Raw genomic sequence first — 71,666 nt, 5'->3', positions numbered from 1 at the left:
TTCCTCTAAACACGGGAAGCATTTGTATTGTGCTCGATTTTAGCTCATAATGACCAGTGGCTTCTGGTAAAACAATGCACGAGGGTTGGCTTGTCCTTGTGGGGTACATGTAATCCTTGAGGCTACGGGGTTCTTCCATTATCTCAGGTTGGTCTGGTGTGTTTTCCTCAGAGGATGTGGGTATGTCAATTGGGTCTATTGGATTGACTCTAATTAGTCGGTTTGATTGGTCTCTAAAGGTCACAACCATATCCTAACAAGATCATTGATCGACGAACTAACATCTAACAAGCCCACAGTCAAAAAACACGACCTAAAATTTGGTTTTGGTTGGGTTTTGGTTTCACAATGGGTTTAGAGAAATTTTGGATTAATTGGGACAAAAAGCCCAAACAACTAAAAAAAAGGCTTTTGGTTCTTGGTTTTTTTTTTTTTTGTAAGGTTAGGAGCCCAATGATTGGGGTATAAACCTATAGTCCAAAATAAAATGCAAGCCCACAAAAGAAAAGAAAAATAACAACAAATAATTACAAGCATATAAAAGAAAAAGAAAAAGAAAAAGAAAAAGAAAAAATTATTACAAGCCCAAATAGAAAATAAAGAAAAAGAAAAATAAAATTATTACAGGCCCAAATATAAACACTTAAATACAAGCCCAGATAAATTTAATGAGGCCCAGTTGGGTTAGCTCATGGGTTAGGCTTACTTGATTTTTGGAGGGAGCCCAAATTTGGGCTTTTTATCCCTTTTTAGTTGCACAGGCCCAGTTGGGCTTTAGGATCGTCCTAAGCAGCTCACGTCCAAGCCCAGCAGCAGAAGGTGGAGCAGAGCCCAGCAGCAGAGAGTTGGCACAAGCCCAGCAGCAGAGAAAGCAGGCTTTGGCTTTGGCTTTGGCAGCAGCAGCAACAGCAGCGGCTGCACAGCAACAGCACCAGTAGCAGCACTTGCAGCAGCAGAGCAGCAGCACTTGCAGCAGCACCACAGCAACAGCAGCAACACTTGCACACCAACAGCAGCAGCACTTGCACTTGCAGCAGCACTTGCAGCAGCAGAGCAGCAGCACTTGCAGCAGCAGAGCAGAATCTGCAGCTTCACAGCAGCAGCTTCACATCAGCTTCAGCAACACTTGGAGTTGCAGCAGCACAGCAGCAGAACTTGCAGCAGTGCAAGGTAATGCAAGGCAATGCACTTAGTGAAGCAAAAATAAGACAGAAAACAGGAAACAAACAGAAAACAAGCAAACCGCTACCGAGTCCCCGGCAGCGGCGCCAAAAACTTGGTGTGAAGGGAAAAGTAACCTACAAACTAGCCTGCAAGTATACAGGGAAGTTGAAGCAAGAAATAGTAAATAGGGGTTTGTCCACAGGGACTTGGAGGATTTGCTAAAGTTCTCTTTGGGGAGTTTCTAAGGTTTTCTGAGTTCAAGGGAGGGTATTAAGGCTTTTGATTCCACTACCTGACCCTAGGCTAAGGAAATTGTGATGCAATGTATGTCTTGTTTTTTTCATGAAAGATTACAAAGAAGGATAGAGTAACTAACCTAGCTAAATGACCCCTAGCATCAGCTGTCTTTCAACAGTACAACTGATCACAAGTATTTAGCTCAACTAGCTAACTAAGCTTGATGCAGTCTCTCTAATGGATTAAATTCTCACACACTGACCTAGCTGCACTCCTAGCATCAGCTGTCTTCTAACAGCACAGCTGATCACAAGTGAAGTAACTCAAATGGCATTTCATTAATCCTAAGGCAGTTAAAGCATTTCAAGACAATACATATACATTTACTATCCTAGCATATGATCAAGAGCTTCCTCTAAGCCCTAGCAAAAGAATTAGAACATGAACATGCTTATAATCATGATATTAACACATACACACATGCTCCACATGATAACAACACACTTCACAGTCAATTTTTGTGCATAACCAACATTCCACATGAACTAAAAAATGTTACTGATATATGAGGTAAAATGAAAACTAAAACATGTGTTCACTGGCTAGCCCAGAGATGTCCACAGTTACAACCCAACAATACATATTTATACCCAAATCCCTAAATTATACAATTAGGGTTTATAGAAAAATCCCCAAATTCCAACAGTGAAATTAACTCACCTAATCTTCAAATTGACGTCGACCCATCCTTCCTCTGACTCTCCTGCTCCATTCCCACGCGCCAATTGATACTCTAGACTCGCCTAATCGATTGATTTTTATTCTAGGGTTTCAGAGAAAGGGTGAGAAGAAAAATCAATCAAATAGGGGGCTAGAAAGAGGGGGATGATGATAGTAGTGATGGGTTTAGGTTTAGGGTTGGTTTGGTGGTGTTTGGTGGCGTCAGGGAGATGACAGGGGAGAAGGTGGTGGTGATGGTGGTGCGGCAGGGTAAGGTGGTTGCAGAGGGGGGGGGGGGGGGGGGGGGGGGGGGGGGGGGGGGGGGGGGGGGGGGGGGGGGGGGGGGGGGGGGGGGGGGGGGTGATGGAGGAGATGGTTCGATAGAATGGGAGAAGGGTCTGTTTGGTTGGGGTGTAAGTGCTCGGTCGCTAGGGTGTGAGGCGGGTCCATCAAGAGGTGATGTTTCGTGAGATGGGCCGTGGGATGTGAAGATGGTAGGTAGATCGGATGGTGATGCGGAGGCAAGCGAGGAGCGACCGTCAGATTTTTTGATACAACGAAGTTAACGGCTCTAGATGGGGTTAGGTGTTGTAGTGTAAGGCGGAGATATCAAACGTTGATGAACAACAAGGGAGCGACCGTTGGATTCAACTACCATCTAATCTGAAGGCTTGGAATTTCAGCGCTGTGGTGCTTGGCAGAGACTTCAGATTTTGATGCTCTATGAAGGAGCGACCGTCGGATGCTTCTGAGAACTGATCTGATGGCTGAGAACGGAGGCGCTTTTGTGTGTAGAAAATGAGGTTGTGCGCACCATTCTTCGCGGCTTCCTTGCGTAATTTCTCCCGGCTTTTCACTACTTTTCTGCTCTTTTCGCTCCGCGACTCATCCGAACTTTATTTATTACCAAAAAATGCAAAATTAATTAATAAAAATATTTATTCTTGAAAAACAATGAAAATACAGAATATGGGATAAAATGTAGAATTAATGCACAAAAGATGAGTTAAAATGCCAACAAAAAGGGATAAATATATACAATATTTGGCACTCATCAAGATGTCTGATAAGCAGTGGAACAAGATGAATAAATTATGTCTTGCTTCGATACGAGGGTGTTTAGAAACTGCAGTAAGAGTTAATTATCAGCACGAGACTTAAGCTAAGGATCTCTGGGAAAATCTAGAGAAGGAATACCTTTTGAAAAACGTGGCCAATAGGATACATCTTAAAAGAAATTTGTATCGCTATAACATGAAGAGAGGTGCAACCCTAACCGATCACCTAGATTCATATAATAAACTTCTTGCTGAGTTGGTTAAATACGATGAGAAGATCAACGACGAGGATCAAGCTTTGTCTTTGATAAGCTCACTTCCTAAAAAGTATGAACCCGTAATTAAAGCTTTAATGCACGACAAGTATAAGATGACATACGCTGAGGTCACTACAGCATTGCGTAGTGAGGAGTTCAGGAAGATGGATCTTGAATACCTTGCAAGTGAAGCTAATAATGATTTGCTTGTTGCAAGAGGTCGTTCATCAGACATGAGAAAGAAGAATGGTGGTTATGGTAAAGGTAGAGGACGTTCTAAGAGTAGAACGCGACTGCAGAAAGATGAGTGTGCTTGGTGCCACGACTTTGGTCATTAGGCTAAGGATTGTACCAAGCGTAAGGAAAGATAAGGAGATAATAGTAATACCGAGGTGAACATTGCTAAAGGTAATGAAGAATCAGATGATGCTTCTGATTTCTCACTAACTGTGACACCATCAGCTTGTACTATTACAAATGGTATATGGGTATTAGATACTAGAGCAACGTATCATATATGTCCATATCGGGACTGGTTCTCAAGTTTTGAAGAGCTTGATAGAGAAGTAAGTATGGGAAACAATCATACCTGCAGGGTGATTGGGATTGGTAGTGTTCGTATCAAGATGGATGATGGTATGGTTAGAGAACTGAAGGAGGTAAGATTTGTACCTGCCATAAAGAAGAATCTGATTTCACTCGGAACTTTAGAAGCTAAGGGCTATAAGATAGTCGCTGAAAATGGTGCTCTAAAGGTAATCTCTGGATCTATGGTAATCATGAAGGGCACACGTCATCATAACTTGTACTACTTGATTGGGAGTACAACAACAGGGGATGTGTCTATTTCTGAACACATCAAGAGTGCAGCTACCGAGAAGAAAAAGCTATAGCACATGAGACTTGCACATCCAGGTGAGAATTCGTTGCATAGGTTGATTCAACAAGACTTTTTAAAAGGTGTTATTGCCTGCAAGTTAGCATTTTGTGAACATTATGTTAAGGGAAAGAAAACAAGAACAAGCTTTGGCACAACTATCCACAATACTAGTGGAGTTCTTGACTATGTTCACTCAGATGTTTGGGGTCCTTCCAAGAATGCATCATTGGGAAGGAAACATTGGTTTCTGTCGTTCATTAATGATTATTCTAGGCGCGTACGGGTGTACACCATGAGGCATAAGGATGATGTCCTAAAAATCTTTGTGAGGTGGAAAAAGGAAACTGAGACTCAAACTGGCATAAAAATCAAAGTACTACGTTCGGACAATGGTGGAGAGTACAAGAGTGATCCATTCTTGCAAGTATGTCAAGATGAGAGGATAAAGAGGCACTTCACAGTTAAGAAGACACCACAACAGAATGTGGTAGCTGAATGCATGAATTGTACTTTGCTGGAGAAGGTACGATGTATGTTATCTAATGCTAGATTAGGTAAGGCGTTTTGGGCTGAGGCAGTTACGTATGCGTGCTTCCTCATTAATAGGTTGCCATCAGCTGCATTAGAAGGTAAAACTCCTATGGAGAAATGGTTTGGTAAACCAACTTATGATTATGACTCACTTCATATCTTTGGTTGTCCTGCTTGGTATCATGTTAGTGAAAACAAGCTTGATAGCCGTGCCGTGAAATGAAACTTTGTGGGTATGAAGAATGGAGTAAAAGGGTTCAAGATTTGGAATCCAGTTGAGAAGAAGATAGTCATGAGTAGAGATGTCACATTTGATGAGATGTCTATGGTAAAGTCTTGGGGTTCTCGGCAGGTGGAGAACAGAAGCACCAGTACTAGTGAGCCTTTGCAGCAGGTGGAGATTGATGCAACTCCACCAATTCCAGTTAAGTCTGTATTTATCGAGAATACTTCTGAAGACATTGGGTCCGCAAGAGAAATATCTACTGAAGTTCCAAATGATAGTGACGTTGTTGAGGAAGAGGAACAAGAGTCAGTAGAAGATACAGAAGCTACGGTCACGGAAACCATAGCAACCAGCAAACCAAGAAGATCAACCAGAAAGCCTGGTTGGATGAATGATTACATTACTTATGCATTACCAGTTGTTGAAGATAGTACTCCTACTTCCTATTTAGAAGCTGTACGTAGTGCAGAGTGTAAAGAATGGGAAGGTGCAATGCAGGATGACATGGAGTCTCTTTACAAGAATGGCACATTGATTCTTATGAAGCTTCCGAACGGTAAGAAGGCCATAGGGTGCAAGTGGGTATATGTTAATAAAGAAGGATCTTCGGTGAATCAAGTTCGCTACAAGGAAAGGTTAGTTGCAAAAGGTTATGCCAAAAGAGAAGGGATTGACTACAATGAGGTGTTCTCTCCGGTGGTAAAACACTCATCAATCCGTATTTTGTCGGCCTTGGTAGCACAATATGATTTAGACCTAGTTTAGCTAGATGTTAAGACGACGTTCTTACATGGGGATCTAGAAGAGGAGATTTATATGACTCAGCCGAGTGGGTTCAAGGTTGATGGAAAAGAAGATTGTGTATGTAAATTGAATAGATCGTTGTACGGGAAAAAACAGTCTCCAAGAGAATGGTACAAGCGATTTGATCAGTTTATGATAGGCCAAACATACACAAGAAGTCACTATGACCATTGTATATACTTTAAGAAGATATGTGATGGGTCTTTCTTATATTTGCTCTTGTATGTCGATGATATGCTGATTGCATTGAAAAACAAGAAATACATTGATAATTTGAAGAACAAGTTATCATATGAGTTTGAGATGAAAGATCTGGCACAAGCTAAGAAGATTCTTGGCATGGAGATTCAACGTGACAAAGAGAAGGGTAAAGTTTGTTTGTCTCAAAAGGAATATTTGAATAAAGTGTTACAGAAGTTTGGTGTCTACGAAGGAACTAAATCTGTCAGTACTCCCTTTGCTCCTCATTTTAAGTTGAATGCTCGTATGTCTCCCACTACTGAACAAGAGAAAAAGTATATGGCCCAAGTCCCATATGCTGAAGTTGTTGGTAGCTTGATGTATACGATGGTATGTACAAGGCCGGACATTTCACATGCAGTTAATATGGTCAGCCGTTATATGCAGTGTCCTGGTAAGGGACATTGGCATGCTGTGAAATGGATTTTGAGGTATCTTTATGGTACGGTTAATGTTGGCTTGGAGTTTGTGAAGGATAGAAGTAACTATCAGTTGTGTGTTGGGTATGTGGATTCTGTCTATGTTGGTGATTTGGACAAAAGACGTTCAACTACAGAGTATGTATTTACCGTAGCAGAGGCACCAGTAAGTTGGAGATCAATCTTGCAGTCTACTATGGCGCTTTGAACTACAGAGGCAGAGTATGTGGCAGTGACTGAGGCATTTAAGGAGGTTATATAGTTACAAGGTTTGCTAGATGACTTAATAGTTGTGCAAGACCAACTGCCTGTGCATTGTGATAGTCTAAGTGCAATTTATTTGGCTAGGAATCAAGTGTATCATGCTAGAACCAAACATATGGACGTACGATTTCACTTTGTGAGAGAAATTCTTGAAGAAGATGACATTCTACTTGTGAAGATCAATACCAAAGACAATCCATCTGATATGTTGACTAAAGTAGTATCTGGGATCAAGTTTCGACATTGTTTGAAATTGATCCACATCCTTCCAGTTTGGTGAAAGGCCTTTTTTGGGGTAAATGTTCTTATGAACCTGGTGGAGGTCTTCTAGCAAGGCCATTTAAGAGAACTATGGTTGGGTTTGATTCCTATTGAGGATACGTAGGCAGCCAATGATGGTTCAATCAACGTTGGAAGATGGAGGTAATTTTGTCTATTGATCGTCTCATGCATGAATGCATGATCCGAGGTGGAGAATTGTTGGCAGGATGGTCAAGGACTAGATTAGGAAATCTAGTTGGTTAAGGAAACCAAGTACTTGTGTCCTAAGTATAGAAGCTTAAGAGGTTTGTTCTTAGAGCTAAGTTAGGAAACCCTATACTTGTAGGAAAGTTTTCCTTGTTAAGGAATGTGTCCACTCCTATTGATGTGTATAAATAGCCATAGAGAGAACTAGAGAATACACACCAGAACTAAGTAAGAGTTCTCTTCTTCTCGTCTAAAGGCTTTGTATATTCCAACCTATACGGTGATATATAAAATTGCTTATTTCTTCCCGAGGATTAAACCTCGTTAAATACTTGTTCTTCTTGTGTATGTGATTGTGCTCTTGGCGATATTGAGATACCTCGCAGTAGTGCAAACCTAACGCTTCAACGGACTTTGGCGCAACAACTGGAAAAGCAGACCGACTTTACTTTTACGGATGACTGTTTCCCAAGTTTTGCATACCCTCGTCTGCATTGTACAGTGGATAGAGAAGGCAACCGAGAGAATATGATTTCTAAGATTTCTATAGGAACACTTTCCATTAAGATGATCTCTTCTTCTCTACATAAATTTTAGGGTTAAGAAGAAAATCATCTATTACGGAAATCCAGATTTAATAGACACTTTTAAGCGGACGAGTGCTGCTATCGTGTACTCAAGTGCAAAATATCATAATGAGTAGACACTTTTAAGCCATCAACTTTTTAATCTATTTATATTCCTTTTACACCCTCCATTTTCACCGACCTTACGCGAATACCCGGGGATCATTCTTGACTCACTGGTTGGAAATTCTCGACAGACTTCCAGTGTTACTTATGGGTTATGTCGAAAGACCCGGAAAGGTGAAGTGTTGTGTGAAGATCGAGGTACAAGATAGAAGGGAAACAGATTTTCCTCAGTTCTTAAGACTTTGGCCCCAACTCATTTACTAGGCGCCAATTTTCCAATCCGCAACTAAGTATAGCTTACAGATTAATCTAACAAAAGTCTAATTCTCTGAAAATTGCATATCATTTAATTATAAGCAGTATTGTGAGAATTGCATTTCCAATTCTTGAATCAATGATGAAAAAATATTTAGGTAATGCCAAAAAAAGAAAAGAAAGAACCAATAGACTATGCATTCTGAAAATGTAGTGGTATATAATTATCGAGGGTCTAGTTCACTGGTCACTGACTCGTTCTTCCAGCTTCCTTGTTCTTCGATGTAGTGTAAGTTCGACAAGGGTTCCATATTTCCGGTAGTCTCACCAAAAAATGCAGGTGCTAAAGGTAAACCGGGATCGGTCGCAGAGTAGCTGTTGAGCATTTGGACAACTGTGGGCATTGTTGGTCTATCTAAGACACCTTCTTGAACACATAATAAAGCAACATGGACGCATCTCATTGCTACGTTTCTCGAACATGTGTCTTTGAATGTTGGATCTAATATTTCTATAGCAGACCCGTTATTCCAATGTCTCCATACCTGCATTAGTTTATCCTGCGTTTTTATTATCCATCGCCTAAACAAAGTAGATTCCAAAGAAGATATTATTAATATTACTCACATAGCTTAGAAGGTCTTGAGCATTATCTGATCTGTTGTTCTTTTGTCCAGAGAGTATCTCTAATAATAGGACACCAAAACTAAAAACGTCTGATTTCACTGAGAAATGACCATGCCTCATGTACTCTGGAGCCATGTAACCACTGCAAATTAAAACACCCAAACAAAATGGAAATATCAGCATTTTTTTATACGGTTATGAACAATTAGGCGTTCAACATTTCGAAGTTAATACTTACTACGTTCCAACAATTTTGCTTGTAAGCTCTTGAGTTTGGTCATGAACAAAAAGCCTAGCCATGCCGAAATCTGAGATTTTAGGATTCGTGTCCATGTCTAATAATATATTGCTAGCTTTGAGATCCCGATGGATGATTTTAAGTTGAGACTCCTCATGGAGATAGACAAGTCCTCTTGCTATCCCTGCTATTATCTTGTATCGGCTTTCCCAATCCAGTTGTGTGCATTTAATCGGATCTGCACATTTATCCGACCCAAAACCAAAAACTTTTAGACCACCATTTAAATCTAAAATAAGTATCGACACATCCAACTATGCTAGCTAATAAAATAAGAATAAACAGAGACAGAACAAGATGCAAACCGAATAAGAACTGGTCAAGGCTTCGATTTGGCATGAATTCATAAATCAGTAGTTTTTCTTCACCAGCTAGACTAAAACCAACAAGCTTCACAAGATTTCTGTGTTGAAGTTTACCTACTAATGTAACTTCATTCTTGAACTCTTGATCACCTTGACCAGAATATTTCGATAGCCTCTTCACCGCTATTTCTCGCCCATCTGGAAGTGTCCCCTGAGGACATCAAATAACACAAAATGCAAAAAAGGTTCAAAAACAGTCACCTTCTCAGAGTTTAATTCTATGTTCCAATGTGCATGCGTTTTGTAAGTTCTAGTACCTTATAAACAGAGCCAAATCCGCCTTCTCCGAGTTTATTAGTTTCAGAGAAATTGTCTGTTGCAGCACTTATCGTACTGAAGTTGAACTGTAAAGATTCTGGTGTTGTAACTTGAGTCTCATCATCCACATCTTCAAGACCAAAACAACAAAATGTGGGAACCCATTAAGCAAGCTTAGAGAGACATATGCCTGGATGACATGTTTGAGGGATGGGTACTTACAGACATACTTCATTATCTGTGTTCTCTTTCTCCAGAAACAGAAGAACCCCAAGGCAATGGCAAAAAGTACTGCGACAACCCAAGGAACCACTATACTGATAGTAAGTTTCGATGAGTGATTCTTATTTGCTGCAACAACATTTCCCAATTAGGAATTATGAGTAATTTGAATATATGTATGAGAAACACCAATCATCCTGACATGAATTTTGAATTTGTTATTCACAGAACAAAAGAGTACAATACTACTTACCATTTGGTACAGGTGCATTCGTTGACGGTGGCGGTGTAGGAGAAGATAAAGGAGGTGGTGGTGAAGGAGTAACCGTAGACTCAAAGAAAGGATATACTTGATATCTAATACTACAACTAGGTCTCATAACCTTTGCACCTCGCTTCCCATCACAACAAATTGGTATGTGAGATATAGCTCCGGCAAGACATGCATTACAACTTTCTGAAGGTATATCAGGAGTACACTCTACTAATCCATATACTTTTGTAAAATTAGCAACAGGTCTACTTCCAGCAGCAAAATAAGTAGAAAAACTAGTCACAGCTTGTTTTGCTAAATCATCCATTAAATCATTTAAAACTGGGTTAAATTGATCTGGATTTGAAACATTATTACGATTCCACATAAAAACTGCTGGAGTTTTTTGCATAGAATTGAAGTAATATTCATTAGAATACCTTAGCATACATTTCTCATACCAAATAATCGCCTGTTTAGAGTTTGGACATCTACCCGTTTTGTTGAAATCTTGAATAGCAAAATCAACACAACTTTGACACTCATCTTGTGGGATATCACCTCTACACTGTAAAGACCCGTAAACAGTATCTGGGGTTTGGCCATTGGTGGCGTTATAGTATTTATTTTGGATGCTTGAAGGAAAAAGAAGGTTGAGATTAGTCTGAAATGTACTGCCTCTAGTGTAATTATCACCGTAACAAATTTGATAAAAAAAATTAGCCTGTGGCTGTGCAGTTGTGTATTGTATGGTGATCAATAAGTTGGAAAGAATAAACAAGTAGATGAAGAAGGTCGAGCCATTTTCGATCTTTCTGTTTCCAATGAACATTTTTCTATTTTTCTTTTTTTTTTTAATGTTACACCAACCACAATATTTATGGGTACATATACATGGGATATTGGTTTGACTCTGAAGTCTATGTTAAGTTCAAGGGTACATGTACATATGAGTGCAGCAGACGTCAATTATGAAGATTGAAGACTGGAGACATGTACACATGGCTGTAAAGTAAAGTCAATTATGTGTGGATGCGACTGACTATGTCACGGTAGACTAGTCATATGAGTTCAGCAGACGTCACGAATAGAAAGAGGACATCAAAAACGCGTATAATTCAGAAAAAAAGATAAATGACCGAATCAAGGCGGCCCAAAATGAAGAAAAAACTGTCGCAGCTGAAGATGGGTAGGTCTTGAAATCATTGACTGGTTTAGCTCTGAAGTCTATGAAGAACCCACAAGTCTGAATAATGTGGATGTGTATGAATCACTCTCAATCTCAGTGGAATAGTCATGGTTCCAAAGACTCATGAGTCAACAGTCAAGTTCTCAGTACCTTCAGAAGGGTGGTGAATATAACAATCTCATTCTACTGTTACCACCAGTAATAAAAAAAGGGTAGGTCAACTACTAGATATTACGATAGAACAGAATTGTATTATTGAATGAGACGATTTACATTGAGAACCCATAAGGTATATATAGCGACACCATAACTTGGTATGCAGGACTAATACTTGTAAATCAATTCATACTAAATATATCAAACTCTAAATACTAAAACTTTCCATATAATATTTGTATACTCTAACACCCTCCCTCAATTTCATGGGGATTGGAAAAACCGCATGAGATTGGCCATGAAAGTTGTTGATAAACTGCGGTCCAATAAATGCCCGAGAAGTATAAGAAGAAGCGCGTCACCATTAAAAAGAATACCGATTCGGAGAACCGCCAAGCGAAAATAACATAACCGTTGATGGATCATATAAGAACCACCAATAAGAGAAAAGAGAAGAAAAGTTGACAAAGAATGGATATGATGGGTGTTGGTTAGGCCTAAGTGGCTGTCGGGCTCGGGGTCTTGGAAAATGGGGTTTTGACGTTTAAGACGGAGTGGACGGTATAATGTGGTGGTCGGAAAGATTAGAGTAAGACAGAAAAGATGTGCTTTGTTTGGTGGGAGCGGCTGATAGTGCAAAGAAAATTAAGGAAGAAAAGGTAGTGAACGGGATAGTAGTAAGATGGGAAATTAAGGGTTTGTTAGAAAACTCACAGATGTATATGCTAGGCTTGGACTAATGGCTATAGGAATGACTTACGTTTCGGGAACTGGTGGGCTTTGTTTAATGGATGGGCTTAGAGGATTTGGTGGGCTTGGTTCGGTAGTTGGGAACAAAGAACAGTAAGACGTTTATGGTGGTGGAAGAGAGAACAGATGAGATTAATTAAAGAAGTTGGGTACTGTAGAGGAAACAGAAGACGTGATAGGAGTGGAGGACGACGAGATGTGTTGGAAACAGAAGATTAGAAATAACAGCAGAAGATGTGTTGCTCGTATCGGTGATGGCAACTGATGCAGAGGACCATAATGCAGAGAAGGGTATTGGATTGATGAGTTGATAACAGCAGAAAGAGATGGAGTACGAGCAGAGTTGGTGGTGGTTATTTCCGGTGAGATAGTTTGCTGGGATGATAGCTCCAGAAGATGAGACAATCTTTGTTCTACGATGGTTAAGAAGGTACTCGAGCCGGGAACTGAGGTGATAAGGGAATGAAGGAGGTTGAATGATGGATGGGGTTCGGCAGTGTAATGAAAGATGGAGATGTTGTTATTGATCGACTTTGGCAGTGACTGGTGGATGGACGGAGGGTTACGGAGTTGATCAGTGTCCCGAGAATATGAAGACAGTGAGATGATGCTGTTGAGGTCAGCGGTGATGAAGTCCGAGGGAATGAGATTAGTGCTGGGCAGAGAAAGAAGAGGGTCCGGAGCTGAGATACTGCAGATGATGGATAGCTCCAGCCAATGGAGATGTAGTTCAGTTCTGGCAGCGAGAGTTTGAAGACAAAACAAGGATTGAAGAGAGGAAGTAATGTTGCTGCTTCCATCGCAGCGTATGATGATTGAGAAGAGCTCTAAATGAGCCAAGACAGGGAAGTTATGACGATAATGGCTTGCTGACGTTGATGAAGATAGTGAAGATAAGATGGACTCGACTGTGGTTGCGGTCATTGTTGATCGCAGCTCAAGCTAGTGATGGGTCTGTGTTCGGAAGAGAAGATGAAGGTGGCAGTAATGATGTAAACGAGCATGGAAGAACAGGAAGATGATGCGAGTGACTAGTAATGATACCGTGACGCTGTTGCTAGCAGTAATAGAGTTTGGATGGATATGCTACTGATCCATGGAAGATTGAACGAGATAAGAGTATGTGCGGATGCTGCCATTGACGATGAAGTTAGGTGTTGCTAAGAATTAGGGGGAAGAAGTCGAAGTTAAGAAGGTCACGGAGCTTGAGATAGAGTACTTTGGCATGTAAAAGGACTCGAAAACTTCAACGAGAAGAACAGGGAAGGCAAGGTTTTGTAGATGATGAACCTAAAAAATAAAAAACCTAATAAGAAAAAACTAATCATATTGCAGCGGAGGAAAGATCTAGCGGACGGTAGCATTGAAGGCTATCGCCGCCGGTTAGAAAAGAAAACGAGGTGGGCAACAGGTCCGGATCGAACGCTTTGATACCAAGATAGAACTACTAGATATTACGATAGAAGAGAATTGTATTATTGAATGAGATGATTTACATTGAGAACCCATAAAATATATATAGCGACACCATAATTTGGTATGCAAGACTAATACTTGTAAATCAATTCATACTAAATATATCAAACGTTAAATATAACTCTAAATACTAAAACTTTCCATATAATATTTGTATATTGTATATTGTAAATCATTCACCTTCAGTGAGACATACTCACAGTCACTTTACAAACATAAAATCAAGGACTAACTCAAAGTTTTAACGATAAAGAAATGTCAATCAACAAATTCCTGAGAGAGACAGAAATTAAACAAACTCCGTGATTATCCATCCACATTAAAACAGAAATAAGAACAGAAACCAGTACTGACTTTCTGTTACTTAACTCATTTCAAAGCTCATATTCGTGTTCCTGGAGGGTTGATTGAATCAATTATCAATGAATTACTTAATGGAATTAGTACCCTTTCGTTCTATCCCTCTTATGTATCTTCCCCAACTTTTCATGGATAAGCAATACTGAAGCGATTCTAATTCTAAGGACGTTTATGAGTTCCTGTACAATTTCAAATCGCACATTTTATCAGTGGCCCATAGTCTTAAGCGGCGTCAATCACACTGTTAGTAGGGGTGAGCATAAAAACCGGAACCGCGGATTTGACCCGTATCCGTCCGCAAAATTGCGGATTTCACCCAAACCGCAAGACGTATGGGCCGGACACGGATGGGATTCTCAAATCCGCACGTTTTAGCGGTTTGGCTGCGGTTGAATATTGAAAACCGCGGATTCAACCGCACCGCATTTGGGTCACTAAGACCAGCATTGTTTGAGTGTAGCTATTTGGACTTTGGAGGGCTCAAATAGTCACAGTGGACCTATAACGTGTATAGCCTTAACATGGGCTATTCCTTCTGGACCTCGAATAGATCTGTAGACCAAAAAGCTGTTGTTGCATCGGTGATAGCCATGATTATTGATTAGTGACTCAAGCAGTGGACAGTGAGGTGTTGGCACTTGGCATTTTGGCAGTGGTTTTTTTTTACCCATAATCCGTGGTTAATCCGCAACCGGTCCGTACAATCCGCTGATCCGCAAAGGTCAAATCCGCGGATAATTGGGCCGATCACGGTTCAATTTTCCAAATCCGCAACTTTGACGGTTTGGTTGCGGGTGACCCCTAATCCGCAACCGTCCGTCCGTTGCACACCCCTAACTGTTAGACATATGATAAGTTGCCCTCCTACGTTGGGCCCGAATATTGGGCCCGAATATTGCCTAAGCCACCACACAGCTATCATCCAAGCTTGTCATCCAGCTGACTGATGCATCCCACCGGCCTGCTAGCAGGGAATAATACGTTCTAGTCCAAAATCCCATTCAAATATACTATTTAGTCCTAATGCCTTCAACTAGGTACAAGTTAGTCCTTTTGTATGGAAAGTACACAAATAACCTTCCTGTTTACAATTTAGTCCAAATATTTGTAATTTATTCCAAACTGACTCATGATGATGTCAGCAATTTTAAATAATAAAAAAATAAAATAAAATCAATTTATCTTTTGAACCGTTTGCCCAAAAATCGCAAAATTTATATATTCGGAAAGCTCTTTCCGAGAGCTACAAAAAGAGTACCCATATGACTATATAGTTTTCATTTTTAAATTTTTTTAATTTACATTGATGTGTACAATTATGTACACCGCTGCAAAGATCCAGAAAATCCAGAATCTATGATAGCCAAACTTCCACCCTAATCTGCACAAACTGATAAAAATACCAACCACGCCAAGCTCCAGTTGGATAACATCCAGATTTGCAGAGGTAAGTTTAGCAGATAACCTGCATCGAGGACAAACCAATGAAAATAAGGAATCACAGCTTGAAAAGAAAGTGATTATCCTTTCACCAACATCCACATAAGAAAACAAACACAAGAAAACGATCAAAATAAAAATTTACTCAATTTATGGTCAGAGACACAATCCATGTGGGCATTACTACACAAACTTAATATGGCTTCGAAACATCCCAGTACAGTGATTCATTGCACTTTACCAAAAACGAGATTACTAACATGCACAACAGATCAATCAATCATGCTCACACCCAGGCCTACTTTTTCATGAAAAGTATATTGGTACATCAATATATTCATCTCAGTGAAACATTCCTAAAGCCGATCATTCATAGCCACAAACAAACCTACTTTTCATTGAAAATACACGGGGGCACCAATGTGTACACCCCTGTAAAACATGCATAAAATCGATCATTCATATTCACACTTTGGCACACTTTTTCATGGGAATTACACAGGTGTACCAATGTGTACACCCCTGCAAAACATGCAGAAAAACGATCATTCATAACCACACACGAACCTACTTTTACATGGGAATTATAGAGGTGCACCAATACGTACACCAATAAGATTAAGGAGTCATTATTTTCGCATGTTTACTAGTTTGTACACTTTAGTCTTGCATAGATAAGCTTATGGAGTCATAAATTTCACATGTGTACTAGTTTGTACACCCTAGTTATTTATTCAAGCATAAGCTTGTGGAGTCATTATTTTAACATGTGTACTAGTTTGTACACACCTATAAAACATGAATGAAATAAAGTATTCGTACACATAAACAGGCTATTTCTCATAGGAAATAGGCTGATGCACCAGTTTGTACACCAGGCTACTTCGTACCATGGATTCCACCTACAATATCATCACCATTTTAACTATGTACACATCACAAAAACCTAGAAAATACAATATCTTTGCCCATAAAACATGTCGTATGTTAATGAGACAAAACAATGTGCACAACTATGTACACATCACAAAAACCTAGAAAATACAATATCCATACCCATAAAACAGGTCGTATATCAATGAGACATGATAATGGTATACAACTATGTACACATCTACAAAATCCTAGAAAATTCCAAAAACATGCAAAATATCAAAGAAACATGACAATGGTGTACATCTGGTAATCAATAGGTGTACAACTATGTACACATTAAGAATCAATAAGTGTATGACTATATACACATTAATAATATGTGTACACATATGTGCACTTTAACGATTAACATGTGTACAGCTTTGTACACCCAATACATGTGTACAACTATGATCACGTTTGCAAGGTTGAACATGTGTACCATTATGTGCACATTACCAATCAATATATTTACAACTATGTGTACATTAAGTATCATGTGTATCACTATATCCGCGTTAACAATTCAAAATCAAAATCTGAACAAACGGGTGAGCCAAGTTTTTAGAGGAGTTTTCCAAGTTCATAACTTTTAAAAACAATTTTGAATATAAATTGGTTACCCAGGTCAAATTACTGTGGTAAAAACATTTAAAAGCCTCCAATAAAATTATGGACACTGTATAGGTGAATTATCAATGAATATTTAATATCGACAGTGCTATTCAACTCCCTATTTTCCACCTCTCTATTTTCCTCTCTATAATCTAAACCCCACATTAGGGAAATGGTGAACCCCACCTGAACTTGAATGCGAATCTCGATATAAATATGAGGCTTAGATTATAGGAGGTGAATAGGAAGGTGGAAAATAAGGAGCCACATAGCATTTACCGATTTAATATCAAACTTAAAAGCCGAAAGTTGATACTAAATTTTGAATTCCCGAAGCATTTCATTATAATTACAGATGCAAATATAGGAAATGACATACTTACCATGGGAGTCGTGGGCTTAACATGGGAAGAAAGTTCCTGCTTCACCGGCCTGCCAATGTGGAACTCATCACTTGGTGTGGCTTTCCAAAAGCCAACAGGTGGTTTATTGCATATCGAACCACGAACCTTATTATCTTTATTTTCAAGATGAGTACTGGTAGTACTTGTCGTCAACCTGCTCAATGTAAAATACTGCGATTAGTTAGTACTTAATAACACTTTTATTATCATTGTCAGGGAAATGAAGTACAGAAACGTGGACGTCCATAGTACAACTGTTCTGTTATCAATTGATTAGCGAGAACCATGTGAACTCTAAAAGTGTACAATTATGTGCACACTGAAAATCAACAAGTGTATAACTATGTACACCTAAATAATCAACATGTGTACAAACATGTACACATTAAAAATCAACATACTATACCAAAAAAAAAAGAAAATAATCAACATATGTATAACTATGTGTTTAGTATAATCTCATGTTTATAATTAACAATTCAGACGTAAGAAACAAATAAGTGAAGCTCATACGTACAAGAAACACTACACAAGTGGATCAACAATATGGTTGTTCATATATGATATTTAAGACAACAAAATGTCAAATTTTTCTAAGATCACTTTACTAAATATATTGTCTATTCTCATTCTTTGAGTTATTTTTTTGTACTATATTTGGTCATTAATGAAGTGCTTTAGTTAGTCAATCCGGAAAAAGGAAGAAGGTGAGTTCACACAAAATCTGTTTAATGCATCACCACCCCAATACCTCAATTATTAAAACATTTCCCCATGAGACAATGCAAACAACACTGTTAGATTGCAGAACTCAACTAAACACAGTGCAACAGTATCCGATTGATGTTATTCTTTTTTTAGCAAAGTCACAAGAATAATTACAAACTAGTAATAGTTTTGCACATTTTTGAGGCTTATCTACCTAACTGTCTCGCCTGCATAATTCTGAAAAATATTCAAGGGACAAATTCTGTATTGCTCAAATGAATTTAACCTACCCAGTAGCGTAATTCCAGTCACAACCTAAAACGCTCTAATCATGAGAGGTCATTGAAGCAGACATATGTTAATTGATTATCCACCAAACATTTCTATACTACTTGCAAACATTTCAAACAAAAAAATCAGTCGTTGTCTACCCGCAGACGGCGTCAGCAGGTTTTGTTTCAAATTTCGGTCGCCTCTTACAAGCCTTACTTATATTTAAGGAAAAAAAAAAATTATTGTGCCACTTCCACCTGTTTTAATGGTTTTTAGTAATGATTGATTTTCAAGAATATCCAACAATATGAACTCTATCGTGCCATTGTTAATTCACTTTATAATAATCGATCCAACAATAAATAATTTAAAGCATCAAAAAAGCTAAAAGCTTTACTGTCTGACCCACTCATAGGCAAACCAAAAACCATTCATTTGCTCAAAATATCAAATTAAAAGCTCAACTTATTTCCTTCATGCAACCGTTGGCATTTAACGTAAACAGGAAAACAACCAATCTCAGTTTCAGGCCCAAACATCATATTAGCATGATATGATCGACCAAAACAGACATCTGGAACTGATGTGCGCACATTTTCGCTTTCGACTTTCTTATCATGTTTGGAAACCTACATAGGGGTACATGAAACTCAGAGATTTACAGAGACAGGTTCTGGCAATGTTTCAAACAAGAAAATTAATCCACTAGTATGAGCATGATCCAGTTCAAAGCGGAAATGAATCTTAGTGTAATATTTATCTGCGATTATAGACCTGTAATGGTTTTTAGATAGTGGCTTACATCTTCTTGGGGCACATGCGAACCTAAAAAAGTAAACTATGAAATTAGAAATGACTTTCTTTTCTAGACCTAGGAAATGCAAACCTCAGGCATTTTCTTAGAAACTAGAACATACTAACTCACACCTTTATATAGAGCATAGGAAAAAATTGTACCAGTGCAGAATATTGTTTTCTCTAGTGACCATCTTAACTCCATCCATATGGGTTGATATTCACTTCCCAATTACTTGCCATCATAGACTCCAAGAAGTTTTCCGTCAGATTAGGAACCACAATAACATGCACCTACTTCTTCTTATCCTGTGTTGATGATTCAATATTACAATTTCAGTCTCCTACCAGATTCCACAATTTCAAAGTATAACATACTTAAAGTACTACTCAGAGAATGTCGATAACATAAAGTGATTAGTGAGTACAAGAAATGATTCAAGATGCCTGAATTAGTAAAAAGGCAGCAGCAGATACATGAACCTATATGTGAACAATACACAAGTAGAACCTAAATAAAACTACTGTTTCTAGACAATAATCACCAAGATGCAGAACAACAACATTTGATGATAAATGAATCTTGAAATGAATATACACCCAAAATCAGAAAAATCGGAAATTAAAATACAAGCAGTAAGAGATTTGGTATGATATGTGATTACTTGTGCAAATCCAAGACGAAAAACGCGTTTCAGAGATAAGTAGATCAAGATGAAATGACTATAGATCTAAACTTTAATCATTAATCGCATAAAAATTTCTGAAATCGATTTCAAAATCCATAAATTAACAGTGGCAATCAAATCTAATGATAAAAACATATTCAAGTTATCTTTCAAATCGCCTTCAGTTATGAAATTACCGAAACCAAATCTCATCAACTTATATTTCAAATCACCTTCGATGATGAAATCCCCTTAAACTAAATATCATCAATTATTCCTCTCAATTTCGTCTTAATCTTAAAGAAGATGAATTAATGATGATGATTTAGGTTTTTCAAGTTGCAGGACTTCCATTGGCGCGGTTAGAATATGTTTTGCGATTTTCTTCTTCACTGCTTCCATGAAATGAAAATGAAGAACGAAAATTGAATCACCGACAAGTAAAAATTTAGATGATGGGTATTTTGGTCATCAAGAAAATCAATTCTGGACTGAATCGTGCAAAAATGGACTGACTCGTCCAGGATTTGGTAAATTTGGACCTTCTGGTACTAGGCCTGAGAGGGTAGGACTAGAACGTCCAAAGCCCAACAGATTTGGGACTAAACGTTCATTTCTACCTGCGCTAGTATTACATAGGTTCAACGATCAATGGTCAAAGTCAACGACCGGAAAATGGGCAAAATCAACAGTCGGTCAACGGTGAAAGTCAACCGTCGGTCAACTATCAAAGCCAAGTTGCCAGTGGTCCTGCCAACCAGTTTCCAGTCATGTTGCCAGTAGTGTTGCCAGTTAGCATCCAACCAAGTTGTCAATCATACTGTCAACCAGTTTCCAGGATAGTATTCACCCGGCTGCCAGCCAGCCTTCATCCAGTCTCCAGCCATGTCTCCAGTCAAGGCAATCTGCCAATCCCAGATCGATAGTCGAAGTCAATAGCGAAAGTCAACCATGCAGTCAAAGTCAATGTCGTTGGTCAATGCCCGCAAGCCCATGACGATTTGATCCGTTTCGACCATTCCAGTGCAAAACCCTTCGGAGAAGATTCTGAAAGTTTCTGGATGACTTGCTGACCAAGCTGCAGAGAAAATTCTAGAATATTCTAGATGTCTTTCTAGCCAAGTTACTTGTAGAGGAAGTTTATCTAATTTTATATGCAATTGTATAAATAGAGGGAAATCTCAAACCTAAATGGAGGCCCTGAGAGAGAAATATACAAAACAAACTAACATCTATATGAAGATTCCTTGCAAGTTCATAGATCAAGAAAAAGTTGTGAAGATTCCTAGCAGCTAAAGATACTAAAGGTAGAGGCGGATCCGCACATTTGGTTTTGTTTACTTACTACTTTTTATTCTACTGTTAGTAAGTAAAAGAGATTTAAGAATGAAGGATGACCTGCTTCTGCTGGCACATACTATTTATAGGACATGTGAGAGCCATACATGAATATTATTAAACAATCGGGCATTTAAAACTGCAGAACATGAGTTAATGATGGTACCTGATCAAACCAGCACCAACAATAAGTGCTTTCAAGCATTTTTCTTCGAAAATGACTCCGTTGTTTAACAGTTTCAATGACCTCGGATATCTCGGTCTCCTCTGCTATCTGAGTTGTCAATGCAGCATCTCCTTCAGTTAAACATCAAACATCTTCTTCGCATTGTGGTCAACCAAATCTAACATCCCTTCCTTGCTGACAAACAAGCAACAATCACAAACACATATATGTCAACTTCAGATCCACTATAGTAGAGTAAACAAATAATGTTTCCAACATTAAAAATAGTAACTGCAAACAGGAACGGTTCTCCTTGTCATAAAATAATCCAGTAATCAAAAAATTTGAAGGAAAATGAAAACGTTAAATAAGACTAAATGGATGATTGAGGAGGTGATGAACATGCCCGTTTGCAGCTTATATTGTATTTCCCTTTTCTTATATGACGCGCAATAACGACCATCTTGGTGATCGGGGAAACCACCACATTCCGATTCCATTAGCCAAGTATAATACTCCTCAGGGATAATCACAAAAACTAATAAGTTGTAATCATCTCCTATTTTTGTGATAGCACCAAATACATACAGTAAAACATTTATAAAATAATAGGCTTAGCATCATCCAAATCCTATTATTTTAAAGAGATATTATTTAATCGAAAAGAAATTGGAGCCCAGCTTGTTGCTAGATTGGCAACCAAAAGTTTGTAATTCTTTTTTTAAGAAAGATATTACTTAATCGTTTAATTAATAAAATAATAATTTATTATTATATACATATAATAATAATATATTCATTTAAAGAATATATCGTAATTTAAAAAAAAAAAACTTTGGAAAAAAAGAGAATTTCCATATTAAAAAATAAAAATAAAGTATCTTATGATAAATAATGAAAATTGATTTTTAAAGGTGGAAAATATAGAAAAGGATAAAAAAACATTAACGGAAATAGTTTTAGAACATCATGCATTTGTTTTTAAAGTAACAAATCTTATTAATTTTCATAAAAAATGTTTTTTATAAATTTTTTTTTTGTATTTAACACACAATTTACAATTCGATTTAGTCACGAACAATACAAGCTTCAAAATCACTAGGATGTCTTATTGTTTCTTTGATTTGAGCTGCAGAGAAAAACAATACAAAATTGGTTAAAAAGACCAAAATCAACAATTCCTATGTGAAACGGACTTGTAAAAATATAATACCGTTTAAATGGACGAGAATGTAAAAATAGTCAGGATATAAACAGTTTCATCCTACCCGTTTTCAAATATTTTTTCTTATGTTTAATTTATATCAGGATGTATCCAGTTTCATCCTCACAATTTTTTAAGTTTAAGCCAGGATGAAACCAGATTCATACTTGATATTTTCTTTCGTCCATTTCATTCATACTAATTTTTACTCGTCCATTAGAACCATATTTTAAAACTATTTGGACAATTGACCCAACTTCCCGAAAAACAAACCAACAATGAATAATATTTTGAAAAACTTTAATGTGTATGAAAATTAATTTTTTTAATGGAATTATTATTATATATAATATTTGGGACTTATTAATGTTTAAGGAGAACTTTTGAAATGTATTATACTATAATTTTATTGAATTTATTATTTTAACACTAAGGACCCGAGTCGGAACTGGAAAATTTTGTTATTTTAGCGAAACAATTATATTATCGAGTATATTTTAAAAAAAAATTATTGTACGCGTACTAGGCTGAATACTAAATAGCTTCAAATAAATTAAGAAATGGCAAAAACAAAAACAAAAACAAAAACAAACTGAATTCATATTTTGAGCGTTGGGACTTTCAAACAAAACCCAAGAAGTTATTGTTGACAAGCATGATAGACTTTAGAAGTTCACCCTTGTCCAGTACTCTTCTTCCAAGTTTCCTTTTGTTCATTCTTGCTTATTTATTAGACCTTCCTGCTCTTCTCCTCATCCGCCTATAAATGAAATATGTGAAAAGGGTTCAGCTTAGGAGTATGCAAAAAAGAAAATATCATAAATGAAAAAAAACAGCAGAAAAAAATATTTCGTAACTGGACTGGAATGATCTACCTCATTGTGTTTATATCATAAAGGTTTCAGCCCTTAATTAGAAGAGGATTAAGTGGAGGAAGTGTTTCCTCTTCTTTGCTCCTTAATACTTCAATCTGATCAAACAGAGCAGCGTTAGAATTTAAATATGCACAGTGCCCAAATATTAGCCAGTAACATAATTTAGTTTCACCGAAATTTCAGGAAATCTGAAATTAAGGTTGCACATAGAACAATCAAGCTCACCGTAAATGTCTGATGCTGGTTAGCAGAACCATAACTTTCTTTTAATATACGACCTGGAACAGTTCTAGTTCCAAATGGTGGTGGGGGGAGTAGCACTCCTAGATGTTATAATAAAAGGCAGTGTAATCAAATTACAAAACAAGCAGGAAAATTAAACGCCTTTGGAATCCATTAAAAATCTAATTGAACCAAAAGATATATAGCTTTGACATTTTGTGTAGTTGCAGGTTTCCCTGCAACCACACCCTAGATATAATCAACATAATCAACAATCAACACTTAAAAGAACTCTCCAAATCTTTTATTAAATCTTTGAATGTTTTACAAGAATTAGATAAGAAAACCCTAACTCTAGGATTGAAGCCAGACTTTCTCTCTCCTATTTCTTTCTCAACACTCCAAAAAAGATCTCTCTCACACGAAGCTACTCGGTTCCTTATATAGGGATTTACATAGTGGATGACAGCTAAGAGAACCCCTATTTTCGGATATAATGTGTGCCGCTTTCACACACCTTCATTGACTCTTTTCGCACTTACTCTACAATTTCGCAGGATCTTTATACTTTCCTCGTGACCAAGATGATGTCATTCGATATGTCATTCTACTAGCCGTATGCAATGGTCTTCGCATATGTTTGATGATTAACACTTCGCACAATTAGTGATGTGTGACATTCTGTATCTACATTTTACCTCTTCTCATGTCGTTTCTGCGAAGAAGAGAACGACATAAGAATCTTCAACCTACAACTTCTCGCCCATTCATATTTTCGTATTCTTATCTTCCGACATTTTTCCGTAATTTAAGCATGACCGTTTACACGTATGTTTTTCATTCCCCTTTTACCGGCACGTTCAGATTTAACCGGTCATTTTTTTTTGTCTATTTAATGACAGGATTTGAGGAGAGATAGTTTTCTTTTATTTACTTCGTCTTCTCCATCTCCAAGCTCTCTGCAAATTTTCATCTCTTTCATATTTCTTCATCTTCATATCTTCATCTTTTAAGATCCCAGTTTTTGATCATGTTGCTGCTTCCATGGATTCCACCCAAAGGTTTGATTTTGGTTCCACTTTTCTTTATGATTTTGCTAAAACCGATCTCATTCTGCTAATTTACTGTTATATTAATTTCCATACTTGTTCTGTTTCAGAAAAAGCTCCCCCATTAGAAGCACCAAGTTTACAGTTCCGAACCCTAAGTAATCTTCAAACTCGCCAGCCAAAGAATCTCACAAGAGGAAGTCTTCGCATAACAAAGGAGTAAGAAACGCCTTTTCTCTTTTTTAACAATATTGTTGCCTCTGTTTATTATCTGTGTTGTTATTCGCAGGGTTCCGAAAGTGAATCGATGGGTGGTAAGAAGGTAGTGACTAAGCGAGCTCGTAAGACCTCAACAATCAACACTAGTATTGACCTCCTTAAATTTGCACGCAAGGAAGCCAAGGCTGTTGTTGACGCGTCCACGCAAAATTTAACTGCTTCGACTCATTTTAAAATAACTGCTTCCCCAAGAGAGGTTATCGCTCCTAAGACTAACGTTTCAGTCGAGCATGTGGTAGAAGAAACTCTTGCTTCTCCCATTGTAGATGCCTCAACAACAGATACAATTGTGTCTATCCTTTTGAATCCCCCTCAATCTACACCTGTGGAAAATGTCACTTCTACGAAGAATGATGTTTCCCCTGCGTCTACAATCATCACTTCTCCGCCTCAGTTCCTGCTAATAAACAAATTTTGGAAGGGGTTGGTGCTTCCTCTCAGGTTTTATCTAGAATTCTTGATGATGTTCGACTGTCTTTTATTGATCCTCTCAAACTTCGCGTTTGCGAAGCTCTGAGTAAGTTATTGGGTGAATCCCAACCCAACAAAGAGACAAGGAGCGAAATCTTCGCAAACATCGATCAAGCATCCATCTTGGTCTTGATCATTTGGTGAATTTCCTTATCCATATAATTTTTTCACTTAAGTCGCTTTATCATTTATTCATGTTTCTAATTCTTCTTTCCTTAGGATCATTTGGATCAGACTACCTCAATTTACTTATCTGTTTTGACTGTTACTTACATATTATTTTTACGAAAATTTCGCTCCATTTATAACTGTAATGCTTCTGCCTTTGTAGGGTCTGAGAGGGTGCATCAATCTACTATCTCTAATCTGAGATCTGATTTGGCCAAAGTTCGCAAGGAACGTGCGAAACTCTCTGATACTCTCACATCTTCTCGTGATCGGTCAGAAAGGATATATTCATACCTGCAACTCTTAATGGAGATTGAATCAAAAAATTCTCAAAAGGCCCTCACTCGTCAAGCTCATACTAACTCTCAGATTTTCATGAATGAAATTCTTCTAGAGAATTAACTTCCTTTGGCGGAGATTTCGCCTCTTGAGATAAGTGATGATGAGTGTCCTCCTGAAGCTGATAGTGATTATGACTACATAAGCGAAGAGGAAGAAATCTTGGAAAATGAAGGAACTGATGAAGATCATGAAAAAAAAGGAGTCAACGAAGATCATGAAGGAGAAAGAACTAATGAAGTTCAAGTGGAAGAAGGAGCTGGCGAAGGTCTTCCCATAGATCCTAATAGATAGCAAACACTGAAGCTCCTATAATTAATCAAGCTGATTAAGCTACACCTTCCAATGGTTTTTAGTTTTCCTCTTATGTTTTCATGAATGTATTTTGGTAAACTGAAAACATATTTCTTTTTTTAATCATTCATTTGTTGGCGAGGAAGATAATATATTTCTTGTATTAATTCCCGCACTTGCCTCTTATTATCTTCCCGGTAAGAAATTGACGTCTTATTTCCTTTATCCTGCAAAATAATATTAGTTAGAAATTTAATCTTTTCATGTTTATTTTTCCTTCTTAAGTAAAGGTCTTATTTTTCCTCGTATATATTTGCATATTTGTGCGACGAAATCGTAGGACGTCTTTACACTTTGGTGCACCGAACCATTGATCTCACCTTATCATTTTCTTGTATTATTGACTCGCAGGATTTTTGCACAAATACGACAAGCCTTAATACTCTTGTGAGTAAAAATCATCATGATATTTGCGTCTTTGACACAATTCAACTCCTTAATGGAGGGTGTCGTCCTTATCTTCCTCCTGATTGCCCCTTCAAGGAGGCGTACCCCTACCGGGTTGGAGTGGGCTCCTCCCATCCATATATACAACAACCAGTTGTTTTCGCGGCCTCTTATCCCTTTTCCGATATGGCTTATGGTTACGAGACCGCACCCTAAGTGGGTTTTTTTCGGACCGAGTGCATCATAGCCAAGACTTGTCAAGAGCGGTCAGGTACGCTCCAGACGCCCCAAACACTCTTGACTCAACTGTGTACCCTGGCGCCTTGATCGAGTTTATGCACTCCTTAGGATAGAACTTCTCACCTTGGTCTTCCAATCTAAGGCGTAAGCTTAGACTGAAAATTTAAGGCGCCTCTCCTTGATGGATTTTCATTTTACCCCCAATCTCAATGACTCAGGATCCAGGGTCGGTGTAGCTTTCACCTGAGCCATGCTAATAGGTTTTCCCAACTATGATGCGCGTTAGGTCTTACTTTTGCCTCTTGCGATCTTCGCGAACTAGGGTGCACGCCACAGTTGGATGCCCCTTTTCTGTTTTCGTAAGTTCTGTTGCCTTACTGTAAGGTCTTACTTTTGCCTTTTTTAATCTGCGAAATCTTCGTATGTATTCATACATTTTAATAAACATCTATCTTTGAATCTTTATAAATTCACATCCGCACTTCACATGCTTTGATTCTCAACTTCATAATTAATATTCTTTTCTGTTTGGGTGCGACCTTCGCTGCATGATTTATGGATAGTATTTCTTTAGATATAATCTGTTCTACGGGTTACCAAGCTTGCGACCAGTACTTTTCCCTTCAGGTTCCATTAACTCATATGCTCAATTCCCATCTATTCTCTTTATGATGTACGGTACATCCCATACTTTCTCTAATTTTCCATATTTTCCCTTTTGATAAGGCGGTATTTATTGCAACACTAGCTCTCCTGGCTGAAATTCTCTTATTTGAACATGCTTGTTGTACTCTCGAGCAATTCTTCGTTAATAATTCTCCATGTGTTGCAAAGCAATCTCCCTCTTTTCTTCTAGATCATCAATCTTTGTTAAAATCAAATCCGCACTTAAATTTTTCTCCCATGCTTCCTTCTTAGTTGTAGTAATGACAACTTCAGTTGGTAACACTGCCTCAACTCCATATGTTAAGCAGCAGGGTGACATTCCCGTAGCTTCTCGCCTGGTTGTATTGTATTCCCAAACTGCATTGTGAACTTGTTCGCACCATCCTTTATTGTGCCCCTCCAATTTCTTCTTCAGCGCTTCTGCGATGGTTTTATTAGTTACCTCTGCTTGTCCATTACTTTGTGGGTATAAAGGAGTGGATTTTCCACTTTTTATTTTGAATGTATTAAGTAGCATTTCTATGTTCTCCCCTTCAAATTGCTTTCCATTATCAAAGAACAATTGTGCAGGAATTTCAAATCTACAGATGATGTTTTCAAATATGAATGTGAATACGTCCTTATCTCGAATACGTTGTACTGCTTTTACCTCTGCCCACTTCGTGAAATAATCCGTTACTACTATTAGATATCTTCTTTGTCCTGATCCTGGTAATAATGGTCCAACGATGTCTAGTCCCCATTTTCCAAATGGCCACACACTTACTGATGAACTTAGTAGTGCTCCTGGTGCATGTATCTTCTTTCCATGTTGCTGACATTCTTCGCACCGCCATGACACTTTCTTCGCGTCTTCATGCATGTAAGGCCAATAATACCCTCGCGTATTCGTTTTATATTCCAAAGAATTGAAAAACCCAAATTAGAAGCAACATTCTTTATAATTTATGTAGATAATACCATCACCATGATGAAAACGATTATTATGTTGTTCTTCTTCTACTAACGATATTGACAAACCAGCACTGATAAAAGGTTTTATTAGGTTTTCATAAAAGGTTAGGGTTTCTTTTCTTAAACGAAGAAATAAGGAATACAAGAGCAAGGATTCATAACAGGTAAGGTTACTGTGGGCAGGATGGGTATTTTAAACATATTTACTTATTATTGTTATATCTTACTTTGACCACACGTTTACCGAAATTTGGCCAAAATCTTTCTCTTCTCATATCCATTCTTTTCCTCCTAATAATAGGAATCAAAATACTTCCTCCATCCCCAATATAAAGGCGGAGATTTGAATTTTGGATGTCCCTGTAGATAGGCGGAGATCTATTTCCAAGATGGATTTTTCCATATATTACCCTTATTTATCATCTCTACGAATCACCACAATTAAGCTAATATCTCTAGTATTCGACGATAGGGTTTGTCTGCGACTACTTTCGTCCCGTTTCAGAAGAGGTGATACTTTCACCTCGTTTCATAAAAAGTGATACTTTCGTCCCGTTTCGGAAAAAGTGATACTTTCGTCCCGTTTCGGAAAAAGTGATACTTTCGTCCCGTTTCGGAAAAAGTGATACTTTCGTCCCGTTTCGGATAAAGTGATCCTTTTTCTGAAACGAAGCGAAAGTATCATTTTTTCCGAAACGGAGCGAAAGTATCAATTTTCCCGAAACGGAGTGAAACTATCACTTTTCCTGAAACGGAATGTGAAAGTATCACTTTTTGTGAAACAAAAATTAGTCGATCCATAAATCAAAATATGGTTGCATGATGTGTTATGCATCCTTTGTGGTGGTTTGCATAATGGTTATGCATTCAATTTTCGAGAATTGTGCCTAAAATGAAAGTATCATTTTTCTTGAAACGGAGGGAGTACATCGTTTTATTAGTTGCAACGGAAAATTAGTTGATGCATAAACCAAAGTTTTGATACATTAAGTATTATGTTTCCTTTGTGGTGGTTTGCCTAATGAACATTTAATTTTCTAAAATTGTGCCTAAAATGTTAAATACCTCCGAATTTTTCGTAAAAACTCTAAATTTGATATTGTTACTTGTATTTGTTGCATAGAGTTTTTATAACATTTCCAACGAGATAAAATTTGAAAAATTCCAAGACACGGATTTTTAGATATGTTATATTAAAGTTTTCTTTCCAATTATACGCCTGAAAAAAATAGGATACACAATAATTGAACTAAAAGGGAGAGATATTTTTGGTTTTTCATCCCTAACCATTTCCAATCTTTTTGTGTCAATTGATCACTTACATTTACAAAAAAAGAAAGTGGCCATATAAAAGTCCTCACTCGCTTTACTCGGTCGGCCTAATAAAACAAATATGGCTATCCACAAAATAAACAAAGGTTAATCTAGTTAATCTATACATACATCGATCATTATTCTTCTGACAACCACTATTAAGCAAATAATAATGAAGCAAGGAGATAGACATGGGGACAGACACAGTGCACAAGAATGAATTATGTTAAGAAAATAAAAAACTAGGCGATCACTGCGGAAATCATCACATACACAGACGAGAAACAAGGATTTATAGCAATCATCATAAGACACATACACATAAGGCAAACATGGATTTACTGTGTATATTATAAGCATATGCATAATATAGGGATACATCAAAACAATCAATCAATTACTAGTTACTATATGCATATGAAGAGAGAAATAGGACTATGGCATAATCAATCATCATGGTCATAGATCAACGCGTGAACAGATGCAACAATTACAAAATAAACACAAACTTATACCCACAAAGCACTAGAAAACAAATCAAATATTTTATTATTAATTAAATCTATTTTTCTTTCCTATTATTATTATTATTTTTAAACAAATTACATAAAGCAGAGAGACATTGGAGAATAGGAAAAAAAAAAAGTATCAAAAGGACATAGCAGATGATAGGATGACCTGACAATTAAGTTACAGTTTGTCTTGGGTATTTGGTGCCCATCGAATTTTGAAATAGAATTTGATTGTATTAAAAGGTTGTGATTGTATTAAAAGGAAATTAAGTTACAATTTGTCTTGGTCATTTGGTGCCCATAAAATCTTGAAACAGAATTTGATTAATGAAATGTCTTGGTCATTTGGTGCCCATAGAATCTTGAAACAGAATTTGATTAATGAAAGAAGGGATTACCTGGTCCCATATGTTAGTTGATAAGTTTTCTGTTTGGTTTTCATCCGCTGCATGATTGGCTAACCCGTCTGCCGCCTGGTTATCTTCTTTGTAGATGTGTTGGATAGTCGTTTGAGGGATTTGCTGAAGTTTGTATTTTATTTCCTCTATCATACTTGACATGTGCCAGGGTGGTGGTTCGGGTGATGTGATGAATCGTAGGAGGTTCTTCGAGTCTGTTTCAAAGATAATTTTCGGCCATTGTCTTTGTATTGATGTTCTTGAAGCTAATAGAAGAGCCCAAGATTCTGCTGTTAAAGCCGTCGTGATTCCCAATGGTTGAGCGAGGACCATTAGGTTTTGAGCGTTCGAATCTCTCCAAATAAAAGATGCTCCTGTAAATCCTGTTGGCCTCTGGCTGCTCCATCTGTATTGATACAAGGAAGCCTAATACAATCACCAAAACAGACAAAATCAAAAGTCAAAATCCACATGGGTACATAACACATGGAATGAAGATGGCATAGGCATTATATCTACATCAGACAAACAAGACATCACGTCAATTGTTTTTTTGTTTCTTTTTTTCAGGAATGCCACACCGGGGCTAGGCCGTGAAAATCGCAGCGTTTCACAGACTCTGGAACCCATTGGAGCTTGTAGGGGTGGGTTTAAGGATCCCACTGTGGATCCCCTATTTTCTGCGGTGATTCCACCGTGATTTTATCACGGTGGATCTAGACTTTATGTTTTTTTTTCTTCTTTAAAGTTGTCAATCAAACAAACATGCAAAAACGGCACAAGATATTGACAACAAGGTATCTTCGATCAAATCCACCAAAAAAAATAAAGAGAAGTTTAGTCATATCGAGATCTGGTGCGAAGAAAAGAAAAAAAAATCTAAGCGCAGGGAAAAACTTGTGCTCAAAAATAGTAAAATTCATTGATTCCGGATATTGCACTTGTACGTAGTACGGTTGATTGATTAGCACTCGAGTTGATGAAAAAATAATCAATAGGGCAGAGCATAATCTTCTGGAGTTATAATTAAGTAAAACCAATAGAAAAAGAAAGGGAAATTTTTTATTGAGAGAAGAGACAGAGGTATTACATAGGTATAATGTTCTTTATATATAAAACAAATAAAAAACCCTAGATATCTAATAGACCGCACATCCATGAACCGTAGGACGTATTACATATTATTGTTTGTATTCATACATTTTTTGATAACCTTTCCAACGAGATAAAATTTGTAAAATTCTAAGATGCATATTTTTAGATATCTTATATTAAAGTTTGGTTACCAATTATACCCCTAAAAAATAGGATACATAAGAAATCATAATACAATTTGACACTTAAGTTTATTCCCCCTTCCTCTTTGGTTTATTTATGCAAATGTCTAATACCCATCGGCCTTCTTTTTTGATTTATTTACTAAAATGTCTATTACATATTTCCCTTCCTCTTTGGTTTGTTTACAAAAATGTGTAAAGAAAAAAAAGAAAAAAAATATGATTTAAAGGGGCTTTTCGACATTTCATTGTTGATTGAAAATGGTTTAGGACACCAAATCCAATATTTTTATGTTAGTTGATCACTTATAATTTACAAAAATATGGCCACATAAAGCTCATTCCTCGCTTCGCTCGGTCGGCCCAATTAATAATTAAGTTCAAAATTCGTCAGCACTATCAAAATTTTGGGCCATTGAGAGAGGTGAGACCACTTCAATGGTCTCCGGTCCACTGATATTTGTTACGAAATCGACCAGTTTCTCAACAGTTCGGCCAGAATTCTATATAGTAAGGCGGCTATTTACCAGTATGAAGCATAATATAGCTTACAAATCCAATAGAAAGTAAAAGCAATTCTAATTTTCTGTAAATTGCATAGGTATCACTTTATATGTATTCAAAGTATCGCCAACTAACTGGATACGTGATTTTGGAGGTGGGTTCGTGCAAGGAAAATGCCACCATGCAGGTGGACAATTAACAGCAAAGGAAGCCGAATGCAAGCCATACATTGGGCTGAGGAATTGGAACTTCAACATGTTATCTTTGAGATGGATGTTAAAGCAGTAGTGGAGGCAGCAAATGGAGATTTCATGAAGGTGGCTCGGGAGAATCAATCAATAGCTTTAGAAATAAACACTAAGTTAAAAACTCAATCTTTCTGGACTTGCAAGTTCAATGGTAGAAAGTTAAATAAGCCAGCAGATAAATTAGCTAGGCACGCTAGAATTTATAAATGTTCCAAAGTTTGGTCAAATCATCCTCCAAGTTTTATTGCAGGTGCAATATTGGAGGATACAAACAATGTCAGTTCTCTTTTCTAAGTAATATAATTTTATTTGCATCAAAAAAAAAGTATCGCCAACTAACTTAGAAAAAAGAAGAGGACAAATGAACTTCACATCGTCATCGAGGGTCTAGTTCAGTAATTGTAACTTCGTTCACACTCCGCGTTGCTGCTTCACTGATTGACTCGTTATTCGAGCTTCCTTGTTCTTCACTGTAGCCTAAGGTCGGGTTGGGTTCAATACGCATAGTACTACCTGCAAAAAATGCAGGCGCTAAAGGTAAAGCAGGATCAGTCGCAGAGTAGCTGTTGAGCATTTGGACAACTGTGGGCATTGTGGGTCTATCTGCAACATTTTCTTGAACACATAATAACCCTACATGGATGCATCTCATCACTTCACTTCTCGTACATGTATCCTTCAAATTTGGATCTAATATTTCTATAGCAGATCCGTTATTCCAGTGTTTCCATGCCTGCATCAGTTTCTCCTCCATTATACTATCGTCTATACAGAAGTAAAGAACATTGGGATGCAAGAAAAATATAATTGATACTCACATAGCTCAAAAGGTCCCGAGCAATATCCGATCTGTGAAAAGAGCTGTTCCTCTGCCCACGGAGTATCTCTAAAACTAAGACACCAAAACTAAAAACGTCTGATTTCACAGAGAACTCCCCAAACATTATATACTCTGGAGCCATGTAGCCACTAGAAATCCCAACACCCAAACAAAATACGAATATCACAATTTGTTTTGATACTGTTAGAAGTTAAACGGTTTGAGGTTTATATATACTTACTGGGTTCCGACTATTCTGTTTGTACTAGCTTGAGTTTGCTCAAGCAAAAAAAGCCTAGCCATGCCAAAATCTGCAATTTTAGGATTCATGTCCTTGTCCAATAATATATTGCTAGCTTTGAGATCCCGATGGATGATTTTAAGTCGAGACTCCTCATGGAGATAGACAAGACCTCTTGCAACCCCTCCTATTATCCTGTATCGTCTTTCCCAATCCAGCTGAATACGTTTAATTGGATCTACAAATTTATCAGACCAAAAACACAAACTTTTAAGCCACCACTTTAGTCTAAAAGAAGTCTTTCTATATCCAAATATGCTGAGTTAATAAGAATAAACAGACATGGATTGGGTGACAAACCGAATAGGAATTGGTCAAGGCTTGCATTTGGCATGAATTCATAGATGAGTAGTTTTTCTTCACCAGCCAGACTGAAACCAACAAGCTTCACAAGATTCCTGTGTTGAAGTTTAGCTACTAAGGTCACTTCATTCTTGAACTCTTGCTCACCTTGTCCGGAATTTTTGGATAACCTCTTCACGGCTATTTCTTGGCTGGATGAAAATGTACCCTGAGGACATCAAACATAACAAAAGAGTAAAAAACTGAACAATCTAAAAACTTTAGAAACACTCCCCTAGTAGAATTCAGTTCCAGCTTTCCATTTACGTGCATTTAGATGTTTTTAGTACCTTATAAACAGAGCCAAACCCACCTTCTCCGAGTTTATTAGCTTCAGAGAAATTATCTGTTGCAGCACTTACTGTACTAAAGTTGATTTGCAAGGACTCTGTATTTTGAATCCCATCATCGAAATCTTCATGAGCAATAGAATAAGTCAAACCAAATAAGATTTTCCAGTTTGGGAAGGTATCAAACTAGTATATAAAGCAGCATATATATACCAATCTGCCATGTTGTAGGAATAACTACTTACAATCTAGCTTCTTTGTCTTTGTTTTCTTTCTCCGGATACAGCAAAAGCAAAAGGCAATGGCAGAAAGTAGTGCAATAACGGAAGGAATGGCTATACTAATAGCAAGTACGTATGCGTTTTCCTTGTTTGCTGCACGAATATGAACATTTTTCTATTAGTAACAGGGTGAAAATATGGATAGATTAGATAAATTTAACGAGAATCAACAATCCAAACCAGCACAAACTGTAACATTGATATCTTGGTTGCCTAAGAAAACCCCTAAATGCTACTTTTCTGAAATCGCACTATCGTGGTGTGATAAACAAGGACCCTTGGACAAATACAAAGCAGGAGTACTTCAACATACTCCTCCAGATCAACTATTATCACTAAAATGAAGTTGAAAATGAAAGTGCAATAAGTTTGTTCAAAGCATAATGAATTTTGAATCATTATTCGCATGAAATTTCGCTAAATGGCTTTGGTATTCATAAGGATTATCAAAACTTTATTACCGCATAACAAAGGAAAAGACTACTACTTACAGTTTGCTGTGGTCGTATTCGTCGACGATGGTGGTGATACGAGAGGAGGCGGCAATATGAGAGGAGGCAGTGCTGCGAGAGGAGGAGGTGATAGGCGAGGTGCAGGAAATGATAATAAAGGTGGTGAAGGAGTATTAACATATCGCAAGAAGGGATACATTTCGTATCTTAAATTACAACTAGGTCTAATAACTCTTCCACCTCGTTTTCCATCACAACAAAGTGGTATATCAGATATAACTCCCATAAGACATCGACTACAATTAGTTAAAGATATATCTTCTGTACACTGTACGTATCCATATAATTCTGTTTGATTAGTAACACTTCTACTTCCAGAGGCAAATTTAGTAGACAAACCAGATGTAGTCTTTTCTACTAAATCATTCATTAAATCACCTAGAATTGGGTAAAACTGATCTGGATCAGTAACATTATTAACATTCACAAGATAAACTCCTGGATTCTCTTGCATGATATTAAAGTAATTCTGGTTTGAATACCTTAGCATACATGAATCATACCAAACGATTGCTTGCTTAGAATTTGGACATCTTTCACTTATGTTGATATCTTCACTTGCCAATTTTACACAACTTTGGCAAGCTTCTAATGTAATATCACCTCTACACTGTAAAGATCCATAAACGCTGTCAGGGTATTCGCCAGCGGTAGTCTCATAGTATCCATATCTTATGAATGAAGTGCTGGCTGAGTAAAGTGAAGTAACAAGTTGGTTCAGATTTGTTTGAAATGTGCTGTTGGCGGTGTAATTATTTCCCAAACAAAAATGATAAACATATGTTGGTTGTGCAGATGTGTAGTGTATAGTGATCAGTAAGTTGGAAAGAGAAAACAGGTAGATGAAGAAGATTGATACTAGATCAAAACAACCCATGTTTCTGATGATCATGTTTTAGTATTTTTGTTTTTCTAATACCACCTCATAATTCCTCAAGAATGCGTGAACTGGTTTGCCTCTAAAGTTTCTTTGTTTTGTTTTCTTGGTTTTGACACATTCAGCCTGATTTGTCTCTAAATTCTATGAAGACTAAAGAAATCATTTTTATCCACAAGTATAAAGCTTGGGGCTGCGTATGATTAAGACTCAGCGGATTAGTCACATTAGTGCAAAAGTCTACGTAATTTGGACATATTTCTATTTTACTGTCATCTAGTAAATTCTATAAACAGAAGCCAGAATTATCATCTCATTCTACTGTCACCACCAGTAACAAAATAAAAAAGGTAGGTCACTAGTGAGACATATTCACAGTCACGTTACAAGCAGTAACTCGGAGTTTTACATATAATGGGTAAAAGCAGTATTCTAAGTTGTAGCGATAAAGAAACGTCAATCAATAAATCCCTGAGAGAGACGGTAATCAATAGAAGAAAATTCATAATTTGAATCAGCACAATTTGTTTTTGAAATAAAGCATTCAACAATACATTAAAACAGGAACAAGAACAGAAACCAGTACTGACCTTCTGTTAATCAACTCATTTGAAAGCTCATATTCGTGTTAATTGAATCAATTATCAATGAATTACTTAAAAATAGAACTAGAACCCTTTTCGTTCCATCCCTCCTATTTATCTTCCTCAACTTTCATGGACAACGAATCCAGTAGGGGCTCCAATTTTAAGAGATTTCCTGTACAATTTCAAATCGCCATTGATGGAGTATAATCTAAGGTTATGGTTACCCATAAGTCTTGCGTCAATTACACTGTTAGACACATGACGAGTTACGAAACTCACGTGCAGTTTCATTCCTGCTTTTCTAAACGTTATCCTGCACCACTACATTTCCTTATCCTGCACCACTGCTATCAGCTGCTCAAATAATTTTCGTAAAAAATAAAAACCAATCTTATTCGGGCAATGCAGTGTATTCGTCTCTTTTTTTGATCCACTTAAACTCTTTAGGTATTCCAAAATATTCCCTGATATGAAGATTGGATCAAGGTAAATTGGGATAATCCAAACTTTATGGATATGAACACGTTGGTTATGAAGCCTTTTAGTCCTACTCAGGACACCATTCTTCATAAAATGTTTGCTGTTATTGAGAAAGAGCACTGGAAGCTGCGATCTAGCTTTTCTACTAAGAGAGTGGAAAAACCTCGATATTCAAGTTTCAAAGTCTCTAGTTGTCATGCAACACCAACCAACCTCTTTGCATGATCCGGAGACATTGCAGTGCATCCATCCCCTGCAAATTTACGCGTAAAATCTCTCCTGGAGCCGACAAGACTCCCCTTGACATCTTTCCCTTCAAAAATGATAGAACACTTGCAACTCTGCGGCACTTTTGATCTTCCATTTCTCTAGCTATATTGGCATTCAACTTAAAGAGAATGGAGAGAATTATCACTCCAAAGTGTACATTCCAAAAGCCCAGGATAAAACCCAAGTGGAGATTGATTTAAAGGATATTTTGGTAAATCACAATTTTGTGATGTCCATAAAACAAAGTTGTAGAAATATAAGGGAGTGAATGGGTGAGTGTGTTGAGAGACCAGTGCGGCCGCCGCTGTTGAAAAGAAAAAAAAAATCTCAGAGATCTGATCACAAAAATGGTTTGTTATGAATGTAAATTTGGGTTTGCACATACCCTGGTGGAGATCAGAGAGACCACCACACAATGATATCTCCTCTCATGGTTTTAATATGATCTCCGTCCATCCCCGCTCACAAAAATGTCCACAGGTTGGGAACCTCTGCCTATGGATTCTGAGATTCGAGCTTTGCTGGTACGTTGTCTCTCTATACAGATTCTGAGATTGACTCGATGACGCGTTATGTTTCTTGTACCAAGAACCAAAATCCTTTTTCCAGTAGCAAGTACCGGGTTTGGGTAGGAGACAATGTTAGCTCCCAAATATAGGACATAGTTTTTACGCCGGCCTGACCAAGCCTTGCACAAACCGTTATGTTTCTTTTACCATCAGCCATAAATGCATGCAGGTGATGAAGGTAAATCATGACTGGTACTGACTGAGTTGTTAAGCATTTGGATAACTGTAGGCATTGTAGGTCTATCTGAAACATTTTCTTGAACACATAATAACGCAACATGGAATCATGGATCCTTCAAAGTTGGATTTAATATTTCTATATCAGATCCATTTTTCCAGTGTCTCCATTCCTACACAAATTTCTCCTCCGTTTTACTACCCATCGCATAAACAAAAGTAGAGAAGAATGGATGCAAGAAAAAAAAAGCTATTATTGATACTCACATAGCTTAGAAGGTCCCCGAGCAACCACTGATTTATGAAAACTGATGTTCCTCTGTTCACAAAGTATATCTAAAACTAAAACACCAAAACTGAAAACGTCAGATTTCACAGAGAATTTCACCATGCATCATATACTCTGGAGCCATGTAGCCACTGCAAATTCCAACACCCAAACAGATTAGGAATATCACAATTTTTCTTCAGAGATTTATGCAAAATTATATGTTCAATGATTCAGAATGTGTGCTTACTGTGTTCCAACTATTCTTTTGGTATTATCTTGAGTTTGCTCAAGCACAAAAAGCCTAGCCATGCCAAAATCTGCAACTTTAGGATTCATGTCCTTGTCTAACAGTATATTGCTAGCTTTGAGATCCCGATGGATGATTTTTAGTCGGGAATCCCAATTTTAGGATTCATGTCCTCTTGTTATACCACCAATTATTCACAAGGTAATTAGATTATACACTCAGTATCTTGAAGAATGCATGGACTGGTTTGGCTCTAAAGTCTATGAAGACTAACGAAATCATTTTCTAATCCACAAGTTTGATTAACTTGTGATTAACTCTCAGTGGAATAGTCATATGAGTGCAAAAGACTCTTGAGTCAAGTAATTTGGACATATTCCTGCTTCACTCTCCTGCAGTTATTCTAGAACAGAAGCCAGAATTATCATAAATATGAAGATCTCAGTACCTGCAGAAGAGTGGTTAATATAACAATCTCATTCTACTGTCACCAGAAGTAACAAAAAAAAAGGGTAGGTCTTGAAATCATTCTTTATTCAAGTTTAACATCAGTTAGGCATATTCACAGTCACCTAACAAGCAGAAAATCAAGCACTAACTCGGAGTATTCCAAGTTCTAACGAAAAAGAAATGTCAGTCAACCAATCCCTGAGAGAGACAGTAATCAACGGGAGAATTTGAATTAGCATAAAAAACAATTTCATAGAAAAAGTCTAAACAGCACAATTTGTTTGGAAATTAAGCATTCAATTGGAAATAAAAACCAATTCCATGATTATCCACATTAAAACAAAAAGAAGATTAAAATATCACATATTGACCTTTTGTTACCTCAATATTCTTGTTCCCGGAGGATTGATTGAATCAATGAAACCCAAATAGAACTAGAACCCTTTCATTCGATCCCTCCTATTTATATTCCCCAACTTCCATGGGCAAAGTACTCCTGAAGGGGTTCTAATTCTAAGGATGTTCCTGAGTTCTTGTGCACTTTTAAATCGCCATTAATGGGAGCTGAAGAATTTTGTAGTTTCAGGCACCACTTTGTAGTTTGTACCCTGAACCGTTGCCTGCCTGGTTAATATAGTAACTGTTGATCTGAGTCACCCGACTGTTATATAAACTTAATAGTAGTCCTACTTGCATAGTCTTAAGCGTGCAGTTTCATTCCCCATTTTCTAAAGGGATATTTAGACTTTAGGTTATGTTTGGGAGCTTGGAAATGAGATAACATAGCCCAAGATAGTGTATCTTAATTTGATTTATGATAACCTTGATATTGATCAGTTTTAGTGTTGTTTTTCTAAAATTATATCCGATCTTAGGTTAACTCAATTTGTGTTTGTCTGACACTCAATCCAACAATATATTAACTTTGAGATTGATCATTTTTAGCTCTAAGGGAGTTCCTGTACAATTTCAAATCGTTATTAATGAGCCGCACAACTTTGTTATAGTTTCAGGTTACACCCTAAGTCTTAAGCTGTGGCGAGTACGCTGTTAGACACGTGAAGTTAGAAAAACTACGTGCTTTTCTAAACGGTATCCTGCAGATGAACTCTGTTGAAGATGAAGACGACGAAGTTCATCAAACAGAATGAACTTATGTTGAAGATGAACTCGTATTTGATGAAGATGAACTTTGATTTTTATGTTTTTTTTTGTGTCCATGTAAAGAATGAGCTTTGTTTTTAGATCTTGAATTACTAGGTGTTCATGTAAAGAATGAACTCGTGTTGAAGACGAGCTTTTTTTTTTTTTGTGTTCATGTAAATAATGAACTTTGTTTCTTTTTGTGTGCTTATGTAGAGAATGAACTCTAGGTTTAAAATAGTTAGTTTTTGATAGCTGTTTACTTTGTCGAATGAACTCTATTTTCTTATAGGTTCTATCAGGTGTTCATTTGAAGAATGAACTATGTTTCCATATGGGTTTTAATAGGTGTTCATTTGAAGGAATGAACTTCGGAGTTCATCAGACAGAATGAACTGCTACAAAAAATAAGTAAGAAATTTAGTTTGGTTTTATTAGGTGTTCATTTGAAGGAATAAACTTCAGAGTTCATCAGACAGAATGAACTGCTACAAAAAAAGTAGGCATGTAGTGTAGTTTAGTTTTATTTGGGGTTCATATGAAGGAATGAAAAAAAAAAGTTCAAATACTTATATATTTCTGCTTTTGGCTAGAGTCTAATTCTTTTTATTATTCCATTATTAATGTACTAAATAAAGATTAAATGTAAGAAAAAATCAGAAATGAAATAAAAATCAAAATCAAAACTAGCAAAATACTTGTAATTTTGCTAAAAAGGGGAATAAAATGATGAATAACTGGGTACCCATCGGGTCCTAACTTGTTAATGGGTGGGCTCAAAACCAGACTCTATTGGATCGGGTCTGTTTTCAGTTCCAGGTAATGGGTATCCATTGACAGCACAGTCCCAGGACCGCGGTTGATCTTCTTGACTGTTATAAAAACCTGTTAAACAGTGAAAACACTAACTAAAATTAGGTTTTTGTTTTATGTATTGGTTTTGTCGTTTTGTTACTGTTAGACACGTGTGAGGTTGAGAAAAACCTGAGATTTATATATGTGAGATAGAATTACTTTTATCCTAAAAACTAAAAGTCAATTTTCTATGGTTTGGGGATGTACAAAAATATTGTGTTTTAGGTATTAAAGCAGACGATTCACTAAAATTGATCGTATAGATGTGTGAGAATGATTTTTTTCTTTTTGTAAATAAGGCATTTCATAAAAGGAACTAGGATTCAGGGTGAGCCGAGATAGCAATAGGAGTAGAGCCATCTAATCTGGAATGTTGAGAGTTCCCAAGATTAGATTTATCTATTAAAAGTTGTTTTAATTTGCAAATGGGGGGAGATGTTTCCCATTCTACTGTTGAATTTAAAGTCCTAACAAACTTGGCCAAAACATCTGCAACTTGATTTCCGAATCTAGGAACAAAATGAAATCCCAAAAAGTTATTACAGAGTTGAGTTATTCTGTTTTCTTCGTCGAGACAGACTTTAGCATGCCAGGAAATATCATAATATGCCCATAAAAATAGTTGAAAATGCTTTCGCAGTCTCCTTCTATGATGAATCTCTGAATCTGTTTCTCCTTAGCCCAAATTGTCGCTTGCAGCACTCCTATAGCCTCCGCTTCTTGTGGATCTGATCCCGTCGACTGTCCTGCTCTTCCTCCTTCACAATTTCCTGCATCATTTCTTAGAATTAAATCATAGCTGGATGGTATCTCTGATATCTTGGACGTATCCACATTTATCTTTAGTGTATCTTTACTAGGAGCCTTCAATATTTGATATTGTTTACTCTTTTCCATTCTCTTGGGTTTAGTAACTTTTTTATTTCCTTCTAGACCAAAATTCGATGTGTCTCTGAATCTCTAAAGCTAAACTATTAGTAGACTTAGTTTTATTTTCAAACACTCTGTCACATCTTTCTTTCTAAATGAACTATATTTTAGTTAGAAGTAATTCTATGGGTATATTTGTCGTGGGTTAATATAATCATGCATCTTTTGCAGAGATCTAGAATCGTACTTAAATTATCTAAGGATAGATGAAATTGATTGGGATCAGAGCCATAAATTTCCTTAGCATAGGGACAATGAAATAAGAGGTGGTCAGTGGTTTCAGTTTTACACAAAGTACAATACGGCACAACATATTTACTTTTCCAAAGAGTTTGGCATTAGTTGGCAGCGCATATTTGAACATTTCCATAAATAAAGTTTGTTTTACACATGTGTGAGAACGATTGATTCAAATTTCAGTTTGATTTGTTCGGTTTCTTCGGTAAGGAAAGTAAGTTGAAATAAGTTTGTTCAGATTTAGGAGTTTTCTTTGATTTGTTGTTTATGAGTCTTGTTAGAGTAGAAACTGTAATTTAAGTGGTTCATTTTGTTTTTCTCCTTGTTTTGTTCCATAAATTTTTTATGCTTCCGTTTTGTTTTCTATCTTTTATATTATCTAACAACCTTATACTCATTGGTGGAGTGAAGGTAACCAAATCCAAATTTTATATCACGTCGTTTCACATCTATTGCTCCGTCGACTCTTCGTAAAAAAACGTATTCCCGGGTTATAGGATTGCAAATAATAGAGATCTGCTGCTGTGTTTAGTGACAGAAAACAAACTAAACCATTGCATGAACCAACAATGTATCCGTTGAATACGAGTGCTTGTATGCTTAATCTTTCTTTTGAGTTGTCTAAATGGTTCGTAAGTGTCTCGCCGGAGTCATACTTCTCTAGATTAACTTCATGGAAGCGAACACGATCTGTATAGCAGAGGTTCTGTAGTTCTCCTCGAAGCTGGAAAAGCTGACCGACTTTACTTTTACCGATCCAAGTTTTGCATACCCGTCTGCATTGTACAGTGGATAGAGAAGGTAACCAAGAGAATATGGTTTCTAAGATTTCTTTCGGAGACTCTCCATTAAGATGATTTGATATCCAAATTGAGTCTTCGTATGTTCGTAAAAATATAAATAAATTAGGGTTTTGATTCGTTCGAAGAAATCATCGATTACGGTACTCCAGCTTTTTTAGACTCTTAAATATCTATCGCCGAAAAGTCGTGCAACATAATTACGTACCCATCGTAATTACGTAATGGGTATGCATTTATAAGCGGTCAAATTTTACGTTCATATAAGCCGTCAAATTTTAAATCCATTTATTCCCACACTTGCGTGGGAATGTTATAAATATCCTCTATTTTGACTGACCTTTCACAAATACCTCTAAAATGTTTTTGGTAGTCAAACAGTACTGGATCGTTCTTGACTCACTGGATGGAAATTCTCGACACACTGCCCGTGTTACTTATGCGGTATGTGGAAAAGACCCATGAAAGGTGAAGTATTGAGTGTTCTTGATAGGTGAAGATAGCTTAATCATTAATCCAACATAAATTAACAACAAGTCTAATTCTCTGTAAATTGCATATGATTTTATAAGCGTTATTGTGAGAATTGAATCTCCAATTCTTGAATGAACGATGATAAAAAATTTAAGAAATGCCAAAAAAAGAACCAACAATGCCTACTAACATAAGAAGAAAAAAGAAGACAAAAGAACAAGATTAAATATATACTGGAAATGAAGTGGTATATATCATCATCGAGGGTCTAGTTCTGAAATTGTAACTTCATTCACGCTCCCGGTCGCTACTTCACTAGTCACTGACTCGTTCTTCGAGCTTCCTTGTTCTTCGCTGTAGCCTAAGTTCGACTGGGGCTCCATATTTACGGTACTCCCAATAAAAAACGCAGGTGCTAAAGGTAAAGCAGGATCGGTCGCAGAGTAACTGTTAAGCATTTGGACAACTGTGGGCATTGTGGGTCTATCCTCAACTTCTTCTTGAACGCATAATAACGCAACATGGATGCATCTCAATACTTCAACTCTAGAAAATGTGTCTTTCAATGTTGGATCTAATATTTCTGTAGCAGACCCGTTATTCCAACGTCTCCATACCTGCATCAGTTGCTCTTACATTTTATTATCCATCGCCTAAACAAAGTAGATTGCAAGGAAGATAGTATTAATATTACTCACATAGCTTAGAAGGTCTTGAGCACCAGAGGATTGATGAAAACTGCTGTTCTTCTGTCCACAAAGTATCTCTAATATTAAGACACCAAAACTAAAAACGTCTGATTTCACTGAGAAATGACCATGCATTATATACTCTGGAGCCATATAGCCACTGTAAATCCAAACACCCGAACAAAATAGGAATATCAAGATTTTTTTATATGAACAGTTAGACATTCAAAAAATTTACGTTGATACTTACTATGTTCCAACAATTTTGCTTGTACGCTCTTGAGTTTGGTCATGCACAAAAAGCCTAGCCATGCCGAAATCTGCAATTTTAGGGTTCATGTCCATGTCTAATAATATATTGCTAGCTTTGAGATCCCGATGGATAATTTTTAGTCGGGACTCTTCATGGAGATAGACAAGTCCTCTTGCTACCCCTGCTATTATCTTGTATCGTCTGTCCCAATCCAGTTGTGTGCATTTAATGGGATCTATACATAATACATTTATCCGAACAGACACACAAACTGTTAGACCACCATTTAAATCAAAAGTAAGCATCTTCCTATATCCAACTATGCCTGATAGAATAAAAATAAACTGGCGCAGAAACGGGGTACAAACCGAATAGGATTTGGTCAAGGCTTCCATTTGGCATGAATTCATATATGATAAGTTTTTCTTCACCAGCCATGCTGAAACCAACAAGCTGCACAAGATTTCTGTGTTGAAGTTTAGCTACTAATGTAAATTCATTCTTGAACTCTTGATCACCTTGACCGGAATATTTTGATAGCCGTTTCACGGCTATTTCACGCCTGTCTGGAAGTGTACCCTGAGGACATCAAAAGGTACAAGTGCAACAAAGAAAAAACAACCTTTAAACATCCGGAAAGATTTAAAAATAATCATCTGCTAAGAGTTTGATTTTAAGTTTCAACATGCGTGCGTTTTATAGGTTTTAGTACCTTGTAAACAGATCCAAATCCTCCCTCTCCAAGTTTATTAGCTTCAGAGAAATTATTTGTTGCAGCGCTTATTGTACTGAAGTTGAACTGTAAAGATTCTGCTGTAACTGGAGCCTCATCATCCGCATCTTCATGACCAAAACAACAAAAAGTGCGAACCGATTAAGCAAGCTTAGAGAAACATTTGCCTTGATGTCATTCTTCAAGGACAGGTACTTACAGGTATACTTCTTTATCTGTTGTCTCTTTCTTTGGAAACAGAAGAACCCAAAGGCAATGGCAAAAAGTACTGCGACAACCGAAGGAACCACTATACTGATAGTAAGTTTAGATGAGTTATTCCTATTTCCTGCAAGGACATTTCTCAATTAGGAATTATGAGTAATTTGAATCTATGTATAGGAAACAGCAATCCTGACATGAATTTTGGTACATTTCTCAATGAGTCACGGAACAAAAGAGTACTACTTACCATTTGGTACAAGCGCATTCGTTGACGATGGTGGTGTAGGAGAAGATAAAGGAGGTGGTGGTGATGGAGCAGATTCAAAGAAAGGATCACCTAATTCATATCTAATATTACAACTAGGTTTAATAACTCTTCCACCCCGTTTCCCTTGTGGTAATTCAGATACAGCTTTAAGAAGACATCTATTACAATTACTTGAAGGTATATCTGCAGTACACTGTACTAATCCATATAGTTTTGCTAAATCAGTAATATTTCTATTTCCAGCAGCAAAATTAGTAGAAGAAGTAGACGTAGCTTGTAATACTAATCCATTCATTAATTCTCCCAAAATACGGTTAAACTGATCCGGATTAGAAACATTGTTAACATTCAATAGAGAAATTCCTGGATTTTCTTGCATCCTATTAAAGTAATATTCATTAGAATACCTTATCATACATTTCTCATACCAAATAATCGCTTGTTTAGAATTTGGACATCTACCGGTTTTGTTGAAATCTTGAATGGCAAAATCGACACAACTTTGACACTCATCTTGTTGAATATCACCTCTACACTGCAAAGACCCGTAAACAGTATCCGGGCTTTGGCCAACGGTGGCGTTGTAGTATCTATTTTGGATGCTTGAAGGAAAAAGACGATTGAGATTAGCTTGGAATGTACTGCCGGTTGTGTAATTATCTCCTGAACATGATTGATATACATGATCTTGCTGTGCAATTGTGTATTTTATGGCGATCAATAAGTTAGAAAGAATAAACAAGTAGACGAAGAAAATTGAACCATTTCCGATCTTTTTGTTTCTGATTACCATTTTTCTTTTTTGGATGTTTTTTGAGTTACACCAACTACAACAATCTTCAAGGGTACATGGGATGCTGGTTTGGCTGTAAAGTCTATCATGAAGACTAGAGAAACCATTTTTATCCACACGTTCAAGGGTACATCAGTACATGTACATATGACTGCAGCAGACGTCAATTATGAAGACTAGAGAAATCATTTTTATCCACAAGTTCGAAGATTGTGGATGCGACTGACTATGTCACATTAGACTAGTCAAATGAGTTCAGCAGACGTCGTGTACAGAAAGACCACAAGAAAACTGTGTACAGTTTAGAAAGAACGTGGAATCCGGGATATAAAAATTAATTGGGGTATGAATTACTTTCCTCAACCCATAGTATTTGGTAAGGGTGTTTTAGAGCATCCACAGTGGGCGAGTATAACCAAAAATTTGGGATGAGATCGTAACACGGTGGGATGGAGTAAAGATCAAATCCCAACCAAAGATCAAATTCCAGACCAAATATGGTCGCGACCAAATCCCAAATTCTAATATAGTCGGGCGTAAATTTAAAGTACGCTTGTTGCTGAGCGTAAATTTAAAGTACACTTGTTAACGGGCGGAGATTTAAATTACGCCCGATGAAATTTTAATTAAATAAAAAAAAAAAAAGAATGAGGCGGGCTTTTAAAGTCCGCCTGATGAAAGTTACAAAGAATGGGGCGGACTTTTAAAGTCCGCCTGATGAAATTTTAAAAAAATGGGGGGGAATTTTAAAGTCCGCCTGATGAAATTTTACAAAAAAACAACACGGACTAAACCCAAATTTTGGTCTTTTTTTTGATCTTTGATCTTTGGTTTTGATCGCACCACTGCAGTTGCTCTTAGAGCATCCACAGTGGGCGAGTATAACCAAAAATTTGGGATGAGATCGTAACACAGTGGGACGGAGTAAAGATCAAATCCCAACCAAAGATCAAATTCCAGACCAAATATGGTCGCGACCAAATCCCAAATTCTAATATAGTCGGGCGTAAATTTAAAGTACGCTTGTTGCTGGGCGTAAATTTAAAGTACGCTTGTTAACGGGCGGAGATTTAAATTACGCCCGATGAAATTTTAATTAAATAAAAAAAAAAAAAGAATGAGGCGGACTTTTAAAGTCCGCCTGATGAAAGTTACAAAGAATGGGGCGGACTTTTAAAGTCCGCCTGATGAAATTTTAATGGGGCGGACTTTTAAAGTCCGCCTGATGAAATTTACAAAAAATGGGGCGGACTTTTAAAGTCCGCCTGATGAAATTTTACAAAAAAAAAATGGGGCGGACTTTTAAAGTCCGCCTGACGAAATTTTAAGCATGTACCGTTGCGTCACAACACGGACTAAACCCAAATTTTGGTCTTTTTTTTGATCTTTGATCTTTGGTTTTGATCGCACCACTGCAGTTGCTCTTAGGGACAAAAATATTAAAATACCCTTCCCTAAAAAAAAAGTTAAAAATCTCCCATTTTTATTTTAACTGACGACATTTTTGTTAGGGTTAGGGCTTTGAAACCTACATATTCTCCACTTTGAAAACAATTTTGTTTTATTTATTTTTTTACATTCTGAAGTGATGAAGACTATGCCGTAAAATGGTGCCGGCATGCTTGGTAACTAACATTCAATGTCGTAACTAAATGCTGGCATGCTCGATAGAAATCTATCAATACCGTTAGTCAAGTGAAAAAAAATCAATTATCTGGATACTTTACATCATGTGCCGACAAAGAAATTTAAGCAACCTACTATGCCGTTAGCAGTACCAGCATGCTCGAGAATCAACTGACTGTGCCGACAGTGACTGATTAAAACAAGAAAATTTTCAAAATGGGGGATATTGTTGGCCGACATGGACGTAGTATGAATACATGTCAGGAATGCTATTGTCGGCATTGTATTCATACTACGTCCATGCTGGCACCGAGCTATTTCAGCTGCAACAATGGTGGATTCAAAGAAAAAAAATCAAATTTTCAACAAATTGACACCTTTACCTGAGTATTGGAGTGCTTGCACAATCATCCTCCATTTTCATCAAAAAAAGTTCCCTCTAAAAAAATTTCCCTTATTCTACTCTCACCTAACCCACCCAAATATAAATAAAAATACACACTAATCATTTATCAAATAATCTTATGATTTTCCTAATTATAATTAACCACTAAACCTGATTAGTGAGGGATAGATTAGGAATCAATTAAATAGATAGATAAGGGATGACTCTGGTTTGATATTTAAATCCAGTTTGTCTTTTTCCTCTATCCCCAATTGCACGTTCTTTTGAAAGAAAGGTAAAAGGACCAAATCAAGGAGGTCCCAAGACTATGAAGAAAAACTCTATGACGACTTAAGAAAATTCTTACGAAGAAACTTCGTAAGATGAAAATTCAAAGGTTTTTTCTTTGAATTGCATTTTTCCAAAGTCAAGTATTGAAATTAAGAAATTCCAAATTAAATAAGTGTGACCAAAAAAAAGCAAAAAATGACCATAAAAATATGGTCTACGTTCCTGAAATGATGGCTTGCATGACTACAATAAATGCATTAAGAATATTTTTGGAGGGAATTGATAATGTGTTGGGTCAGTTAACTGGACTCAATGTTACGCACTGAGCCAATATTACACAGTCAACGGTCAACAATACGTTCAACTGGACTCAATGTTACGCAGTTAATAATATATTTTGGAATGTATAGTAGGAGTGCATCCACGTTGTCAGGGTAGTTAACTGGACTCAATTTTACGTGGCCAATGGTCAAAAATATGTTTGTTGTAGGAAATTGGACTCAATTGGTCCTTGTTTGACCGAAACCTATGAAAAAAATTCATGGTGGAGGGTAGAAAAGCTATAATGCGGTTGTTAAAAGTCTAAAATGTCGTTTTTAAAATGTTGAGCCCAAACAGCACGTGCCCGGAATATCACCATCTTCTAAGTCCTTTCTCGCCTAACAGCTCTTGCTAGTACCATTATAAAAATTATACGATTAATTTATTTCACTTATTTTAGTCGTGAATACGAGATATATTTACTGTATGCGAAATCTCTATTTTGATAGAATTTTTCTATTTGTGTTGTAACAGATAAGTACTGTACGTGAAATCTCTATTTTGATTGAATTTCTCTATTCGTATTTACAAGTTACAACAAGAGGTGTAAGTTGGGCTGTGCCAGCACGAGCACAGCCCAGCATGCTAAAATCTGACCTAGTGTAAGTCACTATGTGATTTAGTCCAGTACGGTTCAGCATGTAAGTTTCATGGACTGTGTTGGGTTATCCTAATCGGCACAGTAGCACATCACGTGGCTCATCTCAGCCCAGCATGTTAAGAAAAAACGTCATAATATGCACAAATACATCATATAACAAAGCATAATGCATTACGTTTTGTGTATATTTCACAAAAAAGTCACTATTCTAGCTAGTTTTTTACATTTTATGTTGGCTTATTTTTATAACAACACATATAATACCTAAATATTTGGAAAATATATTTCAATATCGTTGTTATACTGTCAATGCCTGTATTTGACTAGGACATTAATTTACATTACAATGATCTAATTCCATATCTGATGGACTATTTCTTTTTATTTAATAAACTTATTAATTTTACATGAAATAATTTCTGAAATAATGACAAATGATATGTAATCTATTTAGATTCTCCTGATAATGTCTGATTTAATATATACCATAAGTGATTTTAAATTGTTTATAGCACGTGTGTCAACATGGCACAACTCGTTTATTCGTGTGATGTGCCGTGGACTGTGCTTTGCCTGGTTTTTGACTAGTAAAACACAACACGACACATCACGTTTAAATCGTTAGCACAACACAGCACGACACATGGCACGCGAAGCACGTAACTTCATGTGCCGGGTTATGCCGGGCCGACATGTTCTACACCTCTAGTTACAACTATCTTATATATTATGATAGAACTGACAACAAGAAGTGAAAATAATTACTAGCAGAATAACGATTAGTAGGATGATTGTTTATACTTCATAACAAGAATCACAGTTATGCAGTTGTGCATTTGTATTGCAAACAAGAAGATCGAAACTAAATTAACGTACTGCTACCCTTGTTTTTGTATTTTCCATTAATTTTTTTTTCTTTTTTTTATTTGGAAAGTTTCTGGTTTACGTACGTACATACATACATGGGGCTTGCTGGTTTGGCTCTAAAGTCTATTCCGAACACTAGCGAAGTCACTTTTAATGGGTTTCGTAGGTGAACTTGGTTGGTGTAAGTTTGACTCATAAATAAATATAGTAATTCGACACACAAGCCATGGGTAAAACTAAAAAATTGCCAACCAATAAAATAAAAAAAGAAGAGAAAGAAAGAACGAAAAAAAGGAATTGGCAATCAACTTCGAAAAGAGGAAGAAAAGAGGTTTGCGAATGTAGTAATGATATTTCATCAACGAGGGTATAGTTCAGTAACTGAAATTTCTTTTGCGCTCCATGTCGCTGCTTCACTGTAGCTTTGAGGTTCTACGTCTCTTACTGTCATGTAGATACAAAATACCGCACATGCATAAAAAATACATCAGCGCCAAGATATATGTTTGTTATCAGGCGACAACGACACGCCCAACATATGAGTGATGACGGAAGAGATGATGTCACCAAAGTCACACCAAAAGTGGGAAGATCAGCGCGACAGTTATTATGACTAGGCGGCATTAACATCACAAGGCGGAGTTTAACACGCTTCATATCCGAAAAGGATGGATTTATTAGCTGTCCTCCACGATGCAACTCCCCTATATAAGGGACGAGAGACCATTGTACGAAGGGGAAATCTTTTTGAGAGCTAAGCATAGAATTCTGGAAAGAGAAAGATAATTTGTTCTCCAAGTTAGGGTCTCTGAACTACATCTCATGCTTATTGTATCTTTATTAATGAAATAAGATCAAATTCATTCATCATGTCTTACTTTATTTGTTGATAACTAAGTAGGGTGTAGGTTGTAGGATTTCGTGCGACTGCATTTTCGGGCTAGAAACACTTTGGACAAGTGAAGATGACAAGTGAAGATGATGATAGATGGTGAAAGTTTTTGGAGTGATTTTTAAATAGTTATTGTTCTTATCTTCAACTCGAAAATTTTGTTGCTGATCGTCAAAGTTAAAAATTCAGAAGTTAGAATTCTGTTAAACAAACCAAAAAATTTCATCTAAAGAGGATTGAAAGAGGATTATTTTCTTTGTGAGTGTTTTTCGGATCTCAAAATTTATTGTCAAGAACAAAAGATGGTAAGGCAGGTATCCATGGCAGAAGATACGATAGCTATAAGGAGAAGTAGGAGAATAGAAGGAAGAAGAGTAGGTGATGTTGCTGGGATGGGGGAAGAAATAATCAACATCAGTGAATCCAATCACAGATCCAGAATATTCAGGAAGAGAACAACAACATTGATTATGAGGCAATAAGTGTACACACTACAGATACGGATACAACAGAAGAAAATGAAGAAGAAATGCATGTAGAAGGGCGAATTGTAGACAGTAAAGAGAATATGACAATAGCGGAACGTAGACCGAGAATGGCGGATGAAAGAAGAAGACGATAAGAAGCGAGAGCGAATTTGACGCGTCAAAATGATGAATTAAGAGAAGAAATTATCATAATGCAAGAACATAGATCCGGAACCGCATCCAGGGCGACACGTATGACTTCAAGATCGAGAACTAGTAGAAGTACATCAAGGCGAAGCCGATCAAACTTTGTGGACCACATTCACGTGGGCGATAACATGCAGGGAGAGCGCGATGATCATCGCATGGAGCGACATCAAAGGGATGATCGATATGCGCATGAAGGTGAACGTCACTCCGTTCACCCAAATCTGAGAGTGGAACAACATGATTGACAGGACGAATATAACCGCGTATTGACATAGCTTAGAAGGTCTTGAACAATGTCTGATTGATGAAAACTGCAGTTCTTCTGTTCACTGAGAAATGACCATGCATTATATACTCTGGAACCATGTAGCCACTGCATATCCAACACCCAAACAAAATAGGAATTTAAAAATTTGTTTTGATACAGTTATGAACAATTAAACGTTCAACACTTAGAAGTTTATACTCACTACGTTCCAGCTATTTTGCTTGTACGCTCTTGAGTTTGGCCATGCCGAAATCTGAAATTTTAGGATTCATGTCCATGTCTAATAATATATTGCTAGCTTTGAGATCCCGATGGATGATTTTAAGTCGAGACTCCTCATGGAGATAGACAAGTCCTCTTGCTATCCCTCCTATTATCCTGTAGCTTCTTTTCCAATCCAGTTGTGTGCATTTAATCGGATCTACGCATTTATCCGACCAAAAAGACAAACTTTTAGACCACAAAGTACCCTGATAGAAAAAGAATAAACAGACAGAATAGGAGGCAAACCGAATAAAAATTGGTCAAGGCTTGCATTTGGCATGAATTCATAGATGAGTAGTTTTTCTTCACCAGCTAAGCTGAAACCAACAAGCTGCACAAGATTTCTGTGTTGAAGTTTAGCTACTAATGAAACTTCATTCTTGAACTCTTGGTCACCTTGACCAGAATATTTCGACAGCCTCTTCACGGCTATTTCTCGCCCGTCTGGAAGTGTCCCCCTGAGGACATCAAACCATACAAATAGGAGAAATCAGTTTTAAGCCATCTGGAAACATTTAAAAAAACAATAACATATTAGAATTCTTATCCTAAGTTTCGATATGCATGTGCATATATGGGTTTTAGTACACCTTGTAAACAGAGCCAAATCCGCCTTCTCCCGGTTTGTTTGCTTCAGTGAAATTGTCTGTTGCAGCAATTATTGTACTGAAGTTGAACTGTAAAGATTCTGTACTTGGAATCTCATTGTCCACATCTTCAAGACAAAAACAACAAAAATTGCAGAAATTAATTATTGAATCGCGCAAAGTTATCAGACTATACGAAGTAGCATATATACATCGACCCCTAACCTTGAGTGTCATCTTTAGGGTCAGCAACTCACAGTTGTGCTTATTTCTCTTTGTTTTCTTCCTCCGGAAACAAAAAAAACAAAAGGCAATGGCGAAAAGTCCAGCGATAGCCGATGGAACAGCTATACTGATAGTAAGTTTGGATGAGTAATAATTCCCATTTGCTGCACGATTATGAGCAATTCACAGATGAGGAGTAGTACGAGTAGAATATGAGAACAACAATCTTATCTTGCACAAACATAAACAGAGTTCGTAAGATTGAAACCTTTGTTGTGTAAGCAAACCCATAAATTAGCTACATATCAAAGAGGTAATAAACATACAAAATAGGAATATTGCCTCTCATAAACAAATTGAAAATGAATATATGTTTTCAAGTAGATTCAAACTTGAATCCATTTTAAACAAGAATATTTACACTTTTATTTCTATTGGGCTGAAGTAATGAAACGAAGATTAGCACAGGACAAATGAGTATTATTTACTTACAGTTGGGTGTATTTGTAATCGTTGACGGTGGTGGTGATACAAGAGGAGGTGGTGAAGCAGTAACTGTAGAATTATAGAAAAGAGCTGATTCATATCTAAAATTACAGCTAGGTCTAAGAACTCTTCCACCTTCTTTTCCATCACAACAATTTGGTAACTGATCATCTATAGCTCCCAGAAGACATCTATTGCAACTACTTAAACTTATTATATCGTCCTTACACTGTACGATTCCATATACTTTTGTGGATTGGTTAATATTTAAATCTCCAGTAGCAAATTTGATAGAAGTAGAATCATCATTAAACACAATTAATTCTCCTGCTAAACGTTTCAAAGAATCACTTACAGCTTGTGTAAACTTGTCTGGATCAGAAACAGTATTAACATTCGATAAATAAAATTGTTGTTCGTCTTGCATTATATTAAAGTAATACTCATTTGAATACCTCAGCATACATGTATCATACCAGATAATTGCTTGTTTAGAAATTGGACACCTATAATTTACTATCTCTTCAACACCGATTCTAACACAACCTTGGCATTCTTCTAATGAAACATCACATCTACACTGAAATGACCTGTAAACAGTATCTGATGTCTGGCCAACAGTAGCGTTAGAGTATCCGTTTTTTTATGGTAATTGAATTGTTGGCAGAGGATAGTGAAGGAAGAAGAAGATTGAGATTAGTTTGAAATGTACTGCCAGAAGTGTAATTATCTCCTAAACAAAAATGATGTACATATTGTGGCGGTAATTGTGCAGTTGTGTATTGTATGTTTATCAATAAGTTTAAAAGGGAAAGCAAGTAAAAGACGAAGAGAAATACAGGATTAAAACAGCCCATATTCTTGTTTCTAATGATCTTGTCTTTTCTAGTTTTGTTTTTTAATATAAACGCCAACCAGTCTAGCTAGAAGGATTTTGCACGCAAGGTGACGAAGACTAAATAAACCATTTTTCTCCAAAGTTCTAAGATTAATGTGTCCGGGTATCAATATATGTCTCACTAGACCCACTAGTCACTAGTCAATAGTCGTGTTAATGCAACGTACTTCACACGGCCAATTCAACAATGTTGCTGATAGGGGTACTAATTTGCTAGGAGGCGTACCAAAATCCAATGGTACCCAATTATCAAGAGGATCCCACACAGTAATCTAAAGGGTTCTATATCTGGAATTTTGTTTCTGTGTTCAGCCTTGATCTATCTTGTATTATGACACCAAAATAAATAAAGCATATTCAGAATGAGGCATATTCACAGTCAAGTTATAAGCAGAGAGTCAAGCATTTTCTCATATACATAACAAGCATGGAATTGGACAAAAGAAGATAAATACAAGAAAATTTTCTTAATCAAGAAGTAGCTAGAATTTGGACTGACCTTTTGTTACCTCAATCAAATTTGAGTGTAGCCAGAACATTCGATAATTGACCCAAAGAGCTTCACTTAATAAAAAAAAACCCATCATCATTATCTGACTACCCTTTCCTCCTTCCTGTGTTTCCCTTCCTCCGCCTTCATTCTATCCATCCCCTATCAATTTTCATGGGTTTTTCTTTAAATCTTTTAAAATCGCCACTAGGAGCACAACTTTTTGTAGGAGGTCTAGTTCCAGACCTCTGTTGATCACAATTTGGGCGGTCTTAAGAAACCAACAATAGGACACGTGCCAGATGAATATGGGCCTGACAAGTGCAAATACTCAATCAATAGAACTACTAGTCTACTACTCTACCGAAAACTACCACCACACCCATTCTTCGGATTTTCTTCACTGTCAAACGCAGGCTCACAAAAGTTCACACCCGCACCAATTTTCTCGGTAAAAATTTCTCCTATACCCAAATTTTTTTAAATTATGTTATTCCGAGATTTCTTCTCTTTCTGCATAAAGCGAGAGGAAAAAAGAGGAATTAAGAGGTCGGAGATCATCATCTACTGTTAATTTTGAAGATTCAATATCCTTGGAAATGATCATAAGAAATATGACGACTAGAACACCATAAAAACATCTTTCTTTTGATATCTTTCTATCTAATTCAATCAAAACCCTAGAAAGTCATAACCTAAAATTCAATTCAAATTTTTTTTGTTGCTTCAGATTTTGATGATTTGGTTGTTGTCGTGTTTGTTTTCTTCAATTTGATTTAGACCGGGAAAATATATGATTTCGAAATAGGGCAGAAATTGAAGAGAGATTTTGGAGAAGATGGAAGAAATCTGAGATTGTTTTGCGTTCAATTACAAATCAGTTGGAGTTGGGAATGTTTTTGTTGTTAAAGATAAAATTTAGGTGTTGCTTATTGGTTACTGAGAGCTGCAGGAATCAGTTGGTGTTCTTGTAGTGAATGGAAATGGGTGTTAACACTGATAGATGGAGTGTTGCAGTTGCAGTTACATAATTTGTGGATGAAACTCAACTAGTTTTCTCCACTAATTTTATTACTGCAGTAAATAGAGCTGACAATACTCATGGAGGACTTTCTATAGTGTTGCTAATGGAGTTGTTGTTGACAGTGGTTGATGGATGGTAATGCAGCGGTGATGCTGTTATGACTGCATAACATGTCATGCAGTCGAGAAAATGGATGCATAAACTATTATGCAGTCGAGAAAATGGATGCATAACACATTATCCGACATATATTCTACTAGGCATGAAATTGAAACTTGTTGCATAACTTGTTATGCAGTCGAGAAAATGGATGCATTATGCATCGAGAAAATGGATGCATAACCTGATATGCATCCGTAAATAAGGCTGCATCATGCATTATGCATCAATTTTTTATGTACGCACTAAAATCAACCAAAACAATAGCTAAATAACTTGTTATAGATGCATAAAATTTGTTACGCAGATGCATAACTTATTATGTAATCGAGAAAATGGTTGCATAATTCGTTATGCGTCTGTTTTTTCTGTTGAATTCCGGCATATGCAGCGTTTTAGTGGCTGCATAACCAAAATAATAGATGCATGAACAAAAATATTGTTGCGTAACGTGTTATGCATCGTTTTGGTGTATGCATATTGTGTTATGCATATGTTTTTGAGGCTGCATAATGGATGTGTAGTCAGTTTTCAAAAATTTTGTCTAAAATGATGATCACCTACGATTATTTCGTGAAAAACAAAATTTTATATTGTTATTTGTACTCGCTGTGTAGATCTCTTTAAAAGCTTTCCTAAGAGATAAACTTTGTTAAATTTTAAGGCGCGAATTTTTAGATGTGTTATATTCTAATTTGCTTACAATTATACCCCTGAAAAAATAGTATGTATAACAGTTATGTAGTGATTTTTAATAATTTCAGATAATTTTGGGTGTCACGGAAACAAAACTTAATCGTGGGACTGACAAAAAGAATATTCTCTTTTGGGCCTTAGCCTAATTTCCCCAGTGAAGAATTATGTTGTGATGCTAAAACTCTTGTTCTCACTTGGGCTGGTGCTTTTAATAATATGGTTCATTTAAACTTTGCTTACACAGTTCAAAACCGAAATATTGTTCTTAATTGATTTTCTCATACTACCACCGGTAGTGTAACCACACCAAATCCAGGTTTGGCCTGTTTTTTTTCAGGATATATAGGCCTGTTTTTTTCAGGATGACAACTATAGGACCGTTTTTCTGAAAGTTACAAATCTAGGCCGGTTTTGACCGTTTTATTGAAAAACGGCTAATGGTGGTTATCCACCTTTTTGGAACCGTTAATATAAGATAAAAAGACTTATAAGTCCTTCAGCTCACATTTAAGTTCTTCAACTCAGTGAGTTTCTTTTGCTAACTCAGTTCGGTCGGTATCTCAATGTACAGTTTCTGTCCACGTGGACTATGTACACATCACCACTTGTCGACACGTGGTACTTCAAAATGAGATATCAGATTCAAATGTATGGGATCATTGCACATGCAGTTATTCATCCGCAACAGCATCAACTTACCACCAGGAAACCAACATAAACTTACCAGCATCATCTTACCACCAGTTTTACTCATTCTCTAATCAACATCAATTCAATAATAAAGATTATAAAGCAAGACAATTCAATCATTCAGCTTACACATTCCCTGGAAGAAAGCACCAACACCATGCTGCAACTGCAACGACTCCATTAATGCAAACAACCAACCAGGGCCTTTAGAAACAATACTGCTTTTCATGATTTACAACTTCATGTTCTTGACCATGACCAACAGTTCATCGGCATCTCTTCCAGAATCTTGTTTATCAGCATCAAAAAAACTGTGGCCATTACTGCAACAACAAGCAATCCACAACAAACCCATGAAACCCTTCCCTCAAATCACCCACACTCTATAACCTACACCTGTTTGCAAATCCGTTACAGCATCACCATCCCACCAACTCAACAACACAAATCCACTGCAACATAAACTAACTTGTCTAGCTGCAACGACAACTCTGTAGCTTCAGTTCATACTCTTATCAGAGGAGAAACATACATCTTCTCATCCCATTCCAACAACACCAGTGACATCTTCTATACCACCTCACGCTTCATCTGCCAGCATCAACAGATTCAACCAACTCCATGTTCATCACCACAAATAACCAACTAATCCGCATCTATCATCTTCAATTGTTTGCAACAGATAAGACTTCAACAAGCCCCAATTCATCTCAGGACAACTCAAACCCCAATTCTCATTATATTAATAGCCAGAATCACTGCCACAATCTTCTCAGCAGAAATATAACATCAATATGACCCATAATTTCCACTTCCGACACAGATCCGTGCTCTAACTTATAAATTCAACACGACCCACAACAACAACAACTCAATCTCGTTTATCCCTGTCCCTAGCTTCAGAAATCATCAAGAACCCTAATTTTTCTTCTGATTCACAACAACCACCTTCAATTACTTTGAAATCAACATCTACAACCAAAATTATAATCGAAATAGCAAACCCATGTTCTGCACCACCAGCCACTCCATCGGAACAACAAACCACTGCAACCAAATTGCACACAAACCCTAAACTTTAGATTCTTCCTTCAATTGAGAGTTTGAATTCATCCAAAACCCATGAATTCAACACACACGACCTTTCTATTCCGGATTTAGATCTCATCAAAACACTTGAATCGGAAAACACAAGATCAATTCCATCATCTTCACAGCACCAGTACAAACCCTAGACTGTTAACAATTCGACCTAAATCCATGGAAGAAAATTTCATGTCTTAACCATGTTGCTTCTCGATTTCACCAACCTTTATTTGCTTATTGACCTCATATTCATGTCTTACTCGATCGGCAAATACCCTTTTTCTTTAAATTCTTCTCCGCCACTTCTCAAATCGATGCATGCGATGGATAATACATCAACAAAAGTGGGACTGCATAGTGAAAAGAAAACATAAAAGGGAGTAATTTTTAATCTAACCCGTTGATTTTTTGTGGGATTGATATTAGAATCTGATCAAACACCGAGATGATTACACGTGTATAGAGGGAAAATGAGTAATTTGAGTATCATTAACTCATCTCATCTGACGAGAAATTGACCATGTTGATCGAGAAATTGACAAAAGTAACGGATTTGGATGGAAACATGGATGGAGGCCTATATTTGCAAATTTGAAAAAAACAGACCTATGGTTGTCTATCGGGTTGAAAATCAGACCTATATCTGTTTATAATCCTTTGTTTTTTTAGGGTTTTTGTAATGAATCAAATTGTTGTTTTTGTGTTGCAGATTTTTGGAATAGCTCTTTCAATATGAGTTTCACATCAGTATACAGATTATTCCAAGAGATATTCCCACATGTATGATATGAAATCCTATCTTGTTATAGTTCGTTGGGTTTGTTAAAGCAAAATTGAAGTGTGATTTTTTTTGTTCTTTTTGGATTTTTTTTAGGTTGATTTTCGTTTATTAAGGGCTGTTGCTGTGGAAAATCTAAATAATCCTGATGTAGCTGTGGAAGAGGTTGGTATCTCTACCTGGTTCTACTAGTAATCAGGTTGTTAACCAACAATCTGGGGACAGTCTAGTACAGACTCCTCTCAATGACAATGTGAATAGCGAGCATGTGTTGACTGGAGAAACAGGTAATGGTTTCATGATTGATTCCTTTCGTTGTTGTTGTTTTTCTTTCTGGTGTTTTTTGCTGCCTTGTAGTTTGCTGCACTTGTTCACAATTTAGATGTATGTTGTTCTGTCCAACTTCTTTTTTCACTACTATCTTTACTGTTTTTATTTTTCTTAAAATGTGTAATTTGTTTAGTTTAAAATCCTGTTTATTAAACACAAAAATGTAGAACGGCCACCCAAACGGTTCCGTACGGACTAACAACTGAAGGATATGCTTTTGAAGTATGACACCCTGTATTTTTCCATCTTAAAGTTTTTTTATTCTTCGTACAGGCACTCTTGTTTATATCATATCACGCTGACAGGAACCTACCTGTAAAGCTTATATATGAACTTTGTATTCGTTACAGATAGCTTTCCAAGTTGCACATCCCCCGGATAGGTGCTTAATAAATGATTTCCAACATGGGCTACAGGTCTTGTTGTTGCCCTGTGCCGCACGTGCATGGCTCCATTAGTATTCTCTCTGGCCCTCTCTCTGGAAACCAAAAATACAGACAGGAGGTCCTAATGCTGGAAAATGAGATTGTTTTTGACAAAGCCATAAGAGATGTTCAATCAAATATTAGGAAAATACATGATCTCTGCAGGGACCTTGCTGTTCTTATTCATGATCAAGGTTGGATACTAAAGACTCAAGACTTTTTTTTTTCTTTTCGTCGCCCTATCAATTGTTTTATATTAAACAGCCAAGTTGGGTACAAAACGATTTACAAAAGATACCCAAGAATAGGGCACTGACGCCGAGCATGACGGGTACACCTCTATATGTTTTTCCACCGACCAAAGCAGAATTCCCACCATTTTTTCATGGACTCTTAACACTCCGTCATGATTTATTTACATGACAGGACATTGGAAGAACATAGAAATTTGCGGAGAGAATTCCGAAGTGTATCAAGAAGCGATGACTGAAGATAAAGATGCTGGTATTGATTACAAGTGCCCAGAAGTTGTAAGAAACATATTATTTGCTCTGCTATTTTTTTTCTCTGTTTTTTCATTTCATTAGGATATATAGATCGAAAGGTTACTTCAGTGATCTACTAGTCTATTTTCTTTTTGGATTCAGCAACTTATGTCAAAATTGTTATAGAAACATTGCTTTTGGTATTTACTAGTTTGGGAACCTTACATGCAACCTATTGTGCTTGATCAGTATATTTATTTCAGTGAAGTAACCTGTTGATCACCACTTCACTCTGCAAGATCCAATTCAAAGTTCAATATAACCTGGCTTTAAGCTTTGACTTGATCCAGTGCATTTAATTTTCCATTTCAGCAGTAGGTGTTTGCTTTTATGCAACCTTGTTTTTACAGGTCGGGTAGTGTCAAAGTTGTTCCAAAGAAGATCAATTTTAACGAAGATTAGGACTAAAAGGGACATTGTACAATTTGTGCCTATGCATCAAGGGTAGAGTGAGTGTAATAAATACTTCTAAGATGAATCTTTTTATTGACATCGGTATTCTGTCTGCAGTTTTTAAGTCCCCATGACCCAGATATGATCTTTCTGTATTTTCTTAGTTTTGTGCAGGGATATTTTTTACAGTTCGAAAGGTCGCCAAGGTCCATCAACACAGGCACACATATCTTTGAATTTTGAAATTGTATATAAGACCAGTGTTGAGGCTCAATGCAAAGAACAGAATTACAGTTGATGTTCTTTGTAGTACAGATTCAATGTAAAGCAGCAAATGCTTTTTGAGGAAATCAAATATATTAAATTTTCATGTTTTGTTATTTTGTTTTCTTAATTATTTCTTTAGCTATTTTTTTTAAATCTAAAAATATTTCCACAACTTTTTTAAAATATTGTGGAGGTTGCATCTTACAACGGTTACTGCAATGGGAAATAATTGTTGTCATTATGTTCTTGAATGACAATGAATCAAACCCGTTGTGGAAATGGTGATGCCTTTCACAACACGCAGGTAGACAACGTCTGGAAAACCGCTTACCAATTCGACAACGGTTTTCCTGTGTTGTTACTGGGTGCATTTCTTGTAGTGCCACTATTTGGAATACATCCCAAATGTGCAAGTCTAATCGTGAAAATCTTCAAAAAAGGAAAAAAGAAACATAATGCTAAGCTACTCGATTAAATCCAAACTCATGACATAGGAGAACCTATTGATTAGTCTATCGGGGGTCTTTGCAAATATGTGAGTTGGAAAGAAACTACTGATCCTACCCGGATGTTTCAAAATGTGAGTAGCAAATGATATCTTTTTACTCAGCTTTTGGATATGAAGAAGAAACATTATGAGTTGCTCGGTTTTGAGCTATATAAGTATATGAACAATCAATAGGTTCTCCTATGTCAATGGATGGATGTATGGTAGTCAGATAATAAAATAGGCTTATAGAAAGCACTGATGAAAGTCTTTGTAAATCTAAAAATATCATTTATTGTATAGATTTTTTGAAAGTCTCTAAAATTATCATTTATTGAATTTGGATTTTCAAATCAATATTTAAAGTTTGGAGAGAATTTTAAAGGCTTTTATGATAAAATATACCAAAAAAAGCTTGAAAAATGTCTATCAAAAAATAGGGGATATTTTTAGAGATTTTTGTTTAATTTTTTCTTTAAGGATTAAATATAAATACGTAGAAGATCAAATAAGTCCATGCTAATAGAAAAATTTATGTAATTTTCGGAAAACCCCGTATGCGAGATTCCAAATCATGCCTCGTAGTCATGTTCGATTTGGTTTAATTTTTTTGGTTTTACAATTTCTAATAGGCATGCATAAATTTATGGTTTTTCATTGAATATTTACGTATTTTTTTTATAACATGAATTTGTATAAAAATTCTTTTTTCTTGTTTGGTACATGTAAGGTATAATTTATATATATTTTTTTTGTCTTTATAACAACTCAGACTAAGAGTGTCCTCCAAAATCAATAGACTCACAAAAATTCCTCCAAAATCTCTTACATTAGGATTATCTTAATATCTCTACAAACTCAATTGGCTAACCCCTGTAAATGTTTTCCGTTACTGAGAAAGAGTACTAAAAGGTGCGGTCTAGCTTCTCCCCTGAGAGAGTAGCTTACAAATTGTTGGAAAAATATGTTCTAGATTTCTCGGAAATCATAATCATGTGAAAAAAAAAATACTAACAAAGAAAAGAGTTACAAAGACTTATCAGATTGGTTGATCGACGTGAGGAACTCCTCTTTCCTTAAAGACTATTCATCCGCGCATACTGCTCACGGTTTACGGATGTCGTCTTCTAAAATACAACGATCAGTCCTTGTAGTAAGTGGCACTACAATACTCATTTGATATGAGAGAACTGCATTGAATAATTCCTTAACCATTGTTAATATGCCAGCCTGCTTAAGATTAATACTTTGTCAATGAGCTAGTCTTCTTTCAAAAGCTACAGAAATCTCTCCAAATGATTGCACTTTAGATCTACAAATGAGAATAAGGTAACCAAGGTATTTTTCTTTCTTGTCCATATCTTTAACTCCAAGAATGTTGCCGAGGATTGCACATACTGCTGGATCCATGTTACCACTGAATAATATGGAAGATTTGTCAAAATTAATGACTTGACCAGATTGTGAGCTAAAATCTTGCAAGACTTGTAAGAGATTATACACACTGGTTAAATTTGAATGAGTAGAGATTAGACAATCATCAGAAAATAGGAGATGGTTGATAGGAAGAGCACCTCTAGCTGCTTTGATACCCTTGATATCTGCTTTGATTGTTGTGCTAAAGTGAGGGTTCTAGAGAACCATTCCATGGAAAGTATAAAAAGATAAGGAGAAAGGGAATCTCCTTGTGTAATTCCTATAGATAGAAGTATGGAATTCAACACAAGGAGACCCATTCTGAAGTACTGATATGGAAGTGGTACTTATGCATTGTTGAACAAGTTGAATCCAATCATCTGAGAAACCAGAATAATGTATGCATGGAGGTTAATAATGGTTCTAAAAAAAGAATATGGTATGACTTCTGGATCATCAATTTTCACACTAAACCAATACCCTCTCAAGAGGAACATTACAGCTTTGTTTATGTCACTGAGCTCGTTATACAGGAAACTTCTTCATGGAACCCATATCTTCTCAATACTTTATTCCCTCCAGAAATTTCCGGAAAAATTAGTAGAATGCCGATAAATCTACAGGAAGAAGATATTGTCGGATGGAAACCAAGTAAAGATGGTTGTTTCACATGAAAAATGCTTACAATAAACTGTCTGAGGATAGAGTTCAACATCAAATTTCCACCAGTCTTGTTCCTGGGAGATTTGGAAGGAACTGTGAAAAATTAAACTTCCCCATCATGTTCTATCATTCATCTGGAAATGCCTCAAAGAAATTGTCCCAACCAAGTTCAAGATGTCTCATTACAACGGAAAGATTGATACTTCTTGTCCAATATGCAGTCATCCAGAGGAGTCTATATTCCATCTGCTGGTCACCCGCAATCATGGTAAGGCACTGTGGAGCCGGCTAAAAATTAATATTCAACAAGTTGCAACTACATGTACTTCAATCAGATAAAGAGTTATTATTTCTTGGTTCTCTAAACCCCAGAATACAACAATCTTAAAGCATAAAGAATGGATGTACATACTGATGGTGGGAAGTTGGATTATCTGGAAAGAAAGATGCGAATGCAACTTTCAAAACAAGAACATAAATATTGTTTCCATTGTCTCTAGGATTAGACATCATCTCATCAGCTTTAGCCCTCCTTCTCATGATCCACCTAGTATTAATGCGGTTCCTAGAATTGTTGATCATACAACATATAACATGTATGTAATATATGTATATGAATCTTTTGATTATTTATCTAATTCTAATGGTACGTGTATGGTGTTACTGTCTATAATGGGTACTTATGGAGGTGTCAAAGGAATCTATGCAGACAAAGTGATTGATTCAGCAGCTGGTGAATATTTGGCTGTTCTGGAAGAAGTACGATGGGCTAAATCATTACATCTTCAAAGTGGCCACCTGGGTAGCAGACACATAAGTAATAGTGCAGTCTATCAATACATCCAACAGTCAAGTGCGATGGGAGAACAATAATCTCATTAAGGATATTAATATAATCTCCTCTTCTTTTGAAATTTTCAAAATCTCTCATGTTAAGATGTAGGAATAATACAGCTGATATATATCTTTGAAAGTCAGGATTGATAAATTATGTTTAAAGGAATGCATGGATTAGTCCATGGGTTAACTCTATGTTAAACAAGCATCCACTGTCTGAAGCTTCTTAATACTCAAAAATATTTATTCCTTTATCAAAAAAAAAAAAAAACCAACTATTCAATCGCTTCCTTAATTTCGTGGTTTGGAGCTCCTTAACTACTAAATCAATTGCAGTGTATTTGGAATGATATCAAAAATTGGCTTAGACTTGCCCATGCATCCCCTAAGTTGATACATTAAGTTGACCAAGACCTGGACTTTAGGATGAGGCAGTGCATTTGGAATGATCTAAAAAATTCAGTATTCTTTGATAAAAGTAAAAAAAAAAAAAATACAGTTTAAACCAAGGGTTAAAACAGTGATTTTATTTCAATTAAGAATTGACCTATTGTTACTCCAATCAAACTGGGGTCGGTAAGATCAATTCGAGTGTTTGTAAAATTTGATATTGATAAACATTTCTGCATGTTACCCGCAGTTTCTCAAAGACTTTTCCCAAATTACCAATTAATTCAGTCCGAATTACTTTTGACTAAAACGCTTGTATTTTGCGACATTCATCATTCGAGAACGATATGACCGTCACTGATAACGTTTACACCACGGTGTCTTTGTCTGTTTCACCCACTGATTTCTTGTTTAGTTGTGGTTTGAAGAAACTGAAGACGAATTTGATCTATTTAGATCGATTTGATCAGGTGACTTGGGACTTTCAATATTTGATTATTAGATAAATTTTGTAAAAGAATTATCAATATTGATCATATCATTTTACAAGTCGTATTGTGAAAAATTGAATCTTTAAATCCTTTATGAACATTCATAGAAAAAAGAAGGTATAGAGTGATAAATAACTTAGAAATGAAAAAGATTAAAGAACAAGATTTAATACTCTATTTTTCTCAACAAAAAAATAGATATTGATGTCTATATTGGCGGTGCACAAAAAGTTTAAGAAGAAGTAAAAATCAATAGATATAAAAAAAATCAAAGATAACTAAAACAAATTAACTAGATAATTGATATCCTATGGAACGGAATAGATATACTTTTTAGCTCTTACTCATTGATATCCTATGTGCTAACCTCCCATCATTCTCCTATCTCTTTCAAAGAAACAAGTGCGTTCATATGAGGAAATACTTGGGGGAATGAACCCCAAGTATTGCGGTAGTAGGCACTGGAAGATATGTTTAGAGTAGAATTGTTAGGGTCATAGCAGTAGATGTAGATGGGTTCTGACTTATCGGATGTATATTTTGTGATCCATAGAAGAACTTCATTGCTCTCTGTAACTGCGAATGGCTTGTACGACTCTGTGGATTCGTATGGTATACTAAACTCCTTATTCCAACTCCACATATTGTCGTAATACTCTTGTCCGGCAACAACTGTGGGAAAGAGTACTTTTGTACCATTCACCGCTTTCTTGAGTGCCCATATATCTAAGCTGCCTTGATAACCACGGGTATAGTAAAAAACAACATACAGATTTCCTCCTAACAGTGCGAGATTTCTAATATCATAATAATCCTCCCAAGTAGGTGATGGGACGGATTTAAACTTCTCATCAGTCAAATCGAAAGCAACAATCTTATTCTCCCATACTTTGAGGGATTCTAACCAATGAATAGCTCCATTAGCAAAGATACTTAAACCCTCAAATATGTAAAGGAATTCGTCTTTGATGATTCTCCAACCAACGCCACTGCCAAGAGCATACACATGGATTGTCTTCCTGTTGCAATCGATTCTAACAACCTTATACTCATTGGTGGAGTGAAGGTAACCAAATCCAAATTTTAGATTACTCCGTTTTGCATCTAGTGCTCCGTCGTATCTTTGTAGAAAAACGTATTCCCTGGTTATAGGATTGCAAACAATGAAGTCCTCATAGCGATCTGCTGCTGTGTCTAGTGATAGGAAACAAACTAAATGATGCAGGGCGGAAGCGTCGAATAAAATTAAAATCTAAAACCACATATTTCCGAGATATCACTCTCAAGGAAAATACTACTTTTCAATTAATCAAAATCTTCTCCTCTAATATGAAAACATGGAGCTCTTTATATAGATAACTTCCAGACAAATAATCAAAATACTTATTCCTTAAAATCCGAGATTTCTAAACTAATATATAAAATCCCTAAATAAACAATTATATTTCTAAAATATTATTAATAAATGAAAACATCTTAATTAATTACAATATATCTTTCTAGATAATTAAAATATATTAAATAATAATGAAAATATCCAAGCATATTTTCATCCCATGAATACTCCACCATTCTCCCCCTTCTCAGAAAAAATTCGCCCTCGAATTTTGCCAGTATTAGTTCTTGTATAAATAATTCGTCGATGAAAATATTTATAATCCGTCGACTTAAATAATCTTGGCATAATTGCTATTGGACTCAAAAAATTTTGTGCTTTGAAAATGTGAAGTTGATGTCGTTGATCCACCTGACTACATACTACTTTTAGAGAGTATGAATCAACATAACTAGAACATAATATGATCTCATCATCAGGATAAATATCATAAATTGGTGGTAGATTCCAATCCACGGCAACATTATTTTTCTCAACCACAGAAAAAGAAAAAATGCCATCAAACCTTGGGATTTCAAGCTTTAATCCGGACTCCAACGAATCTCGTGGATCATGTGCAACTCCTTGAAATCCTTCTTCCTTGTCGCCAAGGAAGTTTTTTTGTTCATCACCGGTCACTTCCTCCAATCGCTGTAGGCTAGGACCATGATGGGGCTCTTGTTGATGATGCATTTCAGCCAATTGGAGGGTGAGCGCCTTAACCTTCCGTTCTAGATCATCTATTACCGCTTGCTCTTTCTCATCGCTGAGAGCGTCTCTTCGAACAACATCATAATTTCTTCCTCGAAACATGATGCAGGAGCGTTGCCTGTCTCTGAACCAACTGATGCAGGGCGGAAGCGTTGAATAACATTAAAATCTAAAACCACATATTTCCGAGATACCACTCTCAAGGAAAATACTGCTTTTCAATTAATCAAAATCTTCTCCTCTAATATGAAAACATGGAGCTCTTTATATAGATAACTTCCAGACAAATAATCAAAATACTTATTCCTTAAAATACGAGATTTCTAAACTAATATATAAAATCCCTAAATAAACAATTATATTTCTAAAATATTATTAATAAATGAAAACATCTTAATTAATTACAATATATCTTTCTAGATAATTAAAATATATTAAACAATAATGAAAATATCCAAGCATATTTTCATCCCATGAATACTCCACCACTAAACCATTGCATGAACCAACAATGTATTGGTTGAATACAAGTGATTGTATACTTAATCTTTCTTCTGAGTTGTCTAAACGGTTTGTAAGTGTCTCACCGGAGTCATGCTTCTCTAGATCAACTTCATGACTAAAACGATCTGCATAGCAAAGGTTCTGTAGTTTCCCTCGAAACTGGAAAAGTAGACCGACTTTGCTTTTACCGATGACCGTTCTCCAAGTTTTGCATACCCGTCTGCATTGTACAGTGGATAGAGAAGCCAACAAAGAGAATATGGTTTCTAAGATTTCTATAGGGAGACTGTCCATTAAGATTATCTCTTCCTCTTTTCATAAATTTTAGGGTTTAGAAGAAAATCATCGATTACGGTAATCCAGAATTAATAGACACTTTTAAGCGGACAAGTCATGCTATCGTGCACTCAAGTGCAAAATACCAGTCATTATTGCTACCTCGCATCGCAGCTCCAAACACAACACCTGCAGCATACAATCTTGGATTCAGTCGACACATCCATACCTAGCCAAAACTACTACATGGCACTCAAAAGATATACCCAAGCTTGCGGCCTCTCTACTACCAGCATCAACTCGGTTGCCCCACATCATATGAGAACCATGGCAACCCAGTACTTTGAAGCTGTTAAGAGAGAGCTGCCGACCAAGTTTACCATGACACCAAGGGACACAATTCTGTGGCAGTGTAACAGGATGAAGCATGCTTTAGATTTTTTGAAAGCCATCCCCATACCAGGTTTGAACCAGTCACTTGGTCCACGTCAGTTTCGTGCCGTGACACAGTATAGGCTTGGCATTCCTCTGTTCCCCGATAGAGGTACTTGCTCCTGTTCTGGACGTCATATGGATATCTTCTGCGATCACGCCCTACACTGCGCAAGTGAAGTCGGTTTGAAATTTCGTCATGGCTTGGTAAGAGATGTTCTCTTGGTCATTTGCTACGGATCAGGCGTTGCTGCAGGAAAGGAGGTCCGTCTAGGATTTTTTTCCGATACGGACAATGACCTTAGACCCGCTGACATTCTTATTCACAATTGGGAAAACGGCCAGGACACATGTTTCGACGTGACTGGTGTTTCGCCTTTCACTGGTGCTCGTACCTTCACACCCGGTCATGCCATCTCGTCAGCAGTCACTCGTAAGCGCAACAAATATCTGGAACAATGTGAATCTCAAGGATATCGTTTTCATGCCTTAGCATTTACCATTTAGGAGAGCTTGGAGATGACCTTGTTATTCTGCTCAAGAGGTTGAAAAACTGTTTGACGAACTACGATGTGAACAACAAAGTAGGTGGCTTACTTTTCCACAGGTTAGGTTTGGCTATCCAGAAGGGTGTTGGTGTACAGATTGTCGCCCGACTCCCATCCATTCATGTGTAATTAAGTCTTATGTTTTTTTCAATTCAACCCCGTGGTGGCATCCTTTCAGAAAAAAAAAAATATCATTGTTCCTATATTTTTTAGAACGGAAAATAAGTGGAGATGTCGAAGAAATTGGAATAAAAATAGGTTTTTTTACTTAACAATTTCCACCAATAGGGAGGAGAGGAATGTGCACCCCGGTTTTAGAGGGGTGCACAAATTTGGACTCGGTCAGAACTATATGACCGTCACTGATAACGTTTACACCACGGTGTCTTTGTCTGTTTCACACACTGATTTCTTGTTTAGTTGTGGTTTGAAGAAACCGAAGATGAATTTGATCTGTTTAGATCGATTTGATCAGGTGACTTGGGACTTTCAATATTTGATTATTAGATAAATTTAGTAAAAGAATTATCAATATTGATCATATCATTTTACAAGTCGTATTGTGAAAAATTGAATCTTTAAATCCTTTATGAACATTCATAGAAAAAAGAAGGTATAGAGTGATAAATAACTTAGAAATGAAAAAGATTAAAGAACAAGATTTAATACTCTATTTTTCTCAACAAAAAAATAGATATTGATGTCTATATTGGCGGTGCACAAAAAGTTTAAGAAGAAGTAAAAATCAATAGATATAAAAAAAATCAAAGATAACTAAAACAGATTAACTAGATAATTGAACCAATGGAACGGAATAGTTATACTGTTTAGCTCTTCCTCATTGATAACCCTATGTGCTAACCTCCCATCATTCTCCTATCTCTTTCAAAGAAACAAGTGTGTTCATATGAGGAAATACTTGAGGGAATAAACCACAAGTATTGCGGTAGTAGGCACTGGAAGATATGTTTGGAGTAGAATTGTTAGGGTCATAACAGTAGATGTAGATTGGTTCTGACTTATCGGATGAATATTTATTGATCCATAGAAGAACTTCATTGCTCTCTGTAATTGTGAATGGCTTGTACGACTCTGTGGATTCGTATGGTATACTAAAACTCCTTATTCCAACTCCACATATTGTCGTAATACTCTTGTCCGCGAACAACTGTGGGAAAGAGTTTTTTTGTAACATTCCCTGCTTTCTTGAATGCCCATATATCTAAGCTGCCATGATAACCACGGATATGGTAAGAAACAACACACAGATTTCCTCCCAACAGTGCGAGATTTCTAATAGCTTAATAATACTCCCAAGTTGGTGATGGGACGGATTTAAACTTCTCATCAGCCGAATCGAAAGCCACAATCTTATTCTCCCATACTTTCATGGATTCTAACCAATGAATAGCTCCATTAGCAAAGATACTTACACCCTCAAATATGTAAAGGAATTCGTC

General features: G+C 36.6%; 6 protein-coding genes across 8 annotated transcripts in view; all 6 read right to left on the bottom strand.

Moving 5' to 3' along the window:
• Positions 1 to 8,330: 8,330 nt before the first annotated feature.
• Positions 8,331 to 11,070, bottom strand: LOC113330099 (putative receptor-like protein kinase At4g00960). Its single transcript, XM_026576959.1, has 7 exons — positions 10,239 to 11,070; positions 9,986 to 10,114; positions 9,763 to 9,893; positions 9,446 to 9,656; positions 9,081 to 9,318; positions 8,843 to 8,984; positions 8,331 to 8,760 (listed from the first exon to the last, which is right to left on the bottom strand). The coding sequence occupies exons 1-7, from the start codon at positions 11,068 to 11,070 to the stop codon at positions 8,440 to 8,442; spliced, it is 2,004 nt and encodes a 667-aa protein (XP_026432744.1). The 3' UTR covers positions 8,331 to 8,439.
• Positions 11,071 to 33,114: 22,044 nt separating this feature from the next.
• On the bottom strand, positions 33,115 to 37,287 carry LOC113330042 (putative receptor-like protein kinase At4g00960). Of its 2 annotated transcripts, XM_026576900.1 has the most exons (8): positions 36,966 to 37,287; positions 35,478 to 36,108; positions 34,951 to 35,079; positions 34,706 to 34,830; positions 34,374 to 34,584; positions 34,014 to 34,251; positions 33,771 to 33,921; positions 33,115 to 33,685 (listed from the first exon to the last, which is right to left on the bottom strand). In XM_026576900.1, the coding sequence occupies exons 2-8, from the start codon at positions 35,986 to 35,988 to the stop codon at positions 33,329 to 33,331; spliced, it is 1,722 nt and encodes a 573-aa protein (XP_026432685.1). In that variant the 5' UTR covers positions 35,989 to 36,108; positions 36,966 to 37,287; the 3' UTR covers positions 33,115 to 33,328. The 2 variants fall into 2 exon arrangements, with proteins under 2 accessions (XP_026432685.1, XP_026432684.1); XM_026576899.1 differs by lacking the exon at positions 36,966 to 37,287 and having other exon boundaries at positions 35,478 to 36,463.
• Positions 37,288 to 43,933: 6,646 nt separating this feature from the next.
• LOC113330043 (putative receptor-like protein kinase At4g00960) lies at positions 43,934 to 46,879 on the bottom strand. The gene is made up of 7 exons (XM_026576902.1): positions 45,992 to 46,879; positions 45,740 to 45,868; positions 45,520 to 45,647; positions 45,176 to 45,386; positions 44,805 to 45,042; positions 44,564 to 44,714; positions 43,934 to 44,482 (listed from the first exon to the last, which is right to left on the bottom strand). The coding sequence occupies exons 1-7, from the start codon at positions 46,803 to 46,805 to the stop codon at positions 44,123 to 44,125; spliced, it is 2,031 nt and encodes a 676-aa protein (XP_026432687.1). The 5' UTR covers positions 46,806 to 46,879; the 3' UTR covers positions 43,934 to 44,122.
• Positions 46,880 to 52,240: 5,361 nt separating this feature from the next.
• On the bottom strand, positions 52,241 to 55,828 carry LOC113329480 (cysteine-rich receptor-like protein kinase 25). 2 transcript variants are annotated; one of them, XR_003349908.1, is made up of 6 exons: positions 55,693 to 55,828; positions 53,810 to 53,973; positions 53,588 to 53,712; positions 53,244 to 53,455; positions 52,936 to 53,154; positions 52,241 to 52,838 (listed from the first exon to the last, which is right to left on the bottom strand). XR_003349908.1 is itself a non-coding variant. In XM_026576356.1 (6 exons), the coding sequence occupies exons 1-4, from the start codon at positions 54,756 to 54,758 to the stop codon at positions 53,390 to 53,392; spliced, it is 780 nt and encodes a 259-aa protein (XP_026432141.1). In that variant the 5' UTR covers positions 54,759 to 55,032; the 3' UTR covers positions 52,241 to 52,838; positions 52,936 to 53,154; positions 53,244 to 53,389. The 2 variants fall into 2 exon arrangements, 1 of the variants encoding a protein (XP_026432141.1); XM_026576356.1 differs by lacking the exon at positions 55,693 to 55,828 and adding an exon at positions 54,302 to 55,032 and having other exon boundaries at positions 53,842 to 53,973.
• Positions 55,829 to 66,733: 10,905 nt separating this feature from the next.
• On the bottom strand, positions 66,734 to 68,548 carry LOC113330097 (F-box protein At3g07870-like). The gene is made up of 2 exons (XM_026576957.1): positions 68,368 to 68,548; positions 66,734 to 67,554 (listed from the first exon to the last, which is right to left on the bottom strand). The coding sequence occupies exons 1-2, from the start codon at positions 68,546 to 68,548 to the stop codon at positions 66,734 to 66,736; spliced, it is 1,002 nt and encodes a 333-aa protein (XP_026432742.1).
• Positions 68,549 to 71,507: 2,959 nt separating this feature from the next.
• The window catches only part of LOC113330096 (F-box protein At3g07870-like), a 651-nt gene continuing 492 nt past the window's right edge, over positions 71,508 to 71,666 (bottom strand). Inside the window, exon 1 of the mRNA XM_026576955.1 lies at positions 71,508 to 71,666. This exon is cut by the window's right edge and continues 492 nt beyond it. Within this exon, the coding sequence (XP_026432740.1) occupies positions 71,508 to 71,666 (159 nt within the window).

This window comes from Papaver somniferum, unplaced genomic scaffold (assembly GCF_003573695.1).
Source record: "Papaver somniferum cultivar HN1 unplaced genomic scaffold, ASM357369v1 unplaced-scaffold_117, whole genome shotgun sequence".
Taxonomy (NCBI): Eukaryota; Viridiplantae; Streptophyta; class Magnoliopsida; order Ranunculales; family Papaveraceae; genus Papaver; species Papaver somniferum.
This window is presented reverse-complemented; position numbering and strand designations above follow the sequence as displayed.

What these genes read in the sequence shown, in the direction of transcription:
- LOC113330099 (XM_026576959.1), bottom strand. Translation starts at nt 11,070, where the DNA reads ATGTTCATTGGAAACAGAAAGATCGAAAATGGCTCGACCTTCTTCATC. An exon ending in ACAGATAATGAAGTATGTCT is followed by an intron (nt 9,894 to 9,985) that starts GTAAGTACCCAT and finishes TTGGTCTTGAAG; the next exon opens with ATGTGGATGATGAGACTCAA. An exon ending in CTCAAGACCTTCTAAGCTAT is followed by an intron (nt 8,761 to 8,842) that starts GTGAGTAATATT and finishes AAACTAATGCAG; the next exon opens with GTATGGAGACATTGGAATAA.
- LOC113330097 (XM_026576957.1), bottom strand. Translation starts at nt 68,548, where the DNA reads ATGTTTCGAGGAAGAAATTATGATGTTGTTCGAAGAGACGCTCTCAGC. An exon ending in GCGATTGGAGGAAGTGACCG is followed by an intron (nt 67,555 to 68,367) that starts GTGATGAACAAA and finishes TCCTATCACTAG; the next exon opens with ACACAGCAGCAGATCGCTAT.
- LOC113329480 (XM_026576356.1), bottom strand. Translation starts at nt 54,758, where the DNA reads ATGCTGAGGTATTCAAATGAGTATTACTTTAATATAATGCAAGACGAA. An exon ending in GATTACAAATACACCCAACT is followed by an intron (nt 53,974 to 54,301) that starts GTAAGTAAATAA and finishes ATAATCGTGCAG; the next exon opens with CAAATGGGAATTATTACTCA. An exon ending in GATTTGGCTCTGTTTACAAG is followed by an intron (nt 53,456 to 53,587) that starts GTGTACTAAAAC and finishes TGATGTCCTCAG; the next exon opens with GGGGACACTTCCAGACGGGC.
- LOC113330042 (XM_026576899.1), bottom strand. Translation starts at nt 36,390, where the DNA reads ATGATCATCAGAAACATGGGTTGTTTTGATCTAGTATCAATCTTCTTC. An exon ending in AAAGACAAAGAAGCTAGATT is followed by an intron (nt 34,831 to 34,950) that starts GTAAGTAGTTAT and finishes TTGCTCATGAAG; the next exon opens with ATTTCGATGATGGGATTCAA. An exon ending in CCTTGACCAATTCCTATTCG is followed by an intron (nt 34,252 to 34,373) that starts GTTTGTCACCCA and finishes ATAAATTTGTAG; the next exon opens with ATCCAATTAAACGTATTCAG.
- LOC113330043 (XM_026576902.1), bottom strand. Translation starts at nt 46,805, where the DNA reads ATGGTAATCAGAAACAAAAAGATCGGAAATGGTTCAATTTTCTTCGTC. An exon ending in CCTTGACCAAATCCTATTCG is followed by an intron (nt 45,043 to 45,175) that starts GTTTGTACCCCG and finishes TATTATGTATAG; the next exon opens with ATCCCATTAAATGCACACAA. An exon ending in CTCAAGACCTTCTAAGCTAT is followed by an intron (nt 44,483 to 44,563) that starts GTGAGTAATATT and finishes CAACTGATGCAG; the next exon opens with GTATGGAGACGTTGGAATAA.